The sequence below is a fragment of the Bradysia coprophila genome, assembly GCF_014529535.1.
Source record: "Bradysia coprophila strain Holo2 chromosome X unlocalized genomic scaffold, BU_Bcop_v1 contig_38, whole genome shotgun sequence".
Taxonomy (NCBI): Eukaryota; Metazoa; Arthropoda; class Insecta; order Diptera; family Sciaridae; genus Bradysia; species Bradysia coprophila.
The window spans coordinates 1,369,982-1,442,070 of NW_023503327.1; the positions used below are offsets into that span (position 1 = coordinate 1,369,982).

Consider the following 72,089-nt stretch of genomic DNA (forward strand, 5'->3'; position numbering starts at 1 on the left):
ATATTGTAGCCTGAAGAATAGGCTTTTCGACGATACCAAACATGCCATACTTGATCCACAACAAGTACTGTTGATGATTCAGTTTTTCAATCGAAGTCACTCTACTCGCAAATCTGGAGCCCTCGAAAACGAAATTATTAAATTTCACTATTACATGACTTTTACTTATGTATATTGAATCAATATACATAAGTAAAAGTCATGTAATAGTGAAATTTAATAATTTCGTTTTCGAGGGCTCCAGATTTGCGAGTAGAGTGACTTCGATTGAAAAACTGAATCATCAACAGTACTTGTTGTGGATCAAGTATGGCATGTTTGGTATCGTCGAAAAGCCTATTCTTCAGGCTACAATATAAGCGACAAATTAGTTTGAAATAAGGCTACCAGAAGGGAACAGAAGTGGACGAATTTCACCGAGGGTAGCGGAAAAAGTAACTTCTCTGAAAATGTAACATAAAAAAACTTCTTCAAAAAACTTTCTTCGCCATTCGAAAGAGCTTACTAACCGCGTCTAGAATCAATCTTAACTGGCTGTCTTGGTCACTTTGTCAGGGATATATTACTCTTCGAAAATGGGGAAATTTCGACTTTCAACTGTTGTTGCTCCGAGAGCAGATGATCGAAAGAAATAATTTTTACACGGGATATCTTAGAATTGTTCCCTCTACCGATCCCAATTAAAATATGTGCTCAGGCTGTACCTGACTGCTTGTGGTAGTCGCATCCACTGGTTCTCAGAAACGGCTCAGGGGTTTTGGCTAATTTTTTCCTGTGTGAAGTTCTTGTCCATCACTTATTATAAATATGAAAAAAAATTATTGGTGGTCGGCGGTCCCTATTTAATCTCGTTTCAAACCAATCGTGAGTAGTCACTCTAGTCAGTCGCCCCTTTTTCTCTTCATCATATTTTCTATAATAGGTGGAGCTTAAAGACCGGAAGGAAAACAAACGTAACATCGAGTGATTGGTATTCAATTTTAGCATTAGGAAAAGTGTACTCAAACTCGAAGATTTTCTAATTTTAATTGATCGCTTGTCTCTTTGTAAGATTTTTAGAATTTGTCTGGGTTGGTCCATTTGATCTATTATGTAAATATTTGAGGAGCTACTAAATAGAGAAGTGACTGTCATCATTTTATGAAATTTAATTTTATGTCACCGTTAACCGACTAGGAAAAGTTCGGAATTTCCATTGGAAAAATTGTAAATAACCATCGTTCTACGCTTTCTAGGAGGCTTTGCAATGAAAATTTATTTTCGATCATTACCCAAAACAAAGCCTTAGGCTCGGGTTACAATCCTCCTACCGGCAAAATAAAAATCTCCACACAAGCCTTCGCCTCAGATCAACCAAAAGATCATACGAAAATTGGGCTTTTTAAACTATCTTTGCCAGTTCAACATTTGCCATTAATTGGCTAAAAAATCACTTCAACCAACCAAACCAACAAACCAAAAAAAAAAAAACTCAATTCTCAGTTGGTTGTTTTTTCAACGATTTTGTAAACCTAATAATTTGCTATGCTGGAATCTGTTATACCGAACAAATTAAATTTAACTTGCAAATGTGTCCGCACATATTTAAAATTCTCTCTCACTCGCTCACGTCTTATCTAATAATTATTTCATTAACTCACAGCGGTTATGACATAAATGATTCAAATCTCCATTCTCTCCATACATTTACCACTTTGTACCTGGTTAACTTATTATGTACTTGAAAATTATGTTATGTTGGGTACGGAAGGTAGGTTTTCAAACTGTGTCCATTATGTATGCAACTGTGCGACAACACAGCCGGTTGTACGTACGAAAAATTATTTCATTGTAGTGATAAGGTCATATCCACGATATTTCTGTCCATTGGTCCACAAGCAACCTTTACAACATACTTCACGCTGACGCATTGGCTTAAGGTGGCTTTGAGTAACTAATTAAAATTGATCTTTTCAATCAAAATGTTTCCACCTTTTTTTACACGTCTCCTCGATTTTTATGTCATTATTCAAGAATGCATTACGTCTTTCGTCCACTTTTGTTTTTGATATGCGTTACCAGTTAATTCATCTCTCGGCGAATACAGCACAAAAAACCAGTTTTCCTTTCAATCTGACTGACCCCAATTGTTTTACCACTCAATACACTTACCATAACGCGCCTCTATCCGATTACTTTTTGTCTTATTAATTTTCATTCGATATAAATGTTACATGAATGAAACACACAAAGAGCACAGCCAATTACACTAAAACTTTTGATTATCTGTTAATTTGGCGAGAGAAAAAAGCACTTCTTTCTGCGTGAATTAGAAAAAAAACAACAAGACAACTGAGTTTATTGTGTGTGGTGGCCTTATCTGCATTTGAAAAAACGTTTATGGTTCGTTATTAATGTGAACGAAAAGAGAAAAAATTGATGCGATGTTTGACAACAGAACACTTTATTCATAAGAGTGTCACGGTGTTTGTTGTTGTTTTTTTTTCGCAAAACAAGAAACGACATAATGCATTCGATGAGGACAAGAGTTCATAAATAAATTGGTAATCTCATTTCGTAATTTTCAAATGGGAAATTTTTTAATTTTTATGTAAAAGATGTCAGAGTCAGTTAAATTCAATGGAACTAATTACGATATTTTAATGTGAATACTATCCACCATCAAGGGCAGGCCGTTAATTGAAAAGTAGAAAAAATGAGAAAATTTCTCAAGGGGGAAATGATAGGCGCCTTTATTTATCGCTCGCTTTGAATGTCTTTTGTTGTTAGGTGATGGAAATAAATTTTATTCTGGAACAGCAGTTATCCCTCAACTATCCCTTAAAACACACACATCGAAAACGTGTTTCAACCAATTTTTTTTTGTGTTCTTTGATGCTTAACGAAACTATAACGAAGAGGATTTTGATCGAAACACGTTTTCGATGCCTCGTGTGCAACTCAACAAAATCATCACACTTTAGATGCCTCTGATGCATAAAACGTCGGCGTAAAGTGCAGTAGTACTTTGTACTCGATATGTTGGAAGTGGCATAGAATATTTTGATATTTCATTAATTTCTCGTAGGAACCACACTCCTAAGAGTGATATCGCGAAATCTTCGAACAACTTTGGGACAAGGGGTCACGGATATTATTGACTTATAGCTCATTCGATTCGTTGAACTGTTGCGAGTAAAACGTGGTACTACGTTTGGTGTCAGATATTTTGTTGTCAACGCTCGAGGTCATGAAGTAAGGGTCTCCCAAAAGGAGCCCAAAATCGTTTTCTCGCTATTAGTCGAATAAAACAATTTTGGGAAAAATCATTTTTAAGCTAGGCTTGTAGGCCTTGAAGAGACGCACATTTTGAGTATACACACCACCAGGTCCATGTTGACCTGTTGGTGATATCAATCATTTTAGGTGAAAAAATAGGTGATTTTGCCAAGTCCCTGACCGGCTGCAGTGACATAAGTCCGAGACATGGTATGTATGGTGAGAAAGCCTAGCCTCTGCAGTACCATAACATGTAAAAACATCCTTGGATAAGTTTCACTGCAAAGGGTTAGAGCGACTTTAGCGGAAGTCCGCCCCAAGTCGACGAAATTTTATCCCTTTCTTTCGTTTGTTTTTCGCTTTTTTGAGGTTTTTTGTGCGGCTATTCGTTATTTGTTGCTGACAAGAGTGAGATCAACTAAAATAAAGAATTTTTTGATGTATTCACGTGGTTCTAATACTCTTGGAACCCAAATTTCGATCTATTTCTATTATTTTCTATAGATCGAAATTTGGGTTCCAAGAGTATAAGAACCACGTGAATACATCGAAAAATTCTTTTTTTTAGTTAATCTCACTCTTATCAGCAATAAATAATGAAGAACCGCACAAAAAACCTCAAAAAAGTGAAAAACAAACGAAATCATAAATCATATAAGTGAGATGCCGTAAAATTTTCTGAAGACTAAAAATTCGTTGGCACGCTGCAATCTTGTGAATACTGTGGAGGTTAAAGTCCGTTCACATTTCATGTACCTTTAGGTTCGTTACAAGACCATACGAATTGTCAAATTTCATCTATTGAGACATAACCTCAACAACATATTTATATGAAAACCGATCTTTATCGTGTTCGTTCGGCCAGTGAAAATTCGTGTTTACAATTATTAGTGACAAATGTATAGTTCACCTGCTCTGTCAACGTGTTTCTGTTGCGTTTCGTGTATGTTGAGCATCATCATCAGCGATAATAATTATGATGCGAAGTACACATCGTAATTCAGTCGCAAAATTAAATATTACGATAAATCTAATTGCAAATTGTTGATTCTCATTAGTTCACTCAGTTTCTGGTTTTACGATTGAATTTAAAATTCAAGAATCGTCTCAGATCTCATTTCCTGCTTTAAATTTTACACGGAAATAATACGGTTCCTAAATTGTATTATTAAACCAAGAAAGAAAAAATTCGATTCGGAGATAATTACAAACTACATGCCAACGAGCGATTAAAAGAGTTTATTTGAACCATGAACTTAAATTAGCAAAGAAAAAAAAACGAACCGGCAAAAAATCGTTTATTTTACATGACCGAACCGAAAAAGACGTGGCATTTTATAAAGCAAAAGGCAATTAGGTCTAACATTTTAACAGCAACAACAACGCAACGTCATAATGTTGTTATTTGCACTTTAACTGTAACAAGAGCTTACTGTAGCCATAAAATTCATGGATATCTGTTTCATGAAGCTCTTACGTAGAGCTTAATATCAATTCTATTCGCTAAGAAGGTATGCGAACTTACTTCAAAGATATTCAACAGAATGACTTGTTGATTTCCTCATCGACTCATATCGATACCAAATACTACGATTCCAAGCAATTACAAATTACACTAAAAACCGTCTCAAATTTCAAGCCCATTGCATCAGAAACAATATTATTGCAGCTGTATCAATTATAATAAAGTGGCAACAAGATAACCAAGCTCAATTGCTATAGACTAAAATGAGCCCAGTAATAGAGTTATTCGAAATTGATTTTAGTTATTATCCCAACAAAAATCTCTTCGAGAAAAGTGTGACGCAGTCTTTGAAATACAATTTCTAAAATGAATGATATCGCTAGAGTTGACGCTTTCAGCTTCGTTACGCAAAAATTAAATTTTACACCCAATTAGTTCAAACAAGCTGGCTTAGTTTTTCTCATCATCTGCCAAATAATTTTTACCAAAAAAAAATTTGACTGGAAACAACCAAAATTTTACCAAAAAAATCTGCGTCGCAAAGTGGCTGATGTTCAGGAACAGACCAGCAAGAAAATTTATCTGCCACATGCGACGCAGATTTTTTTGGTAAAATTTTGGTTGTTTCCAGTCAAATTTTTTTTTGGTAAAAATTATTTGGCAGATGATGAGAAAAACTAAGCCAGCTTGTTTGAACTAATTGGGTGTAAAATTTAATTTTTGCGTAACGAAGCTGAAAGCGTCAACTCTAGCGATATCATTCATTTTAGAAATTGTATTTCAAAGACTGCGTCACACTTTTCTCGAAGAGATTTTTGTTGGGATATCAGTCGTTTTAGAAGTGTACTCAACACTGCTTTTTATAACAGTTTACAGTTTTAATTCAAAAATTTTACGAAAATCGAAAATTTGACAAAATTCGAAAATTTGACGAAATTCGAAAATTTGACGAAATTTGACGAAATTCGAAAATTTGACGAATTTCGAAAAATTTGACGAAATTCGAAAAATTTGACGAAATTTGACGAAATTTGAAAATTTGACGAAATTTGACGAAATTCGAAATTTGACGAAATTTGAAAATTTGACGAAATTCGAAAATTGGTCTAAATTTGACGAAATTCGAAAATTTGACGAAATTTGAAAATTTGACGAAATTCGAAAATTTGACGAAATTTGAAAATTTAATGAAATTCGAAAATTTGACGAAATTTGACGAAATTCGAAAATTTGACGAAAATCGAAAATTTGACGAAAATCGAAAATTTGACGAAATTCCAAAATCTGACGAAATTCAGAAAATTTGACGAAAATCGAAAATTTGACGAAAGTAATTCTCTATCTGCCACCATTCAAGAAATATCTCCAAAACCCCAATTGACACACCCATTTCCAACTTTCGACATTTTTCACATATGCCCCTCTGTTCTACTCGTAAAACTCTGAGACTTTGCCGAAGAAAGTAACTCTCTATCTGTCACCATTCAAAAAATACCTCTAAAAACATAATTGACCCACCCATCTCCAACTTTCGACATTTTTCACATATGCCCCTCTGTTCTACTCGTAAAACTCTGAGACTTTGCCGAAGAAAGTAATTCTCTATCCATTTTTTAAATTATTTTTTTGTTCGAATCGTGTTACGAATACCTTTCATTTGATGGGTCACACGCCTCTGTAGGTTTCAATACAGCTAAGCTACAACCGAAAACGCGTTCCCGACCCTCGAAAACCTCACTCAGAAACCACTTCGAGGCCAATAAAACAAAATTCTGGTTTTTCCTGGGGTAATGGCGTATCACATATTCATTTTTATGCCCACCCTGAGGTTCCTGCAAAATTTCATGGAGATTGGCTGACTAGTTTCCGAGATCAACCGTCGATAGATAGACAGATAGACAGATAGACAGATAGAAACATACAGAGTAAGTTGAAAGATTTTGATTGTTTGGAAAACGTTAATTTGGTGAATTTTGTATGAAAAGTGACCAACTTCAAAACGATGTATCTCCGGCAATTTTAAAGTTACATAGTCGAGTGATAGCTCGTTTTGCTCGTATTTGAAGCGCGAATAAGATAGAATAAGATTTGTGGTGATACAGGTCAAAGGAAAGAAACTTAAATTCTTGCCTATATATAGTTGCCGCGTCTCAAAAAATTTTCGTCGTTCTTTTTTTGGAAGTTAGACTGCGTCAAGTCCTCCGCTATCGCTCCGGACATGATGAATTAAAAGTTGTAGTAGCACGATGATGAGACAATCTGCTTCATAATGAATACCACTCGCAACCGAGAACATTTAAAAGAATATATTGGAACCGGAAGTAACTAATTTTCTTGTCGGTTGTCGGCTATTCTTGAATATAGTCGAAGAAGTGTGACTCTAGTCGTTTTCTTTTTTAAATCTAGTAAAATGTTGCAGCCATTTTCGTGAGAAAAGTTTTTTTTAATGAAACCTAGACTGCCCAGAGCCCAGAATCATGTTCGGAGCGATAGCGGAGGACTTGACGCAGTCTAACTAAAAAAAAAAGAACGAAAAAAAGTATTTTGAAAATATTCTCACTTGAAATACAAAGAAAATGAGGTGGGGAACCGCAGATATTGCGTTTTTCAAGTCGTCATTTTCAGTACATGAAAAATGGCATTCTCCAAACAATCAAAATCTTTCAACTTAGTACATGGTGGGTAATTAGAAAACTTTCAGTGTATGTTGGGCAGCTGGAAAAATTTGGTCACTTTCGAGGTAGCTTATCTACACCAAATTTTCGATTTTCGCCAAATTTTCGAATTTCGTTAAAATTCGTGAAATTTTGCTAAGTTTTGTGAAATTTCCAAGGTTAATATAGTGAGGAGGTATACAACCGAATCAGATGTGCAGTGGCACGAAAGTTTGCTATAAACGCCATCTCTCCCTGCCTTTAAAATAGCAAAATTGCTTAGACACCTGGGCCATCTGTTTTGTGATAGGCACAACATTTTGTGAAACACAAGTAAATCTTACTCAACCATTTAAAAAAAGATGTCAGTGGCAACGAGCTATTGTGCTAGGCCGCGCGTCTGAATGACATTACCTCCGCCCATATATTTACCTTGGAAATTTCGTCGTGTTTTTTGAAATATTGTCAAATTTTCGATTTTCGTCAAATTGTTGACTTAAAACTTCCAAAACGAGTGATATCCCAACCAAATCTCTATCGCTAGAGTTGACGCTTTCAGCTTCGTTATGCAAAAATTAAATTTTTCACCCATTTTGATTGTAATCAATATTCATTATTTTTGACGTTCCCAGTGTTTAACACGTCATTCATACGAGATGACATGTGACAAGGACAACCACATTTAATTATTTGACTTTGACGTTTTGAGTACTATGAAAAAATTAGAAGGAAAGTACAAGGAAAAAAGAAGTGAGATCTGTGTGAGCTGACTTTCTAATTGTAAGGATTTTACTTCATTTTACTTCACTGAACGAGAAATCGTTGGTATTATTTTAAAATTATTGTGATTGTGTAATTGATTTAGAATAAATTAGGAAATCTAGAGAGAGAAAAAGAGAAAAAAATTATTTGACAACGTATTAATTCTTCGAATTTCGAAGATGTTTCGTTAGTGATTCCAATCGGTAAAAAAATTGTACGAAATTAACCGGTAAACATTACTTCCACATAAATTTGTCAAATAGTGGTTTCAAACACTCTATATCATACAATGAAACCGGTAAACAATTTGTATGAAATTTAACGGTAAAATATTTACCGTTAAATTGCATACAAATAATGGGAATCTCAAAACACACGAGGCACTTCGACTGGTTTCGACCAAAATTTCCTTTGTACTTTGACACTTAACGAAACAATAACAAAGAAAATTTTGATCAAAGCACGTTTTCGATGCCTCATGTGTTTTGAGCTTTAGAAACCACTATGTTCATCTAGCGTCACAGTCCGTATCGATTTGTCAAATTTACAGATTTTTCTCATGTCAAGAAAGAGTTATTTCCAGAACACCTAATAAAGTAGTAGAATTTGACTTTTTTCAAATAAAGTAAAAATGGCACGACCTTGAAACAGTAAAAATGAAATGGTATAGAGGGATTCTTTTGAAAATCCACCTATCAAAATCGGACCCATTTCGTCTGGGATGGATATATACATGGTTTGAAAGGTCTTTGCCAGTAGACCTCAAAACAGGCCTCACACAGTCTCGAGCCACACCTGGTTGCTGGTGGAAGATCTCCAAAGTTGGAAAAATAGTGTTTTTTATCCGAAATTTTAGGCCGTTATAAATGATCGTTCTGGGTGAGAGTGGGTTCGTTGGAAAGCTGAGGTCAAGTACTTTCGGGTCATGCCTAGTTTGATTAGATTCATTGATATATGTTTGCAAAAAATGCGAGATTTTTTTTTAAAAACCTGTGTGAACTTTAGACAGGTCTGGGCTGGTACTGATGACGCTTAATGTGAACCTAAGATGCTAGTCGTAACATACATTGTCTAAGCTTTTCATTGATACCTCATTTGCAGTGCTGGTGATTGCTGGCGAGTTTTACGAGTAGCGGTTGTACTAACATAAAGTTCTGTTATGTCAGCAATCACCAGCACTACAAATGAGGTATCAACGGAAAGCTTAGACAATGTATGTTACGACTAGCATGTTAGGTTCACATTAAGCGTCATCAGTACCAGCCCAGACCTGTCTAAAGTTCACACAGATTTTGAAAATTTTTCTTGCAAATTTTTGCAAACATATATCGATGAATCTAATCGAACTAGGCATGACCCGAAAGTAATTGAACTCAGCTTTCTAACGAGCCCAATCTCACCCGGAACGATCATTTATAACGGCCAAAAAATTCGGATAAAAAACACTATTTTTCGAACTTCGGAGATCTTCCACCAGCAACCAGGTGTGGCTCGAGACTGTGTGAGGCCTGTTTTAAGGTCTACTGGCAAAGACCTTTCAAACCATGTATATATCAATCCCAGACGAAATGGGTCCGATTTTGATAGGTGGATTTTCAAAAGAATCCCTCATAATAAGTGAAAATTCACATTTTTCACTCATTATTGACCTCTGCTTACCTTGGGTCAAAAATATTACGCGTAGCAGCTTACCTGTTCAACTCGTCCCCATTGTCAGAAGCTTTTTAACCTGTTAAAATTTGAAAGATTGACGGTAATCTAAAACCTTACATAAATTTATTGTTGACTCAAAGTTTGGAATTTCAAACAAAATTTTTTTTTTTACAATAGTTTCTCATCACTTGGACATCCCATTACATATTTTCCGTGCTTTGTTTCTTAAGATAAAAGTCTTTAAAGACGATTTTTCTACAATAGAAAACTTTTATACAGAAGTCTAATTCTAGCCAAATTAATAACGGCCCCAAGCTACAAACAGTCACGAATTGGTTGATTGAATTGATTGTATCTATCCTCCATTCAAACCGAAACATAAATAAATAAATAAATAAACAAAACACATTTTAACAAATTGAATATCAACAAGTGTCGAGCATTGTTATTTCTCCCAATTATTATTTGTATAAATACAACTGAATGATGAATGAAAAAGTCAAAATCAAAATAATAAAAAAACCAACTGAAAACAACTTTATGTATTCGCTTGTTTTTCATGTCTATATCTACTTACACTAACCGCATTCGAACAATATAACCTTTCTTACAGACTTATCTGAGAAACAGTGACTGTTTAAACAAAGTCAACATGAACCAAAGAAGAAATAGAAAGAAGATGTTAGCGATCGACGCTTCGTTAGACCCGTAAGATTCATTTTATTTACCTGGTGCGTCATGCCAGAGTCATGTTAAAATACAGCAGATGTACCGTTTTACCAACTGGGTTCTTATGGGAACTGCCCGGTCTGCCAATATACAATTTTCCTATCAAAACTGCAAACTATTCCATCCTCTCCTCTTAGAGCATTAACTGCACCATGTTCATTGTTTTTTAAACTCTTTATTGACTTTATGAGTGCCGAGCCGACTGTTAATATCATCTGTTGGCGACGACAAAATCAGGCAATGGGCTCACCACAGTTCAGACGAAACGAAATAAAATTAAGCCTATCCAACTTCTGGTCCTTTTTGACAAGCAAACGCAAAGAAAACAAATCGTCAGCAATGTCGGGGACATTTTTCTTAAGATAGGCTGTAATCGAATCCGCAGTAACACTAGGGTTGAGCTTAGAAACGTAAAGCGACTTCGCAAAGCCATCGGCAAAATCTCGACGAACATTACGACCGCCAGATACAGGACTGCCGAGTCCATGATTCAAATCGGCGCTAGTCCCAGACGTCAGTTTACGACCTACAAATGAGGATTTCTGAGCCAGGATTTTCGGGTCGGTACGACAACGCTTCGGAGTAAACGAAGAAGAAGAGGAAAAAGCTGTAGCTCGCTTACGCTTTGAAGCACTCAAAGGTGGAAAATCAGAGTCGGCGCCCAATGCATTACGCGATGGAACCGATGGCATATTGACTGAAACTCGATCCGAGGCATTTACGGGATTTTGCACGGACATATTCTTGATTTCAGTTAAAACAGAAGCGTAAGACTTAGTCTCATCGCGGTGCTCCAAAACTGACGACTTAATATCATTCAGCAACGACAGTATTTCAGCTGATTTGTCATTATCTTCAGGGCGGGTAAATTCGAGAATCGAGCGCTGAACAAAAGAATCAGACGAAGAATTCGGTAAATTAGTAGCACCCTTCGAGGATTTCGACGATCTCGCGGCTGACCTAGCCGCAGACGACGAGTTCGTCACAATCACAATGCAAGCATCACATAAGACAACCACATTCTTAGAAATAATTACTTCGCTGGCAGCCTTTGAAATGCCTATACACATCAAATGAATAAGAGCGTTGCACTTACCGCAGTTCACTGAATGATCTATCCTGATGTTCGACGGAGGGCAATCTTCCCTGCTGAGTAGCTTCCCTGAGTAGCTAGTCTGACCATACATTGCAATGAACGTTTTTCAATAGCAAGCGATTTCTGACGCTTTTTCGATCTGTGAGGTGATTATAGCAGCATCTTACGATGCTTTGCAAAGAATTGACAAAATTCTAGAAAGAAGGTCATTTCTTTGTACAGTGCATGCACATTTCTAGTGAATCATAGTGAAAAAGTCGATCTACTTTCATATCGACTCTTCACCAAACATACGGGACTGTGGTAAACTTCGTTCAATCATTTATTTAGGTGCAAACATACTTTGAAGGCATAGTACATTACTCATTTTGACACAAAACATCCAATTATTTCCCGAGCGTAGTATGATGTTTTACATTACAAGCGAGGGAAAGACATTTTTCTTGTGAGGTAGAGGAAACTTTCCCTCTCTAGTAAAGGAATAGTATTTTACATAGCTAGGGATAAAAATGTGAAAAGTAGAGTTTTCGTGTGGATTTTATTGATCCGAGGCCGAGGTCAATAAACACGAAAACGAGGGCACGGCTGCTAGAAATGTCACGCCACGTCATTCACAATAATTGACAAAATGACACATTTAGTATAAACAAAATGTCACTTATGGGTTATTGTGAATGACGTTTACACACACCGTTTACATTTGAGATAATTTTCATTTTCGCAGGTTGCAGGTTGCAAGTAAAATACCTTACGCAATTGTTTGAAGATTGATATTTTGCCACGAGGGACAAAATCAGGCAATGGGCTCAGCCTAATGAAGAAATTTAAACCTGTAAAAAGTTGTGAAGTAGTAGATTTGTAATCAAAATAAATACATTCAAAAGAAGTAGTAGTAGTTGTATAAATCACTAATCACCTTTGTTCAATATTGCAAACCGTATCAGATATCGAGACTGTAATAATCAAACTCATAACACACTTGTTGGACAGGTATTTCGTACGGGACTGAAAAAAATCACATCTCCGTTTCGATGATGCAACAATCATTTAACAGGTATACATTTTTCAATTACTCTTTTATTTACGTTTTAAACGAATATCTAATTTTACTTTTTTTCTCGGTATTTTTGTGGATTTACCTTGACCCAGTTCTTGCCAATTGATCATATATTTTTCGGATCTTTTTTTGGATTCACAGACCGCAAAATATTATCGCATAATATCACACACACATAACAAGTTGTATAGTTTAAATGTTTTGATAAATATTTAATAAGCGACAATATGGTTTACAAAGAAATACTTTCTTATAGGTTCACATTGTTTGTTGTAGGTAAATGAGAAGGTAGATGTTGTAAAAGAATTTCATGTCGTTTGCATAAAACCTGGATGATCGGTTCGGTTTGGTACTGTGTTGTTTATTGTTCTTATTAACTTGAACCTTTTGATTTGTTCCATCGAGATAATGTGTTGGTCTTTTTTCTTAAACATATTTCGCTGATGGCATATTCGGTAGTTATAAATGTTGTAAGCGAACTTTATAACAAGTTTTCATTTATTAGTTTTAGACGGATGATTTTGAAATCAAACACATTTTTCGGTCAAAAAAACGTGAGTGGTTAGAGTTAAATGTCATAATTTTTGAATTTTTTTGAATTTCCTATATGGTAAAATGAGGTGAAAGACAATATATAATGTCATCATTGTTAATGGTTTTGTTACATAGACGGTTCAACGGTTGTTGTTGTTTTTTTTTGCAATATCTGTTCTCATTTCTGGTCCCAATTCAATAGCAAAATAAAAATAATTTTTATTAATTTCTTCGCTCTCGTTTGCAGAGCTTTAGCGAGCTTTAAAATTTAGTTATCTCTCTGTTAAACCTACTATAGTACTTCGATAGAAATTTCCACAAATTATAAAGTAAGTATACTGGGCGTCGAATCGCGTGAATTTAAGAATTCGTACCTTGACAGCTGTCACCTTAAAAGTTGCGAATCGTATGAACCACTCTTAGCATTAAGGTGACAACTGTCAAGTTACGAATACAGTGTTCAAAGAGCGTAAAAGAGAGAAAAATTAACTGGTTCCGTTGGGTGATACGTCAAAATTTGTATGTAAAAGTCCAGTTAACTAGGAAAAAACCAGTTAATTTAACTGAGCTCGATGGGTGAACACTCTTTTTGACATTCTCTTTGAACACTATATTCTTAAATTAATGAGAATTTGCGCCCAGAACGTAGATTCTCGTAGCTTTCGTAACACTAAAAATGTGACGGGAATTGTTATTAATTTTTAAAATTTTTACATTAAATTCTTTGGGACTTGTCGTCTTTAAAAATGCAGACTTAACGCGTCCATACTATCCAGTTTATCCATATTGTCCATTTACTTAACAGGACGATAATCGCAAGTTCAATTTTCATTTTTTCAAATGTGGAATTGTACTTATCGTTAATGAAGAGCCACTGTAAAAATTATTAACAATTACCGCAACTTACTTAACTTTAAGAATTCGTAACTTGACAGTTCTTATGTGATTTTAAACACGCAACACTGTCAAGTTACGAATATTTGGAGTTACGAAAATACAAGAATCGTCGCTCTTGTATAATTTTACGCTTCAATTGCGCTACAGTGAAAAGTACCGTAAGAAAATGGTTTCACAAAAGAATTCCCGAAACTGGTTTTTTACATGTCATATATAAAGCCAATCGACATTGAATTTATCGTTTTCCGAGAGACCCTGGAATGTGTGTCGACGAAACCATCGACATAATATAGGGTAGATTGGTACATACGAAGAACGAAAATTCGGAAATATATCACACACACAACGACAACAATTTTTAATCAGAACACAAAACAAAGCGAAGGGTACATTAAAAGGTACATTAAAAAAGGAAGGGGACATTAAGATTTTGAAATATTTATATGGCTTTATTCTGCGCGCTTTCTTAGAACGTAAGTTACGTTACACATACATTTTTTCTTCGTGTGTACCAATCTACCCTATATTATATCGATGTAAGAAACATATAAATTAAATGTTTGACGAACAATTTATTGCAGACTGCTAAAACCTGTAACAGTTCAACGTAACGTTCTAATATGACAGGCATGATTTCTCATTCTATTTTCATTGCATATCAGCATAGAACACGTGGATAAGACATCAGATGCAACTGAAACTGTTAAATAAAACGATCTGAATGTCAAAATATTTCGAGACAAGCAAAAACACATGGCTGAGCAGTGAGCATGTATGACGTGCTAAGTGCAAATAACAAAATAAAAACGTGTGTCTATCAGAGACGACCAAGTATTCAATGTGACACTTAATGCGTCGTTTAAGGGACCAAGCCACTCCAATTTGTAATCGGTTTAAAAACTGTTACATTTTCTATTATTTAAAAAATACGACGACAATGGCGTTTTAATAACAGTAAGTGGTATAATGCTACCTTACCTCAGAGCAGTATTGGCCATATGGGCTAGTCGGGCAATTTCCGATGTGCCATTGAGTTTTTTTTTATTTGTAATTCTTATTTTACCAGGCAGATTTTCCGTCACTTATGTACCCGACGTGCCTTTGAGTAGCTAGTCTGACCATACATTGCAATGAACGTTTTTCAATAGCAAGCGATTTCTGACGCTTTTTCGATCTGTGAGGTGATTATAACAGCATCTTACGATGCTTTCCAAAGAATTGACAATATTCTAGAAAGAAGGTCATTTCTTTGTACAGTGCATGCACATTTCTAGTGAATCATAGTGAAAAAGTCGATCTACTTTCATTTCGACTCTTCACCAAACATACGGGACTGTGGTAAACTTCGTTCAATCATTTATTTAGGTGCAAACATACTTTGAAGGCATAGTACATAACTCATTATGATGTTTTACTTTACAAGCGAGGGAAAGACATTTTTCTTGTGAGGTAGAGGAAACTTCCCCTCTCTAGTAAAGGAATAGTATTTTACATAGCTAGGGATAAAAATGTGAAAAGTAGAGTTTTCGTGTGGTTTTTTATTGATCCGAGGCCGAGGTCAATAAACACGAAAACGAGGGCACGGCTGCTAGAAATGTCACGCCACGTCATTCACAATAATTGACAAAATGACACATTTAGTATAAACAAAATGTCACTTATGGGTTAATGTGAATGACGTTTACACACACCGTTTACATTTGAGATAATTTTCATTTTCGCAGGTTGCAGGTTGCAAGTAAAATACTTACGCAATTGTTTGAAGATTGATATTTTGCCACGAAGGATTTTAACCTTGGCCCTCGGTTCTGTCTACAAACCTCCCTATCGGCAAAATAAAAATCTCCAAACAATGACGTATGACATGCTGTTGGCGTGAAAAGTACGGTTTTTGACGCATTTAAAATTATTTTCTGGTAAGCTTATCTACTCTGAAAACGCAAGTTGAACAAAGCTTAAGCGAATCGAACACAAACATCGGATGCTATAACATGTTTCGTATTATTAACCAGTCATTACTGTCGAGGATTACACGAAAATCTGACACTGGAATGCATACCGAGAAATTCTAATGATTCCTCTTAACTGACAAGTGCCATTTGCCCGACGTCAACCGAATTTCAAAAGCAAAACTTCAAAGCCACTCATTAAATTCTACAATTCCAAATCCATCCAGTCACTTAACAGGTATTAAGCTGCAGAGCATCACATTGATCAGAGGACAATTTATGGGAGACTTGTAAGGGATTAATGACTAATGTCATGTTTGATACAGATGAAAAATAAAAAATAAAAATGAAATCGGAAATGAAACAGAGAAGTATGACGGCAAACAACTTGATGAATCCCGAACAGCTAGTATCGATATGAAAATGTGTTTGCTGGCATAAATAATAAAATCGAACGATGAAGCTTATTGTTGAATGTTTCATTATACAACGGAGGAATCATAAAAAAAACCCCGTAGTGCATTAAAATCTAACATGTTTATCAGTACAATTTCAATTGAAGAGGTAGGTACCTACTCATAATATTGAAACATCAAACTTTATCATATTTTCCATAACGTTGGAATATGGGATTGGGATATATTGCTACAATGTTTGGGAGGAGGATAAAAAAAAGAGGTATACTATGTACCACCATGCATAATAGATACGTATTAGTTTGTGTACACACAATAATAATCTGGAAGTGATTGCACATTTTGCCAATGTAAAAAGTATAAAAATAAAAAATTTAAAAAAAACGAAAATTGTTATTCAACTAGTATATAAAATATGTGTGTACGGTTCTGCACATAATGTAGTCCATACCAGCGCTACCTTGACTGGAAAATAACTCTTTAAAATTATGTTATTTTCGATTTATTTGCTAGGCTGTGTGTATAAATACCATATGCATTATAATTGCAATCGTTTCGTTTACCTTCTACCATGACGATATTATGTGCAATAAAAATGAACAGCGGGGGATTGCACTGAAATCGAAAACAAAACTAATTTTTTAAACTAAAATTCATTAAGCAATTCTGCTTACAATTCTCTAATAAAATATTACTTTTCAAAGAGAGAGAATTTCAGTTTCAACCTGAAAAAATCGTTTCTCCGAATCAGTTCAATTTGATGCTAACCAACACACATGCCCGAATAAAAGCTCTCTGCGTAATCATCCTAAACTTTTAATACAAAAAAAAAAATCAAAAATTTATATATTGAAACATTGAAAGATTTACTTGAAGCGGCGCGGCAACGGCGACGACGGGTCTTTTTTGGGAGGGGAAAATCAAGAAATAAAAAATTTTTCTTTGCCATTTCGTTTTGAATGTTTTAACTCTTGTATCAGAACCTAATGTTTTGGTAACGTGTGTATAATCATATTTTTCACAGTTAGTGTATAGTGTCCGATTTAAAATAATTTTTTTTTGTTTATTATTTTTCAAACCGATCATTTACTTGTAAATTACCTATACGACAGTTCAGTGGAACGTATCAATTGCACTGTTTCGTACTGATATTGTGATTGGTAAAGTGCAGTTTGTTTTATATTGGGTGCATATTGTGCAAAAAAAAACTAAAATAAAAATTTAGTGAATAATAATGGTACCGCAAAGCTGAATGTTTACCGATCGTATGCATAAATGGTGGATTTAAAAGGATTACAACACGGATAACATTTACAACTGACGGTGAGTTAATCATCGAAATTATTCAAAGGTTTTACCGGATTTTTTTTTGCTTTGTTTTGTAGTGAGTGAACAAATAACATCGAGTCATAAGTTCGTAATTTTTGCAATTTAACATTTTAAGTCTCGTACGAAGTACGAAGGACTTTTAGGCTTTTTGTGCCGTTTGTAAATAGGAATTCGGAGTGATTATCTAACTGAATAAAAAAAATTATGGATCGACGATGACTTCGATCAGTGAGAATGTTTTACTTCGGACATTTGGCTCAGTTTTAGTTATGGTTCATTGTTTCAGTGTCAAGTTAGGACAGATGATCTGTGGGACAATAATAGATTACCAACACACTTGCGTTACTGTTATAAACGAAGCAAAACATCCTATTTAGGTTTGTTGTGTGTTGTTGACCCTGATCGTACTACTGTAATATACTCTCTAAAGAACAATAGTCCGCGCGGCTTTATCTGTGATTTTGAGCCGTCTCTTCCTATGAATTAGATTTCTTTGTAATTTTGGTCTTCCATTATTTCATCTGCGTTGCATGTTCTTTCTACAAACAATTGTTAAACGTGGAATCGCATTCTGTTATTTAAATGATCACCTGACGTTTGATTGATCTTTTACTTCATTAGTTTGACAGCTCTCATTGTTACTGAAAGTCAACACTTTTTTTTAGAAAGGACGTGGACGCGGATCATTGAAAATGTATCATTTTTTCACACAAATTTAGGCTACAATTTACCGTTCTGTCGATTTGTCAACGAAACAACTAATTTCTGGAAACTATTTTCCAGAATTTTCCCAAATTTTCCAAAAATATGTTTTGGGAAAATTAAGGAAAATTTGGAAAAAGTTTTAAAAAAATCAAGAAAATACATTTTGAAATCACTTCTCATTGAATCCTGGCCGATCTTATCCCAAAATAGTCCTTATTTCATTGAATTACAACTTTGTGCAATTACCTCGGCAATTGTGAAATTGTGAAAATGTGTTAGGCCCTTCAAACACAAATTTCATTTTGTAGATTTTGTAATTATTTTTTATTCTTCATGCAAACGGTGTTATCTATGCGCTATCACAATGGCATTGCTTTCTAAACAATAGATATAATTTCACAAATTGGTATGACCACAGACAGCTGTAATATATGATAGGTGAAATCGGAAAATATTTTTTATAAAAATTATAAAGCGAAGCAAATGAGTTTAAAAATCGCACATTTTCTAACTTCGGTTACACGTAACGGTTTTAAATTTATCAATCCGTTGCTTAACTTATCCAAATCGTCGGTGAAATCAATGCTAAACTAAATGTCACCGCTTTGTACAGAAGATTTTGAATAACTTAGCGGTTTATGATAGCACCCCTTTTCAACTGCATATTTAAATACACTTTAATCGACTTGATGAAGTGTTTTCCAATAAAAACGAAGCTCAAACGAACATCATAAAGTTCAAAGGTTTTGTGTTATGAAAGAAAATATAATTTGCAAGCTCTCACTCCATACGTTTGAGCAAATGTTTTGCGTAGAAAACAATCGACCTTAAATGCAAATGTTGCAAGATGTCGATTAGTATTTAGCTTTGTTGCGGTTAACCCTGGTCATACTAATCTATAGATGCGATTTGTGATAATTGAGTTGCACAACTGAAAAATGCTTAGTGTAAATGAACGTTAATCGACGTTGGCTTGGCTTGTTATAATTGAAATAAAAACATAAAGATGAAGCTGTAGGAAGAGTTAACCTTTTCAGACGGCTATGTCATCTGTTACCGGTAGCTATGGCAAAAATAATAGATAATTTCTGGACCGTTGTGTTCATATACATCAAAATTTATGGTGAAACAAATGAAGTAAAATATTTTCTCTAAAGCGGTTGAAAGTAGTTAGATCAAAAGAAGTAACAGATTTGATAATTTTGTTAGTATGCTTACCTTCTGCGAGATTTAAAAAGAAAAAACAGAATTTGTTAAATGGCTTTGATCAAAAACTATTTTCGGTAAAAAAATTTTGTGAAAAATTTTGATGATATGCGGGAAAACGTGATAAAAATTGGGAAAATTTGGGAAAACGATCTACCAAAAATAGTCCATGTATTAGGTACATTTGCCTGTACCGAACATCTATATCACCAAAAAATTCATTAAATTTGGTGAATCTTTTAATGAAATTCTTTGAAACAAAAAAATTATAATTACCGAGCAGAAGCACATATAGGACGGAGGAACTATTCTTTGGAAAACATTTTCCAGAATTTTACCAAGTTTTTCCGAAAATGTATTTTGGGGTAATTATGGAAAATCCGAGAAAATTCTGGAAAATATTAACTTGAGACCAACATATGAAACTATCAAAAGTCTGTTTATTGCATCTGTCAAAGTGACGTTTTAAACGTCAAATAAGTAATATGCAAAGTGGTAGCAAAATCGTTGATTTTTCTTTAATTTTGTTGATCAGTAATTAGATTGAGCGCGATGCGAATAGCATCGAGTGCAGTTAAATAAAATTTTGTGTCAAGTTAAGCATCGCACTTAACATGATTACTGCTTTAGTGAAAAAGAATAAAAGAAACTTCGATGAATGCCGACCACTTTGTATATTATTTTATGTTTGACGTTTAAAACGTCACTTTGACAGATTTTATATAACAAATTTTGATGCAAATAGACTCAATATATTGAGTACTTTTTGTACTTTTCTCACTTCGTTTCGTTGTAGAAAATATTCAAGGACACATTTACCCTAGAAATAAACTCTAGGTTTAAATGGTAACATTTATCTAGCTACATTAGCTGCTGAACGAAATATATTTCTCTGAATTAAATCTTAGTTTAACTAAAGCTTCAAAAATAATTTTCCCGTAGTCAAAGCTCATCTCTTACATGTCCGTCCTTTTTTGTTTGTTCATCTTTCTGATTGTTAATTTATTGTAGAGCCATTCGGATATTTGGTCAGTATAGCACGTACGGTGTTAAAACAATTTTTTTTTTCTCATGCCAAGTCCACTCGAGAACTATACACAAGAGTACACATTTTTCATCCAGAAATCGTATGCAATCAAACGAAAATGTTTTCGATTCTATGCAAACATGTTTTTGCGCTTCACCCGGAAGATAACAATAACAACCACGAACATATATAGAAGGGGAAATGGTGGGGGAGGGAAGGAGATACGTGTTTGTCCAATATTATACTCACACACCCCGAGCATCACTAGTTGCATCTGTTTTAATTGTGCTGCTAGTATGGGATCAGATTGAGGTTCTAATAATGAAGACCAGTAATGGACCAGAGCGCCATTGTTACATTGTTTCATACTATGCCATGAATAGGTTCTTAGAATCATTACAATTAATTAGAATGGTGTGATCATTACACATTGGTTGATGGCTTTTTTGTGTTCGTACATTTTGGACTACGTTTCCTGGTTCGAGTGCCCGTTTTTTGTCCGGATTATTTTATTTGTAATGCAAATTTCATGCCAAAATTTGAAAGAAAAAAAATCTTTCGTTCTTAGAAGACGCAAAAACTCCTTCGAGAAATGTAGTTAATTAATTAAAATCGACATCAGTTAATGGATTTATAATGAGTGAGCACAGGCGGCAAAATATATCATAAATAATCTGTACATTTTACGCGCCTAGGCCGAAACATCTATAGTCAAATTGAATAAATGTTTGTTTTTATAACACAGCTGATGTGTATGTATATATACAATCATATGTGTACCCAAGTTTATTAAAATAGTTTAAGAACGAAAAACGACTGGCATATGAAAATGGTACACCTGTTGAACAATTTTTAATGGATGGAAATATTATCAACAAACATTACTCAGCTTCTATTTACTGGTATGGATGGCGGTGACGGCCATTCAGAATATTTATATGGAATCTTGTAGACAGATTAAAAATCAAATCAGCAAAACATTACAATTCGACTCGCTGTTCTATGAATACTTAATTAGATGATTATGAGTAATGGTATGGCTGTGTGTGTGTATATGTGTACTGTACATAAATACTGATCCAATGTGAAAATTTATAAATTCGTTTCTTGAACCATAAATTCGTCCTTCACATTTTTGTTTATTTTTCGATTCTGATTGATTAATCGGATTTCGTATACGAAACACACACACGGTTTTAATAAGTGTCTTCCGATGTTAAATTTTGTAACTTTGTGAAAATTTTTACTGATGTCCTTGGATTCGAACAACGTAAATTTGCATTATTTTTGGTGTGTATTCTTATAATACAATGTATAATATACACCGCATGAACCGAGGAGCACTCACTCATTACGAATTCATTCGAATAATCTTTGTTTGGTTCGTCGTTGATGAATGGTAGTGTGCTGCTACCGCTGCTACACTCTAACGATAGATTTTTGCCGGTGAAATCGTTAAACATTTATCAAGGCAATTCGAACCTTCGTTTCTCCAAGACCGAAAAAAAAAGAAACGAAAGAAAAAGTGAGAAATTGAATGCAATTACTACGAATCGAACATTCTTCTGGCCTTATTGTCATTGCAACATTGATTGAATCATGTGTATCAAATCATGTTACTTCGCTTGCAAAGCTCACAATTAACATGTTTTATAATAAGGCTAGAGCTCGTTCAGGAACGATTTTTTCTTCACTCAGTGAAGATTTGACGATTCGTTTAATGTTACACTAACAGTTGTCTGACGTTTGCCGTTCAGATACGTTAGTGAAAGTTACGAGTTAATTTTCTGTTTATGTTTACATTCCCACAGAGGGATTCTTTTGAATTTCGACTGACCGAAATCGGCGCTATTTTTTCCGGGACTTCTTTATATATGCCTAGTTAGGCCTTGGTGCCTAGGCCCCAAAACAAGTCTAAGATTTTTTTGATCTTCCATACCTGGCTGGTGGTAATCGGCAAAAAGTCGAAAATGGGGTTTCGTAGTCCGGATTTCATTTCCGTAAGGGGGCGAGGACACGAGCGTGTATGGGTTCGTTGGAAAGCTGAGGTCGAGTACTCTTGGGGCAAATATTAATTTCAAAAAATTGTATGTATGAATCGATGGAACGTAGGTGAACTTTGACGAGGGGTGTGACCTCCACCTCACTAATGCAATTATTTGATTAAATTATTATTTATTATGAATGTGGAGGACCTCAACTTTACAGTGATACTCACTTGCGTCCTTAACTTACCTTAACAGACAAACTTACTAGACTGAAAGAAGTGCCACAAACAACTGACAACAGAAATATTTTGTTTCTTAGAAATTTATTTGACCATGACGAACATCACTCATCCATTATTCAGAATTCATTCGACGCAATGAAAAGTCAGAAAAAAATATTTTCGCACAGTCTACAGTGCGCTTTTCTAAGATCGACCATCCAGTTCGACCATTTCTTTGATCATCTGAATTGCATCAGGCGTCTCCTCATATGCCTCGTAATAGTATTGAATGATTTCCTGGGCATGATCTTCACTTCCCTCACTGTACCGACACGCTGTCATTGCGTCCTAATAATCTTTCGGATCGATGAGACCGGGCCAAACGTACTTATTCCCCGTCTGAACAAAGCCAAGCAACATTTCCAGTGCATGATCCAAATAGTCGACGAGAAGATATCTTGTTCGTATATAATTGCACGTATCCAAGATTTCCCAAATACGCTCCCCTTCCGCTTCGAACACATTCGCCGGCAACATGAAACTTGGTGGTTCTGTACGCAAAAACCTCGCTGCCATTTGATGGAAGTTTTTGGCATTTTGCACTTGGATGCATGCCACTTCGTGATTAATATCAGCGCTCTGATGTACACACTCGACAACAATATAGCAAATACTGTCTGTACTGTGGTTACTTGCAGCCCCCAACTCGTACAGGATTACTTTTAGCACATCCGTTTATATGCAAATCCATTCTATGAAAATGTTCTGTTAGGTCGGTGTCAGATCGATTTGACATCGGAAAATCTCTGTTCTTGAACTGTCGACGCTGGCATATCGATTCATCAAATGGTCCACAGAAATCGAAATGATTTATATCCGCAGACCACAACACATCCATTGTCACCGAAGTTTCATGACATTTGGGTAACATTTCACGACCAAAATACATCGTGAGAAATCTAACCTCACAGTTACACCTGTCATCGTTAACTGAACGAAATTCAGTGAAGAAAAAATCGTTCCTGAACGAGCTCCTAGTGTAGACAGAGAGATGCTAATATGACGGCTGGGACGCCGTTTCGACGGATAGAGGGAATTTGTCCATCATTTCTGAAAAAAATTGAACCGTATGCGACCAGCTGTCAAATTGAAAAAGACATAACCACAGATTTTTTTAATACTTCCAGCATCACCAATTTTAATGAAATAAATTGCTAACATGATCCTTGTGGGATCAGAATGAACGTAAGTCCATTTATTTATAAATCAGATTCAGTATTCGTACACAATTTCCGAATTGAAAAAAAACGCGTATATCTCAGATAATACGAAAGTACCTTGCAAATAAAACCCTTTACGTTAATTTTGACACCGATGCAAACGTATTTCCATATTCTGCTTCTCGAATCATTGTAGTCAAAAATTAATTATTTTGTAAACAACCGACCAATTTTGGAAAAAGTCAGCCATTTTTGACATTTCATTCGTTATATGAAAAAGGCTGACAAATTCCCTCTATCCGTCGAAACGGCGTCCCAGCCGTTATCTTAGCATCTCTCTGAGTGTAGAGAGAGCAAGAGAGAATAAGCAATCCAATCAAACCAATCAGATGATTGCACTTGCCTTACGGGAGAGAAATTGTAAGATTTACTAGATCAAATTTTAATCAGAATTTTTTGATTGATTGTACATAGGTCGCTACACTGTGCTACACTGTGCGGAATGAGCCTCTATTTTAATTTTTCGCTTACTTATTAAGTTCGTTCTTAGTCTGAAAAATAATGTTTGTGCAAATGGCTTTCGACAGGCTTCGCTACGTGAAAGGGAAGCGCAGAAAATGTGAAACTTTTCATACCAAAGATGATTGTTTGGCAGGGACTTTTTTTGGAAAAAGTTGGAAAATTTAGGAAAACTTGGAAAAATATAAGAAAAATTCAGAAAAAATTCTCCAAAAAAAATCTGAATTTTTTTATTGAAAAATTTCTTAGTTTTCCGAATTTTTAGAATAAAAATCCAACAAATAAGCACTGTGGCTGCTCCTTCACAGGATGTATAAACTTCAAACTAACCTAATTTTTCCTAAAGTTCTAGAATACCGGCATTCCATAATCTCATCAGAAATAAGGCTCGGAACGGGTCGGGTTCGGTCAGACCGGAACCCGAACCTGATCTTGACCCGAACCGGAACTAAGACTTCGGGTTCAACCCGAACTTGACCCGAACCTAAATTTTCGATTTCGGGTTCCAACCGAACCCGAAGTTATTCAACCCGTACTTGACCCGAACCCGAATTTCCATTTCGGGTTTGACCCGAACCTGACCTGAACCCGAGATCTTCAAATAAATCAGGTTCGGTTCGGGTTAACCCGAAATTTTTGGCATTTTTTAGTGTAAAATTTTCGGGTCACCCGAACCGGACCTGATCTATTTGAAAATTTCGGGTTCAGATCAGGTTCGGGTCAAACCCGAAATGGAAATTCGGGTTCGGGTCAAGTACGGGTTGAATAACTTCGGGTTCGGGTCGGGTTCGGTTGGAACCCGAAATCGAAAATTTAGGTTCGGGTCAAGTTCGGGTTGAACCCGAAGTCTTAGTTCCGGTTCGGGTCTAAGACCGGTTCGGGTCATAATCTGAACTGATCAGGTCAACCCGAACCCGTTCCGAGCCTTAATCAGAAAACCATCGAGCACTGTGTCCCATACAAAAATACTGCCAGTAGCATTGCTAACCGATTCATTTCCTCTTTCTTTCAATCAAACGACAAAGTCTGTTAAACGTTACAACCAATGCACAAAACGAATTCGTTTTCTAAAAGAAAATGGTACCGCAGCCTTGAAAGTTATTTGACGAGATTTCATTTGAATTGAGAGGCTAACAAACTTTAGTGAAAAGAATATTTTTACAAAATGGACATTTCCTGCTAGAAAAAATTAATAAATAAACGATCGAGTCGTCAGTCTAGGTCAATTGATTCTATTGTTTTGTTCAACGAAAATGGTATGGTGGATCGTTAGAAATCGTACAGTGCGTGTGCAACATTTTCTTAAGAATGAAAAATCAAAATCATCCAATTATGATCATCATTATCGTTGCATCAAAAACGCCATGCATTACCGAAACTTTATACAGAATAGGTACATCAGCTACATAATGCAACGCCCATAGTAATATTTCAGTTAAAAAATCCATAAAACACTGACTCAATTACATGTAATGACATAACAACATTACATTATGTGAAACAACATTTTAAAAACAGAAGAAGCGAGTACCTGCATTACATGTACGTAAATAACTTTAACCCGTTTTTTTTTCATCTACAAAATCTGTACACAGTGTATGTACTACACCGAGCCCATTATGAATTGTTATACATATGTTCAACATGGTCAATCAAAAATCATCGTATGAACATGCTTTTCGATTGTCCCATTCATTCGGGCACACTTCTTCTAAAAGCATAATCGCTAAACAATCGTTTAGTGTTTTTCGCTTGTTTACACATTTTGTTTTCGGTGTGCGACTTACATAAGAACAATCGTAACATAACTTTTCTTTGGTGCTGAAAGTGAAAGCTTACCTTACAACACTTAGCTTTTTTTGTGGTTTGCTTTTTTAAAATTGACTTAGAATGCCCTACAATAATATAACCATTATACGGCTTCGAACCGAATGAATTGGATTCAATGGAGAGAAAAAAAAAACAACATTTTACTATTCTCTATAACAACAGGTAGGTAGCTTGGCTTTTAGATCCGTACGAAGTACAATGGGCTATTAGATTCATTAGGTCGATTGGAACCTTCTCAGACTAATTTTTTTCCCGTCAATCTAAACAAAAATCTAAAATTCTTGATCCCAATGGAATGATTCGAAGATGAGGAAAATCGGATTTGATTAGATTCGAAGTGTGGGAGGGCCTCTATACATAGAGGCAGAAACCCAGATCTGAGCTCCCTTATATTCTCCTTCTACTCCTTCTGTCACTGGAACCTACCAGTTCTTCAAGAATTATGTAAGGGCGATTTCCATATAAAGATGGCAGATTCTAATCGTAGAGTTCGTAATACCGGAATGTGTTTGACCTGAGGCCTATGCCGTCGTATAAGCTAACTTCAACATAATTTTTACAAGGAAGATTTTGTTTTTGAAAATTTTCTTGACTTGAAAATAATCCTTTGCTAACCAAGTAAAACTAGCCAAGTAAAAAGAACCTGCGTGTATAAGAGTAATAAGACTAAACATGGTGAGAGAAAAAAACATGTCATGAGTCGTAGCCTATAACATTAAAGTCTGTGGATTAACGGTATATTACTCTGCTTGGTTCCTTCGGCGCACAAGAATTTTCTTTTAAAAAAATCCTGAAAATATTTTCTAAGAATTTTCTATAGTTTCAAAGGATTTTTTTTGACAATTTCAAGCATTTATAGTCGATTTTTAACGATTTTCCTTTTCTTTTGAGTTCGATTAAAACCCCAGTAGCAATACAAAGCGTTTTTGTCTAAGCTAAAACACATCGAAAAGTGAACGCTACGACATCTGAAAGTGAACATTTTTATAGTGTACGCGATTTGTTTCCCCCATAGAGTTACACTCGAGAGGTGGCGCTGTCATTATTTGAACATGTCTGGTTTCCCATACATTTTTGTGGTTTCCTTTGATTGACATCGCCTCTATGCCACCTCTCGAGTGTAACTCCCCTCAACATTATTCAACTAGAATGTATAATCGAAATTTTCTTCTGTGATGTGTCAAATATGTCATTCGCTCCGCTCGTAAGGAAAACTTGGGTCTAGTGCTGAAAAAATCAACATTGCAATACTTGTAACACAACATACTATTATGTAAAAAGAATCGTATGAAGGTATATTATCGCACTAGATAAGACATCGTGTGCGATAATATACCCGCATACGATTCGTGTTGCATACAACGTTTTTCGCAATTCCGGTCCATAATCATCACCTTTCCATGCATCCATTTAATGTCGTTTTGAAGGTATTTATTTCACAGTGCGTTTTTGATTATTTTTTTCGCACTTGGGCTTTTTACCTTTTTTTCGCACGCTACAGAGCTTAGTACCTTTAAGAAAGACTAAATTTTATAAATAAAAACTTCGCACAGACCAGGATTTGAACATCCAACACCAAAATTCTTTCAAACACCAAGCAACGACCATAGCCATTCGGCTACAGAGTCACACAATTATACAGAACGTATTGTTGAAGCGTACATACTAAGCATTGACTACTTGATTTTATTTAGCGCGTCTCCATACATCACATTTCAATGTGTATATAGTGCAGGTTGCTTGATCGTTCAAATGAATTCATGTTTGCATGTGAATGTTTGGTAGAAATTTTGGTAATGTTTTGCATTGGAAAGGTGATTATGGCCCGACATTGCGAAAAACGTTGTATCTACCACGGTGGGTATGCCGGTATTTTTTCGCATACGACGTCTTGTCGACCTCGGCTTCGCCTCGGATCGACAATCGACATCTAGTGCGAAAAAATACCTTCATACCTACCTTGGTAGATTAATAACTATTACGCAATGAAGAAAATCGCATAAATACTGAAGATACTCTTAGTGTGACTTCAGAAACCCCTTGCAAATCCTTTATCGCACTAGTGCAATAAAATGCGTTCATACGACATTGCACACAGGCGGCGTAAGTTACAAATATCATCACTGAATTGCATAATAGTATATGCACCTCTGTTTAATATGTTTATTTTGACGATTTGATGTACAGAGCCGAAGCCGTGCAGTTAATGTACGTAATGATCAATATAACGTTGAAAGTTCGTGGGGACTGCACGTAGCCGGATTGTTTTTCTGTTATATTATCGTAAAAGTAATACATATATTCTATACGTCCCTCATGTGTAACGCAATATGCCATCGCTGTGTATATATACGTATACGTGCATATATTACCTATAGCATGTGAAAAAATTTAATATTTTTCTCAAGGTGAAGTAGCATGCAGTTTATTGAATAAACAAAAATCACTCGTACTGGTAACATGAAATTTTTATTACTTTTTTTTTAAAAGACAAAATAGATTTCTGATTGTGACGAATATATGTATATGGTGAATTATATAAAGTGATACGGTTGAGGTTTGAGAATTTCATGACCTTGACTTAATTGGTTTCGTTTTTATTTATTAACTCTTTTTTTTATAACTTAATATGTCCGCAAGGTGGTCTCCGTTTAAATGCTATTGAATAAATAATAAGATCGACGGTCATTATAAGGATTTAGTTGATTGATAAGCTTTCCGGGTTTGATGGAATTTTTTTTTGAAATAAAAACAATTTGGAACATTAAACCGTCACTGTCACTGTTTTGTACCATGTACCACATATATGGTAATTACCTCTTTTCGGAAATTATGGAGAATAATTAATAGTTTTCCTCATCGACACCTGCTACCTACATTTTGAATATAAATTTGGCTTTTACGATAGAGACTACTGATTGAAAGATAATAAAAAGCCGAGGTAGTAATATGACATAGGTTTCAAACTGTGGCGTTTATGGGAGACCGATTTTTATAAGTTAGGAAATTGTTAAAATTGAGCTTGCAGTAAGTTTCCGTTGCACACACATATTTTTGGTGATTCAAGAATAAGTTTCTAATCAGATCAACTTCACTTGACTCAGGTTCAGAACCTTTTTTAGAAATTTAATTCCTAAAAATGCTTTAATTTAGGAATTTTAAGGCAATTTTGTAAGAATTTTAAGGAATTAAATTCCTATAAAATAGGCCCTGTTTCGGTCAGGTTGAACATGAAGTGGATCTGTTCAAAGAATTAAAGTTAAATTCGTTCCTTACTGAAAAAGAGCCGAATGAATTCACTGTACTGCCTAGATTTCTCCGAGTACCGAGTCTGTCGCACTAATTTTGCATTAACTAAATTTGACTTGCTCCGAGCATTATGACCAGGGACTAAAATAAGGATTTCTGTGCAGGTGGGAAACTTTTCAACGGGGCGCCTAAAAACGAAATCTTGGGCGCCAAAGTAACAATTTTTTATGCCAAAGTAATATCATGACCGTAAGTCTGGAGAGGGATTGCGAAATCAGTTCTCTTTCTCAATTCTATCGAAACTCTACTGATAGATAACGATTCATTACTTCACTGAAAGATGTCGCAGCAACAAGGCCAATGTCAACAGAAAAATAATTAATTTTTTACTCAACGGACTTCAGTCAAATAAAATGCCATCGTAAAGCCCATGACCTCAGGACTCTGGCACAGTAATCAGTTTTTTAATCGGCCCTATATCGCAGCTATATGCTTGGCGATAAGAATTTGAAAAAACGTTTGCTGTCATTTCATCCATTCGTTAGACTCTTATTGCCATTCCGATATAGGGTCGATTGAAAAACTGATTACTGCTGCAGAGTCCTTCAGTCCGTCCAGTAAAAAATTAATTATTTTTCGGTTGACATTGGCTTTGTTGCGACATATTTCAGTGAAGTAGTGAATCGTTCTCTAACAGTAGAGTTTTGATAGAATTGAGAAAAGAGAACTGATGCCGTAATCCCTCTCCTGGGTCTTATTCGAAAAATCACTCAAAATGTCCATGAGTAATTCGGGGTCATTCAAATAGTGCGCACGCTAAAAACGTGAGACAAAACATCTTTTTTGTATGCGATTTGGATGTTTTGTCTCATGTTTTTAGCGTGCGCACTATTTGAATGACCCTTAACCGATTTCTCAAAACATTTTTTTTTGTTCGACGAAGAATCAAATTCCTGTGGTTCAGTTCATAGACAGGTTAGAAAATCAAATCAAATTAAAAGGTCTTATTCCTTCAGTATTCTATTTTCAACTTTAAGATTTCCGGATCGATCTCATAATTTTCCTTTGAAAAATACTTTCAAAAAGTTATTAGCTTCAACATCATCTTCGTCTTTTTTCATATGCTTAAAAGAAACAAACAAGTGGAGTCGATGAAATCTACTACGCTATAGACATCTACTAAATATTTATATCAAAATACTAAATACTACTGTTAGTGTAAATATCATTCCCTTATTTGAAAGCTGCAATCCAAGGGTTTAGTGGTATGGTTGGAGCGCTGCATAAAAAAGCGGTCGAATCCGATATATCAAATTTGTGTGCAGGAATTCACATTCAAAAGTTGATATCTCCGTTGTTTTTAAGGAATAAGAGCCAGATTTTGCTAGGTTTGCATCTTTTACGGAGCTTTATCAGCCATTATCATTTTTCAGATACGTTCAATGCGCCGCAGGCAAAACTTTTATTAAAATTAGATTCTTCTCATTATTGTCAGATAATTATAATTTTTCTTGTGGGTAAATTTAGATTCGCAGGTGGGAATTTGAGGGGCGCAGGTGGGCAAATTCCCACCTGCGATGTTCCTTAGTTTAGTCCCTGATTATGACCATGATTTCGAAATGCAAACCGTTGATCTTGATTGTCTTATGTAAGTAGAAAGATGTTTTTATCACAAATCGTAATCCATCATTTAAATAAAATTACCACAAATTAGCGAAAACGCTCGATTCACCGAAAGCATTGAATATTCAAATGTAAAACTCATTTAAAATTAATTAATTTGTGATTAATTACGAGGCCAAACGTTCAATCTTCATAATTTTTGAATCTCGACCAGGAGTGACTTTCGCTGGCAAAGTAGTTCTCTTCATTCTAAATTGAATCGTTGAGAGTAGTTCTACTCACTCGTACCATGTAGAATGGAAGCAATGAAAAGAGAGAAGTTATCGTTATGTGGAACGAATAAAACGATGGAAACAAAAATCAATCAAACCAAGTCAAATTTTATGGATTAAGGTATGGTCTGGCTGGTAGGTCCATAAGATATTAAAGCTTTTAATTGAAAAAGATCCTGGAAACTAACAAAAAGTTAAAAATTTCCAAAAACCACACGGCCAACTATACCTTATAGAAATTTGTAAGTCGTTAAGGCTTAGAGTTACTTATTAGGTGAGCGACCGTAGTTAAGAAAGTTTATAGGACGTTATGCAAACCAATGGAGAAAATTACTTTTGAAAAATACAGTCAAGAACACATGAAAATGCCAAGGAAAATGCCGCCATGTTGCCAATCTCTTATTTTTATTAGTGCAGCCACATTGTTCCATCTACACTCATATCTTGTGAATGAGTGAAACCAAGTGGGCTAAGTGGGCCAAGTGGGTTCATGACATAAGATTCGATTGCAGTAGATAACATACAAACTTATGAGGCGAGCGGCGCTTCACTTACAATCCACCACGGTTAAGGCCTTTCAGACCGCATACAGACATCCATCATACTTACGCGTCAAACCATTCTATGCAACATAACAAACAGAATACTTACGCTTCGAACCATTCTACGTAACACAACAAACAGAAAAAATTAACAGAGCTTTGGCTCTTCCCTTTCCCAGGGTTCGCGGAAAGCGCATTAAAGACGAGTCAATCTGTTTCGACCTCCGAATCTAGTGGCGGTCAGAGGTTAGCGTGGTCTAACCATATTCAGTCGCTTCCACTAGTTCGTTACGCGAGACAACAGCCCGATTGGACACGTTTTGGAAAATTACGGTGATAGTTTTGCCATCTTCTGATGGGAAATTCATTCAGAAATCAATTGAAAGCTACTTTAAAAAGGCTCCCAAAACGTAGCAAGAAGATAATAAACCACCATTCGAGTAAAACATTCTTTCAGAGACAAAAACCTCGCGTCGTAGTCACTGTCACAATGACCACTCAATCAAATGACAATGGACGCAAACATGACAAAAAAGGATTGCCATAACACCAACAACATCTCTCATATCGTGCTTAGTCACTCCGAAAAAAACCGTCAAGAAACGAGCCTCCACTTACCTGAACGCGTTAGACTCTTCGGTTTCCTCTCACGGTCTCTGTCCTCAAAATCCGACCGCAAATTTCTCCTGAAGGACAAAAACTGAGAAGCAAAAACAAATGTAAACTTCTTCGGAAAAGCATTCCATTGGCGAGGCAATCCTTCAGTCATTCCTCTTGAGACTTGACTAAGCAGAGTATCTCAAAAAGGCATTCGCTGTGTGTGAAGAAAAATCGATTAACCTATCCTCAAAGGAGTCAATTTCACTCTTACAATACATTACCTTCAGCTCGACGCTCGTAGTGCTTCGCTTTCACAACTAAAAGCTCCGATAACCCTCAGTGAAAATTTTAAAAATCCAGAAAAGTACTCAACAAAAAGTACTACGTGAGAGAGCCGTGAAAGCTCTCAAATGAACAAAGCAAAAATTGAAAAAATTAAATTTTGTCTCTCAAGCGGAGTACTTTTTTGGTAAGAGGAAACTAGACATTACACGTTTTCTAACGTTTATCTGTTGATTGTCATCTCCAACGTCATCTGGCAGTAGTTTTCCGCGTCTATTTTAACATCAACAGCACATCTTCAAACGGAACATCACGTGATATTTTCCTTTATCAATCGAGGCAAATGCCCGCCGTAAAAATTTACACATTGTCTTATTTCCATGTAATCATCTACGTCAATATGAATACAAATTTTCACCAGTAAACAATATTTAAAAATAGATTTGCTCAGTCTGCTTCCGCTATTCGCAGCGTTTGATTTAGTTAACAGACGGAGACGCTAATCAAAAAGATGAGCGCGTTAGTAACTATAAGTAAAGCGAGTGTTTTTGCCAACTCTCATATAAGTAGAGACACGCTTAAGATTTATTGGAGTGCTGCTACCGAGGACTAATTAATATAGAGAATTTTGGATTTTGGAAGTAAATTAGTAACTTTCACTTAAAAATTCATCAAATTTAGTGAAATTTAGTAAAATAATTCTCAATATTAGACCTGGTTGCAACGCAAAGATCATCAAATTTCTGTTTAGCATTTTGGGCATATAAGCTGAATGGGATGTTGGTTGAAATTCTAACGTAGACTAACACAAGAATATTACCTTACACCTGAATAGCAAAGCAACTAAAGTTAGAGATGGATAGGGTAGGAACCAAAGGGACAGTCAAATCCGAAAAAGTTCGAAAACCGTGAAAAGTGGGCATAGCACAACATAGATGGAACGACACCTTTTCTTTCTTTGAAAAATTGATATTCGCAAATTTCTTTTAATAGCGGAGCTACTTGCTTTACCAATGAAATTAATCCCATGAATTTTAAATGAGAGTAGAAATAGAAACAAGAAGTTAAAAATAGACAACTCTCACGGCGTAAAATCTGCAAAAAATATTTGTTCAGCTTTTATGCGACTAATTTATTCGCGTTTAAAGCAAAATACAATTGGCTGCATACAGTTTAGCAAATTGTTTTTCTAGGTGAACCTTTGAATAATAAATTTAAGCGTCGTAAATACGCAATAGGCCAACTGTTTGAGTTTTATGGTATTTGCATTTTCTCAAAATAGACGCCTGGGCGAGTGAGTTCTTTTGCTTGAACGGTGTTTTGCTCAGTTATTTGGGAAGAAAAGTTGGAAAAGTTCATTTAGAGCGTAGCGAGGGCCACAATATATCCGAGAAAATGAAATTTCCTACTTTTTTCACAAAGTCAAGAGGTCAACATTTTTCACACCAAAGGCTTCCGAAGATTCTGCTGTGGGGAGAAAATTACTAGGCCGCACCTTATGGGTGGGTCAGGTCCCTTGACTGACTGAATAAATATTCGTAACTTGACGGTTGCGTGTATAAAATCCTACAAGAACTGTCGACGAAGTTACGAATTCTTTAAAGTTACGAAAATACGACAATCTGCACTCTGGGCGCCGATTCTCGTGAATTTAAGAATTCCACTTGTCACCTTAATGCGAATGTCCATACGATTCGTAACTTTTAAGATGACCACTGTCAAGTTACGAAATCTTAAATTCACGAGAATCTGTCTAGATTGTTACTCAAATACTTTCCATTTACGTGTGGATTACGGCCCTCGCTTCGCTCTGGCCGCAAAGTCCACACTTGTTCAATTTTTTGTATACAAACAACTACCACGAAATCACTCAAAAAAATCTTTTCGAAATAAAGTCTAGATTGTTACTCAAATACTTTCCATTTACTAACCTAAGCCTCATGAATATCAGTCCTAGTCGATAAAAAAAAAAATTATGGAAGGCCTCGCTTCGCTCTGGCTGTAAAGCTCACGTTCGTTTAAATTTTCTAAATTCTGAGAATTTTTTTAGCAATTAAATCTACTGAAACTCGGCCTTATTTGATCATGAATAAAGTATGAAACTCGTGTGATTACGGCCCTCGCTTCGCTCTGGCCGCAAAGTTCACACTCGTTGATTTTTTTTTCTAGCATAGACAACAATAAATGACACATAAAAGTCTTTTCGGAATAAATAACAGATTATTACTTCAGCATTTTCCATTAACGAACTTAACCAGAGTTATTTCAGTACTTATCAAAATAAATTTTCTTGGAAAGTCGAAAATTACTCCGTATGATAAGGAGACTATTATTTAGACAGATAATCTGTTTTTTTTTTGGAAATACATTGAAAATTACTCGAGTTATCGTGTTATCAAGCGACAAGACAAAAATTCTTTTAGGAATATCTCAGAGATCACCCGTCCGTTATAGCCTATCTTCGAACTTAACCTCAGGAATTTAATTCCCCGTCGAATAAAAAAAAAATTGGAAATCCATTGAGAATTACTCGAGTTATCGTGTTATCAAAGAATGAACAAAGTGTGACAAACATTTTCTGTATTTATTGGTCATACATTCATGTATTTTCAATCATAGTAGTGAACATTGTGTGACAAACATTTTAGAGTGTTTATCATCCGTAAGACCCATGACTTTCAGTCAAGGGAACTGTTTTCTAGCCTGCGTTGTGAAATAGTACATTTCGTACCTAGGACTAAAAGTCTTTTTTAGCGTGTGAGAAATTTCCAGACAGAGCCGAAGGCGAGGTCTGGAATCGAATACGCTAATAAAGACTTTTAGTCCGCGGTACGAATAGTATTTTTCATATTTGACGGAGAAAATTCGGGTCCTATGTATGAAAAATAGATTTTTCATCTCCTACAATAATATCCTTATCTCCTATTTGGCCCAAAAGCACATTAAATTACCTGTCAAATGACACCCTACACGACCGTGTACGTTTTGTGTACCTCGAGAAATTTCAGAAAGAACAGTGTTAGTCTTCAGTTGAAACCTTTAACTGCACATACAGTCAAAGGCAGTCAATTTTCAGCATAAATTATCTTCAGCTGTTTTTCAGCTGATCCATACAAACAATCACAACCGTTTATACGTCTTTATAAGGTTTTACCACTACGATGCGCGTGCGTGTAGCAGCTTCAACCGTATGAGCAAGGAAAACCAGTTTTGATTGTATGTGTGGATCAGCTGAAAAACAGCTGAAGCAAATTTATGCTGAAAATTGACTGCCTTTGACTGTATTTCAGTGTCGATGAATTTTAAACACAAAAAGTCCCTATTCGGCTCAATAGTACGTGTGATTACCTTTCTAATGACACCCCACACGACCCTGTACGCCTCGCGTAACTGAAGAAATTTTTGTAAGAAAAGTGCAAGTTTTCGGTTTTTGATCACCTTTCACCAGCCACACAAACTTCGAAGAATTTTTTTGAAAGTGGGTTTGGCTTCTAGGGTCGAATACCTTTCTAGGCACATATAAAAAAGTCCACTGGAAAATGCGTCCGATTTCGGTAGGCTGTTTTTCAAAAGAATCCCTCTTTAATATAAATAATTATTTGAGTTTTACGACCTGCCCAGCCGACACCCTGTGGTTTCTGAATTGGTCAGTACCATAGACTCATTTTACTTCGAAAAATATTTTCGTTTCTGACAGGGGTTTTTTGATTTTTCGACGACCTAATTTTCCGATACTATTTTAGATCACTGGATTACAAGTGTACAACTGATAGTGAATATAATGAATAATTTACATTAAAATTGAAAGTAAAATGTAAATTTAATTCTGTCGACTACACTGTTGTCAACTATTTGATTGATTCAACGCTGTTCAGAAGCTAATTGCAAAGACACTTTGGTTGTTTCGCAATATCAAATGAATTGTTAAATGCAGAAATGGGACGTGTAACATTAGCGAATCATAAGAAAAATGAAATTTCATTGATTTGGCTCTGTTAAGATTTCAAACTAAGGCACGGAATCGGTCGACCGAGGGCAAGAAATGACACGGAAACTTTAGGTCAGATCAGGTCAGGTCGAAGACAGATTCATACAAATTTTCAGTCATACCTGTCAGGTCTGACCTGATCATTATATTCAGGTTTCAGGTAAATTCAAGGCATTTCAAAATTGATTGAATCAGTTTCAGGTCAAAATAGGTTCAGGTCAAAACAGCTTCAGGTCAAAACAGCTTCAGGTCAAAACAGCCTCAGGCAGTTTCAGGTGAACCTGACCTGTTTCGAGCTAGCTTTTTTTGAAAGCCTTTTGGTCCCATTTCTGCATTTGAATTTTATCTCCGCAAAATGAGTAACTTACACATGAAATTATAGTGCAGGACTTTACATCAAGCCGAAAATTGCGGTATACCTTGGCAAGGGTCGTTTCCTGCAAAAGTATTATTTGCCACTTGACGTTTCAAATTGCCATGAGGATGATGCATATTTTACACATTCATTCCGAAATGTTAGATGAAAAGAGCTTAGTTTCAGTGTTACCTGTACTTAGATTAAAAATGGATACATATGGTATGAAGAACCGACAGCCAAATATTTATTCAGCTTAAACGTATATAAAATGAACCAGACCTGATATGAACTTAGTATTCTCATAGATTTGGACGAACGATGAAGCTTAACACATTTCTAACTGTGGGAATTTTGTTCGAGGTAAGAAAAAGCAATTCAAATGGAAACATTTTCGTTTTCTTACTGTTTTCGCCGATTTTGCCGTCCGCAGGCAGCACTTACAGTGCAATCTGGCCTTCTATCGAACTTACTTGGTGGTAATTGCTATGACTGGCGAAAAGGTGTACAAGATTGTCGTAGCGGAGTCGAACGGGTTGTAAGAAAGTTTCCGCAACCGACTTATGATTTTGGACAGTCTATCCTTGCATCTTTCAACGCGCAAATAGACAGTTTGCAAGATTTAACTAACAACACATCACCGATTCTCGCAAACCGGTCAACCAATTTACTTGAAGCACTCAGCTTACTTTCCAAAGTCGACAATACACCCACCAATCTGTTGTATCAAGTGGAAAAGACATTGTCATCGAAATCGGCGGCATACCGTTCACTTGTAGCGAACTTAACGGAAATGATTGGTGAACTGGACACACCCGTTAACAATGTCATTACAAGTGTTCAGAACTCAATCGCGACCTGTTTGAAGCAATTCAATAAGAGATTCAGCGTACGAAGGCAGGATCGCAGTGAGAAAATTGACTTTAAGGATATGGTTAAAAGTGCCCGACTTAACATGTTTACGATCAGTTTTATTGCTGAAACTGCTCTAAATAGTGGCGAACAATTTTCTACGTCTACTTTCGAAGCGATAGCAATTCTGACATTTATTTCGAATCTTCAAGTATTGGCTACGCACGGCGTAAATGCAAATATGGGATCGGTATTGGTATCAGAGACCGACAATGTCTCGCCATTTTTGCGTTTGTGTTTTGAAGCATTGAATCCATTGGTCGGACAAATAACTCAACTGGTTTCTTCGTCGACATTTGAAAGTGTAGACAAAACTAAAACTTATTTGGCAGATTTCGTTAAAATAATCAACTCGTACGAAGGGCGATTGGCGAATTTACTTGGTCCATTTGAAGGAGTTGACATTACTGAAGCAAAGGTAAATCAAAATCTAGCAAAGGGGCAAAGTGAAGGGAACAACACCAATGCAGAAAGTGCTGCGACTAACACTAATGCTGAAGATGCTACAACTAACACCAATGCTGAAGGTACTGCGACCGACACCAATGCAGAAGGTGCTGATACTGACAGCAATGCAGAAAGTGCTGATACTGACAGCAATGCAGAAGGTGCTGGGACCAATGTAGAAGGCGCGGAAACTAATTCAAATGCGGAAGGTGCTGGGACTAACACCGATGCAGCAGGAGCAGGAGGAGACCCAACAACGTCTCAGAGTGATGGGTCAGAAACCAGTGCGAATTAAAATTTAATCGACATCGCAGACGTATTTCATAAAAGTGGGAACAGTAAATTTGAACTCAATGCAATAAACTCAGCTTCTATATTCCTTTGTGCAGAATCAATTTTTAAATTGAAGCTAAGCAACTTTCGTGTATAATAGTTTTTCAGTTTGATAAAAATTCATTGTAAATTCACTAATAAAATCGACGTTTTTCACATCCAATTATCATTCGTCGCATCAGTAGACCAGGTACCCGAACTTTGTAATCCTCCTTATTTTTCAATATTTCCTCATTTTTCCTAAATTTCTCTGGCAAGACTATTTTTCTCTTAAAAATTTGTTAAGCGCCAGAATTTCAAACTCAAATGTGAAAAAACGTTGGGTTCTCCTTGACCATAGCTGTCTAAAGCACCTGCCAATATTCGTGCGGATAACAAGTAAACTTTCGAAAACCTTGAATTCGCAAATCCTTCTGGAAAAAAACAGGTAGAACCATTATCAGTGCCAAAATATGGTATATTATTAACGCACTAAGTGGCGAAGTATATAAATAATGAAGGTACCGCAAACCCTCAGTTAATAGCAAGAAATACGGATGTCGACTTTCGGGTGAATATAAGTTTTATAATGTTGCGTCTGTGATGTTTAGCGTAATAATGTTGTCAGAACTACGTTGCTCAGTATAGAAGGTATAGAAACTTCTGTGTTGAGGAGATGCAACCTAACAAAGTGAATTTTACTCGACTTTACTTGTGTCCAACGTTATGAAAATTATATTCACCGGAAACTAGGGATCCGCGTGGTTTTGCGGATCTCGCTCTAACGAGAGTGCTGAAAGTGAACAGTGTGTCAAACAAATTTTACAAAAATACAGATTTGTGTTGCAAAGCAGTCCAATCCAAAGAAACTAAAACTGCGAACGGGGATAATTTTCGTGAACAATTGAGTTTTCTCGGATTTATGCTACTTTACCACACAAACCTACATTTTGCAATAAAAAACAACGCATTTCGGCACCAAATGATGGTTCCTCCTTTCCAAAAAAGGTTCGAAAGGTGCAAAGTTATCATCGAATGCATATTTATCCCAAAGTATATAAACACTGAAGGTAATGCAAATCCACAGTTACATACGGATCCAAACTTTCAGGTGAAATTTAGCTCCTTCATGTTGTACACTATTGAATTCGTTTGCGTCAAGTTGCATCTAGTGGTGAATTTCGAACGATTTAGCGGCGTTATGTTGCACACATATAAAATTTGTTTGCGTCAAGTTGTATTTAGTGGTGAATTGGAAGGACTTAGGGCCGTCATGTTGCACAAGTCTAAGTAAGACAACATACGAAAATGAACTCACCTTAAAGTTTGGATCCGTAATTTCTCTGATCCGCTGAGGGTCTGCATTACCTTCAGTGTTTATATACTTTGTATTTATCCTACACACCCGATTCTTTACACTGAGACGGCTCGTCTTCAACAATCAAAAAACACTATGATCTGATGATAGACGTTCCATACGCTACATGCTCCTGAAATTAGTAACGTCCGAATGTATCGTGGTACGGTTTTGAAATTTGTGTATTTCACAAGTAAGTCATTTTTCATCTCTTCATCATTCGTCCTCATCTTCGTCATTTTTCTTTGGGCTTTTTAATAAAATTGGCTCGAAAATTCATAATTTTCTCCTTAGAGTTCCTTATATTTCCTTATTTTTGCTTGAAAACCAGTTAAATTCCTTGATTTTGTTTTAGAGGCCTGCAACAACAAACATTTTCGTGTTTTTATCAATTTCTGTTCGATTTTTCTGCATGCCAGTGGGAAGTTTTAAACGAATTAAGCGACAGGTTGACAAGAATAGGCGTGAGGTAACTAGGAGGCGAATCTGGCACAGTCATGACTTTTCGTTACATGTAGTAAAAGGGTGCATACTATGATCGCGTGTACCATATTCGCCGATGCCCTTCCCACAGAGCCCCTTTTTGTGATTTTTCCTTATGAAATTCAAACGGATTTTTCGCACAAAATCGTATGACTAAAATGCTTGAAAATCTCTACAGCAATGTTTTCATGTATGGTTTTGCATACTGTTCTTGAATCATACAGCGTTTTAACTGCGAGAAATAGTTACATATTTCCGTAGCATCTGAGACAACATATATGATTGTCGCAAATACCAAAATACATAGGCGGATATACTAAGTAATGATACCACATTTTTATGATTCACTTGTTCGCAAAAGGAGTCGTTGTTTCAGCTATTAAAACAGACGTAACGTAAGCGTACGTACATTTTTTTTGCAATGGTGTTTCGGTTCTTATTTTTATATTAAAGATGGCTAATTCCATAGTCAATTACACTTTTTTACATTTCATAGTCTGCGTAGATACTATCCTATTTTGATTTTGTACTGTTTTGTATAAAAATTGTACAATGACTAACATTCTGAAACCAGACAATCTGAGAAAATTTAGTTTTTCGATAAATTTGACATTTGCAAAACGTCAAAACGTCAAAGTTATTGAAAAATGGGAGCAGAGTAGAATTCTTATCCAAACGTTTCAATTACTCGAACAATAAAACACCAGTGTTATATAAACGGATACAACTTGTACTATTAGGTCTGCTTATGCTGAGATAACGTACAGAACTAAAGTAGAAGAAACGCGTACATGATTTATTAAACGAGTTGGGCAAAAGGCCCTTAATTGTGTGAGTGTGAGAGCAGTGTTGACAAATTCATTCAACATATGATAAGCGAAAGTATGAGACAATAGTATTTTACATGACTAGGGATAAAAAGATGAAAAGTAGAGTTTTCGTGTGAATTTTGTTGATCCGAGGTTAAGCCGAGCCTTTTCATTTTTATCCCGAGTTTTTTAATGGATTTTACATGCTGAGGGCTTCGAAAGAAGGGCTTGAAACATGAAAAGTGCAGTTTTCGACGCATGTAGCATGTAAAACCTATTTTCGTATGCAACTAAGTTGTTTTGTTTCATCTTTGAACGTGACATCCTTTATGAGTGATCTCTTTACCGTCATTTTTTTTATATCAGCGGATGACACTTCGAAAAATTTGAGATATAATGAATAGCATCTGAAAAACCAGTTCAAGAGTAACAAAGTCTGAACTCATATTGCGGTTAGCAATGAAATCTACATCAGGAAATGTAATTTTCAAACTCAATGCCTCTGAATTACAATCAATTTTTCTATAAATCTAAATTATTGCTGTGATGATCAAGGAAAAGTTATCTTACAAAATCTTCGCTGAACACTGACATGTTTAATTTAGTAAACTCGTTCGAAAAATGGTGATAAAATGAATAGAACATTACCTACCTGCTTCCAAATTTTTAGTTTGGCCAGTGGGAAGTTTATAGCGCGAGCCGAAGGCAAGGGCTATAATACTATTTGCCAAAATAATAAAAATTTGGAAACAGTTAGGTACTATGATTTATCTGTATGAGCGATAAAATCGGTTTTTCACACTAGCAGATACACAACGTTATTAGCTTTTGGTTGCCTTGACTGTCATTGTCCAATATTTACTAGAATTTGCCGTTATCACATTTGGGTAATTATTTTATAAAAATGTATGAAATTCTGGCAAATTTTAGCAAATTATGGAAAATCAATTTACATGCGTCGAAAACCGTACTTTTCATGTTTCAAGCACTACTTCCGACGCCCTCAGCATGCAAAATCCATTACATAACTCGGGATAAAAATGAAAAGGAGAGCTTTCGTGTGAAATTTGTTGATCCGAGGCGAGTCCCTAGTCATGAAAAATACTATTCACAAAAACCGACCCTGCTTTGTTGAGCGTTAAAAATAATTCAATTTACCTATATCACGTCCAGGTAGCTCAATCGGTATAGTGATCGACTCACACCATGTGTGTCACGTGTTTAAATGTCGTGTTTGATCGAATTATTAGTCTCTGCTGTTAATTAACACTAGTCAGCTCTAGCGACCGCAATAGGTCTCTAAGAAAAGCAAGATTCTGAACAGAGTTCTCATACGTCACATGCACAATCGCGTTTGGAAAAATATCGATTACTAGCGACATCTATGTTAGTAAAAGAGATAGTAAAAGGCGTCATGGAGAGCGGACGTGTTTCATCACAGCTCTCATAAACAAATTATTTCTTGTGCAACTTCATTTATTCTGTGACAATTTTCTTAATTTTAATAATTTTACATCCGTGATTAATAGTGAACAGTGATTCCACCTTGCAATTTTATAGATTTTTGACAAAATCAAAATTTATTTCTTTTCATTTTTCAACTCGCTATACAATTGTGTATGAATTTGGTCTTTTGTGTGTGACCTTTGTAATATTTTAATTGTTTGCGTACATGTGCTTCGAGTGAGTAAAAATCAGTGTTTCGAATTGGATCGCTAAATGCCATCATAATGCGATGAGTGATGCAATTGGTTCGAAAGAACTTTTGCCGGAAGGCGTAATGGTTGGTCTCTCATAAAGTCCGACTTTAATGTTCCTAGGAACTTTTTGGCCTTTGGGCTTTCGGTTCGAATGTGAACTTTTCTTTTGTTTTACAGATTTGGACATTCATTTATTTGTCTCTTCTACATGAAAAACAATGCAGCTTAAATTACATTTATGCTGTGTGTATGTATGTATGTGTCATTGTTGTTTTTAGTGTTCGGGAACACAATGACTTCGTTTTTATTGTCACGCTTTCATTACTAATAATATGAAAAATATGTTGACAAAACCGAATGCTTTCTCAGGTGCGGCCTGGAGAAACAGATCCTTGCAACCGGAGGAAATTCCAAACTACTTAGCTAGCTTGGATGATCCCAAAAAACTGCAAATGTCTAACCAAAAAAATAGTGAGCACAATAGGCCCAACGGAGGCCTCCGTGCGCGTTCTGCACAGAAATGAGCAGAACAACACTACCCTTAATAATAAATAAAAAAAAAAGACACCTATGTTCCAATAGATCAATCATACGATTTATAATTGTAAAATCTCTCTAAAATATGGGTAAGCTCAACAGGTACATTTGCGCCGAGACTAAAGCATATATTTCGGCTGACCCTGCCTTTTTTGTAGTTAAAAATAAAATTTGATGCAATTAAGTACAAAAATGTTTATAATTTTAATTTGATTATTTTCTTAACTATTCCACAACATATATGCTGTAATGGACGTTTTCATCAATCAACCGAAAAAAAAATTACAAAAATTAAATAATTTATTTAAAATAGCATCAGAGTCTGTTTTCATTCCGTAAATAATTAAAATGTAAATTTAATGATGAGCGAACGCCTATTACGTAAAATAATTAAATAATTTTTCATATTCATAATATATCGGACGATTTTATTTCTCATAACGAAAATTGCATAAAAAACACTTAAAAAGTAGAAAAAAAAATTCGAAATAAAAAGTAGATCGTGATGAGAATTAGCATTCTGTACAATATTATTATACCTACACGAAGTAAATGAATTTTTATGCCACACATTTATTACACTGTGCATTGTATACGTATATCTGTGTATAACATAGTGTGTACTTGTACGCTTGTAACTCCAGCGGTGCTACAGATAATAAAAAAAAGATTATTTCATTTTCGGATGAACATACTTGTTGAATTTATTACAACGTTTTATTTCATTGTCATTAATGTTTTAAAAGCAAATTTCTCATTCACATCAAATTGCTTTATGATTAATTGCATAAAAACAGAAAATTATTGAGGCAATCCATTAGACGAAGTGCTATTCATTAAATACATTGTCGTTCACTATAATATCGTCATTAGAATTATAATATCCAGAGCAGAGAAGTTATATCGTCAAAGTTAACTGCATCATTGTCCTTTTTTTTTGTTCATTGGGCAAAAATATCCATCCAAAAGACAAAGTTTTAATGTTTTTAGCAGATATAATATCAGTAAAGTTGTGTGTGTGTGTGTGTGTGTGTGATGTTCACCTCTTTGTGAAAATGATTCGTAATAGTTGACGCTTTTCCTTGCCAATCTCGCTACACAGAGTTTCTATAAGTGATACACTGACATTAGCCTGCGGGGGAATCTCGTATACTCCTAGCAGAAACTATTAATGGGATTTTTTCTAGTCCCAAAATAGGGTGACATGCTGATGTCAACTGGTCAAACTTGGCATTGACAATGTTAAAATTTTCATTTGATTTATTATCGAATGTGACAACTTGATCTGAACTTCTTCTGAATAGTTTTTGTATTGATAATGACTGATTGATTGGATTCAATCAAATTTAATTTCCATGGATAATTTCCAATAGATAAAAAAAAATCATTTAGCAGCTAAATGGGTTGACAATTAAGTATAGTTTCCACTTAAAAAGAGCACTCCGTTTAGCCTCCGTTTACATGACAGTTGTAAAATGGAACAAAGGAACTGTCACGTAAACGGAGTAAAAATTGAAATAAATTCAATTTCCACTCCGTTTGCGTAACAGTTCTTTTGTTCTATTTTACAACTATCATGTAGACGGAGGCTAAACGGAGTGGAAACTATACTTTACTCCAGTGTTACCAAAGAGCAGAAAACGTTTTTTTAGAACTACTCCCATATGGTTGAACCAATACCACGCATTTTCGAAATTTACCTGAGGATCTCAATACTTCATCAAATAAAAAAAAGTTTTTGAAAATCGGTTGAGATTTGCTCAAGCATCGTGTCAACAATGAGCAGAAAACTGCTACATTTAACGTTTTTGATCACATTTCCATACATTTCTAAACATGATCGTGATCGTTTTACGTTTTTCTGTTGTAAGACCCACGACTTACTGTCAAGGGAATTAACTCTGTACCGATTTTGGTAAGATTTTTTGATTCATCTGCGCTGTTGTCCAGGTAAAAAGTGATGTTTTCAGAACGGAGCCTATAGTCGTGAAAACGTTTTTGCGAATTTTCACGGTTTTTATGAAACTCAAAATCGTGAAAATCACGATAATTTACGAAAATTTGCGAAAACACTTTCACTATTACAGGTTCTGTTGCAAATCCAGGAAAAACAAGAAATAATTTTGTTTTGTTTCCAAATCCGCTTCGAGCTTTTAATATAAAATCAGCCAACCAAGTTTCATTACACTGCCGCCAATGCTAATTCGCATCTCTCAGCTGGTGTATTGAATTCTGGATAAAAAAGTAATTTGTTAAAAAACTTGACGAAAAAAAAAATGGTGTGCAACAACTAGCCTTTTGCTCCCCAATTTCTGTTGTCCCTAAATATACTTTTAAATCCAGATTACATTTTCATAACCTTAGACTAATCCACTGACGCTCTATTTTTTGTTTCCCCAAGTATAGTTACCGGTGAAGCTTAATTCTTTCCATTTATTACAGGACAACATAAATGTCGCTTCGCATTTATATTTTACGGATAAAGAATTTAAACAAAAAAAAAAATGTCCACAATGAAAGCTGAAATGTTTGTTAAAACGAGCACTTTATATTTTAAGTGCATAGGATGAATGGATGCAGAATTGTTTTGTTTTTATTTCTATTTTCTTTAATGTGTCGCGCCATTAAACGCATTTTTCAGGCCATGAAATTTGTCAGTAATTTCTGTGTTACTGGATCTAGGATCTTCCATTTTTGTCGGGTCGGATAATGCTTGCATTTGCTAACGCATGAGAAAAATGAAAAATAGGTTAACCTGTTCACTTCTACAAAGAAAAAAAATTGGGCGTCATTTCAAACATCTTGAGAGATTCTTTTCAAAATGTAGTGAAACAAAACAAATGATTAGTCACCATGGGTACGTGAACTTATATTGCAAATAGCTGTGAGTTAGACTGTAGAAGGCCTTGGTTTTTTTTATTGTCCTGATTATTCGACGACATGAGCTGCTGGAGAAACGATGAGTAGTCCCCTGTTTTTCAGGTAGTCACCGCTTCTTCAAAAAGTCGTTGTTTCTTAACATTTTGTACAATTTTACGTAATGTTAAAAAAGTAAAGATACCTACGACGAACAGAAATGACGACTTTATAAAAAAGCGCTGAGTTTCTGAAGAAACCGCGACTGCTCATCGTTTCTTCGATAACTCGCTGTTTATTCAAAAAGTCGTCGATACTCATGTCGTCGAATAATCAGGACAGATTAAGAAAACATTCGTGCTGTTTTAGGAACGTTTTTGGAAAGCAGAAAGAAGTTCGAGATCCTTCGTTTGAAACAAACTTAAACACGCAATCGATAATGGAAATAAAAAGAAAATTTTCTCCAGTAAAATTTTCAATACGGACACATTTTCCCCTGAATTCTCAAAAATTTTCCTAAATTCTTTCAAATTTTCCCAAAAATTTTTGGTTTGGAAAATTAAGGGAAATCTGAGAAAATGTAAAAAATTCGGAGAAAATATATGCACACGCGTGGTGTGTGGTGGATGCCAAATTGATTCACATTATAGAGGTGAATTTGTGGAATTTGTGTGCCAGTTTCTGTACGAACTGATCTATCTTGTGCCAAAAAAGAGACTACGTGTGGCAGTTAGTAAATTCGTTCTTTTACATATTATCGCAAAAAATATCTCTGGTTGAGAGACTAGGAAATTTGCCCTTCTACGAATTGTTCCAAAACGTAGCGATTGCTGGGTTGGTATCAATCCGCATCTCGATCGAAATACGGTGAAATCTCAGAACAAATTCTCGCATATCCGTTGATTACTGTTGGTCACAATGCGAAATAGTTGCCGCACTATTCCCTTTCCTACTAATTTTGTACTTGTACTACAGCGTGCCAATTTCTCCTTGGAAAGGTGAATTTGCCACTGTATACCAAATTCACCTTAGAAGTGAAAGTGACACACCTCAAATTGTATGGTGTGTCAAATTACCCTACTCCAATTGGACAATTTTCTTCCGAAAAAGAGTCCTTGGCTAAGACTGTAACTGTAACCTTCAGGAAATCGAAAAGAGAGAAAGAAACTGCGTTTGAATCGATGAAACGAGACACCACATCAGGGATGCCAACTTGTGTTTGGGAGTAGTGGTGCTCATACAACAAGCGAATCTGGGAGTAGTGGTGCTCTTTCAAGTAAAACTGGAAAGATGTAGTGGTGCTCATCATTCGAGTAGTGGTGCCCGAGCCTCGCTTGTCCTTAGAAGTCGGCGCCCCTGCACCACATTGAACTGAAGTAAATCATTTCAAGTAGGGAGCAGATGATGAATCATTATTAATGGTGATTGTGGTGGTGATGATCATATGAAAATTGAAATGTTGGGTCACTTAAAGGACGTCGGCAAGATAAAAAAAATTGGAAAAAATAGAAATTGTGAGAAAGGAAGCCTGATGTTTCAAACATTTTTTTTTACATTTGGTACATCACCACAATTCCCGTGTCTGAAAATTTTCACACACATCCCTTTACCCTGTCGAGTGGCCGTGCTTTGTGGTTGGTCCCCTATCATGGAATGGATCCATTATATTCTCTCTGGCTGGCGAGACCATACAATTTATTTATTTTAATGATTCTGAATGTATCAAACAATGCCGTTATTAATTGCTCATCCCTCATAATTCAGTAAAATTACACATTTTTGATATATAAAAATTCAATTATTTTAATTTAATCACGATGATTCAAACAGTATACCATTAAATCGCCAGCATAACAAATAATTTTGGTTGGTTTGGCTCAAACAACATTAATTGTATATGTCGTCGTTCTGTAATATAATTATGGGATCCGTATACATACACACATACTGTGCACATATACGAAAACTTTGGGATAATTAAACAAAAACGAAAATTACAATAAACACAGTGGAAATAACAGGCATCTCTACACAAAATAGCAAAAATAAATTACATAAATTTTCCGATAAAACCGTCCATTATTTTGGTGCATTTAATTAATTTGTCATCGGTAGTTGCTATTCGTTTCGTTTCAAATTTATTTTGTTATTAGTGAAATGAAGTAACCTGCAGAAAGTGTGTAAACTACACAAATTTGTATTTTAATGTATATGACGTGGACCATTAATGAGTTTAGCCGTAATGACGAAGCCTCACATGTGCCCACCAGTATTTCGTACACATTTTATAATACTGCGGTAATGTGACAGAGCACTTTGGCAACATTTCAACTGTCGCATGGAGTGCACACATTTTTTGATGGCCATAATTCGACTTTAAATTGACAATTTCAGAGAGCAAAAAAGAAATTTTCTAATCCTAGGAACGAGAGCCATCCGAAAACGTGAAAAAGCTTTTCGATCAGACTCTAAAAAATGATTTTTCAATTTTACATTTTGTTAACGGGACTCCGAAACGCTTTTCTCGGATTAGGGTCTCAAATTTTTAATTCGGTTCTAGACTGTAAAATTTGGGGAGATCGTCCACCGCTTTCCATAACTACAAATTCATTAAATTCCTTACTAAGTTTCGAAGTTTCGTTTTGAGATGACTTTTGAAATCTGTAAGACTTTTCTTAGAGACTAGTTGACCCAATTCAAAGGATTCCAATCTACGGAAAGTCTGAGAAATTTTGGTTTGTAGTTTCATTAACCACGAGACAGGTCATGGATTACTTTATAACGTAAGTAGATGTGATATCAGTATCGGTATTTCGATATACGAGTGCTGGCTTTACTTTTAGCTGACTTCCTAAAATATTGATATTAAAGGATACACAGTTAAATTTGCCACTCCCTGAGAGAAATCGCTTCATTAACGTACTTGGTCGTGTGGGGTGTCATTAGAAAGGTAATTTTATGTTGTTTCAGGGCAAATAGGGTCTTATGGGGATTTAGTAGCATTGGATGAAATATGAGCACTTATACATTTCAACTTCTCATATTTCATAGCATATGCTTTCAAACCCTATTTGCCCTGACACAACATAAAATTACCTTTCTAATAACACCCCACACGATCATGTTTCGAGAAATTTCTGTAAGAAAATTGTATGGTTTCGATTTATGATCACCTTCCACTAGCCAAACAAGCTTCGAAGAATTTTTTTGAAAGTGGTTTTGGCTTCTAGGGTCGACTAAGAAATGCGTCCGATTTCAATCGGCTGTTTTTCAAAAGAATCTCTCTTTGTACGCTAGAGACCTCCGCACACCTACGTCAATTAAGTTTCACGTTAATGCTTGATTTCCTTTTACGCCGTTTACGCTCCGTTTACGTTTTTAACAATAAAAAAAGAGGCGTGGTTTAGCTAAACGGAGCGTAAACGGAGTAAGAGGAAATTAAGCCTTTTACGCTGCCAGCGGACTTACACCGTTTCGCTCTCCGTTTACGTTCTAACAATGGTAAGTGAGAGGAGCTTCAATTGTTCACTCGTGAACAAAGTGCTAAACGACGTTAGTCCGCTGACAGCTTAAGTGTCTATTCCGCTCAACAAAAAGTACTCCCTTATGCTCAAAACAAACGAGGCATTGAAAACGTGTTTTGGTCCTAGTTTTCATTGACAGATGCAGCAGTCGCGATTTTGAATAGAAAAAGTTCTAAATTCATTTGACAGTTTCGAAAATTTCGTCATGAAAAATAGGACCAAAACACGTTTTCAATGCCTCGTTTGTTTTGAGCATTAGAGAGTCGTGAGAGACAATTATGCTGCGTTTTCCATTGTAATCCGATATTCACCAGAGGCTACATAATTGTCGGTGCCATCAACGCAAAATTGCTCGTGTGTTTTCGTCGACTTTAAACTATGGAAAATGCAGCATAATTGTCGGTCTCAGCAACGCAAAAAATTGGTCGTAAAGGTATCAACAACCACTTACGACTTGACCAAAAAAAATTTCTCGATTAAATTGTATCGATCGACGTAATGAATTGGCAAATAAAATTCGCATATCCAGCACACAAACACGTCCTTTATGTCAGGAATCGTTAAAGCATTTAGCTATTATTTGGCGAAAATGGAGATTTACGGCGAACCGATGGAATATTTAAGTTCAAACTCAATTAATGTTCAATGTGTTTTCGTTGGATTTTCACCGTTTTAAAAGAGAAAATCTTGTAAACTTTTTCATCTGTCTTAAATCCTCCTGGAACTGTTTTCCCATTCCTTCGTCGCTCTCCTTTTCTTCTATTTTCTAAATCGATTTGATTTGGTACCACATTTAATTGTCCACCAGTGAGACATTATACATTCTGTGTGAGAGAGAGTACATTTGTTTAACGTCAACGGTTATGGAATCTATTCACCTCCATATCTCTCTCTATTTCCATCCACATGCTGTGTACATAGCACGTACCCGAGTTAGCTCGATTTGTTTGCGACAATAAATGTTTAACTAGAGTCCATACAATGTAACAGACATTTTACTAAAATCTCCAGTTGAATTTTGCCATTGAAAAGACTAAATAAGTTAAATTTCTCGTTTCCAGAAATTTCCCATAGCCGCACAGCTGTATATTGCATAACAGAGCGCCGGCCAGATAGAGTGAGCTTTTGCACCACCACCACCTACAGCCACATATTAAATAACATTACGAAAAACACCTCAAAACAAAACCAAATGATATAATGCACAATGATAATGCTGTGGAAATGCTGCTGTCTACTGGCTGTGGCTGGTTTGGTGACCTCACAAATTAGTGAAGTAAGACGAATCATTCGTGCAGAAACTGAAAGGAATTACGTTCGACAAGCACGTTTTGCCAAGCCAAGTGGAATATTTGGATTTTTCACAACACTTGGGAATATTAAAAGGTTATTTGACGATGTATGAACAATTATATTGACGACTATTATCCGAACTGAAGAAATTGGTTTAATTTAATCAATCTTTGACTTCTTGTCTTGGACATGATTTCTTTTAGCAATACAATGAGACGACACATGCTCTACAACGTGTTTTAGATTTGGTTAAAGATGGATTCAGCGATACAGCCACCAAGAAGCCAAAGGTAATTTAAGCGTTCGAAGTTCTGAGGATAATCATACTAACAAAGAGAAGAATTTTTTTTTTTTTTGACAATAAGTCATTCCCCTAAGTCCATACCTAGAAGATGACAAAAAAAAAAAAAAATTTTGATAAATTTTTGGTTCATACTTCGTCTTACAGTCCAGGCCCTTGTGTCGGAAAAAATTGCCCGTTCGATTTAAAAATTTTCGAACCAAAACTCAAGCTACCACTTTTTTCCACACAACTTTGCCAACTTTCTAAAGATTCTTTGAATTTTTTGGGATATTTGACAACTTCAGGTTCCATTCTTCGAACTTTTTAGCCCCGTACGAAGTACAAAGGGGCTTATAGGATTACGATGCCGTGTGTAATTGATGGAATTCGAAGCAGACGGTAAGGGCAAAGTGTTTGCCTATGTTCATAGATGACGAATCCGCAATAAAAATAAGGGAGGTACCGCATATACTTTTTAGTTGATTTTCTTGAAGAACTCGGAAAATAAAGAGACCCGTGTTTTTTCTTTTCTCGAAAAAATCAAAATTCGAAAAATTATCACTGGTTGAAGTTGAAAAAATTTTCACACCCGATCACACCCGCCATACAAATTGTTGTTGTAATCGTCATTTACATGGGAAGTATAAAGTGCCCTATAGAGGGTACTATTGCTCGAATCAAGAAAGACAAAAACACGGGTCCTTTTATTTTCCGAATTCTTCAAGAAAATGTAAAAAAAATGGAAAAAAAATCTTTTTGTACCTCCCTTATTTTGTCTGTCCGTCTGTCCTTCTGTCCGTCACGTCGATATCTTGAGTAAATCAAATCCGATTTCAAATTTTTTTTTTCCCCTGAAAGATAGTCGAAATAGTGAGGCTAAGTTTGAAGATGGGCATATTCGGGTCGGCCCTTCGTGAGTTAGGGCCACCTAAGTGATTTAAGGTCTTTTGGTGATATTTATGGCAAAACAAACGATGGAAATGTAAATGACATGGCAAATGATAGGTATTGTCAATACCAATGTAGGAACAAAACGGGTGAGTGGACCGTGAGTTAGGGCCTTAGAAGTGAAATGCTACTAGGGCCCTATGTGTATTTTACATAGAACTCGAGTAAATTTCATCCGTTTTTCGTAATTTGTGTTTGATTTGGAAGGTAATCGAAGGCCGAATAGAATGTAGTTGAAAAAAAAAATTAAATTTGGGTCCTTGGACTAAGGCCACTCCTAGGGCCCTATGTGTATTTTACATAGAACTCGAGTAAATTTCATTCGTTTTTCGTAATTTTTGTTTGATTTGGAAGGTAATCGAAGGCCGAATAGAATGTTGTTGAAAAAAAAATTAAATTTGGGTCCTCGGACTAAGGTTGGTACTAGGGCCCTATGTGTATTTTACATACAACTCGAGTAAATTTCATCCGTTTGTCGTAATTTTTGTTTAATTTAGAAGCTAATCGAAGGCCGAATAGAATGTAGTTGAAAAAAAAAAATTAAATTTGGGTCCTTGGACTAAGGCCACTCCTAGGGCCCTATGTGTATTTTACATAGAACTCGAGTAAATTTCATTCATTTTTCGTAATTTTTGTTTGATTTGGAAGGTAATCGAAGGCCGAATAGAATGTTGTTGAAAAAAAAATTAAATTTGGGTCCTCGGACTAAGGTTGGTACTAGGGCCCTATGTGTATTTTACATACAACTCGAGTAAATTTCATTCGTTTTTCGTAATTTTTGTTTGATTTGGAATGTAATCGAAATTTGAAAAAAAAAAAAAAAAATTTGGGTCCTCGGACTAAGACCGGTACTAGGGCCCTATGTGTATTTATACTCAATAAATTAAAATTTTAGGGCTATTTGAAATTTTTGTTTTATTTGAAAGGAACGTCGTACGGGGCTTCGTATTTGCGCTATGCGCAATTTCTAAGATGTACACATTCCATAATAATTTTACTTTAACTACATTAACCGGCGCAATAGGTTTACGGTCAAAGTAGGGTGACAGACGCAATAGGGTCACGTACGCAATAGATATACGGGTTTGTACGGGGCTCAGTCGCAGCAAACGCTCCTGTTCTGATGGCTCGTTTTTTCTCGATAACTCGTCTCATTTCACGGTTCAACGGGTTAACCGTTCTTTTAATAGAGGGAAGGTCAAAAAATTCAGAAAAGATATTATTGATTATTAGCGGGCCCTGGAAGCAAGGAGGTATAACAGCAACGCACGTATCGAATTTCTTTTGTTCTAAATAATTTGAAGTAGAACTAAAGAAAATCGATACGTAACGTCCGTTGCCGTGTGTAAGACCAGTTAGCTGAAACTTAACCTAAAATATTTAAAATGTAATCAGGTCCTGCTCACACCACTACCTATTCCCAAACTTAAGTGATGTACTTATCATTCCGATCAAATTGGTTTTCCACTACATACTACATCGGTTGACCAACACCTAGTTCTCCCTGTAAATAAAATTGTCGAAAAAAAATTTCAGCCTTCGGTGGAGGAAACTACCTTAAAGCCGAATGAAACCATCTCAACAACAACCGAACGCTATCGCATATCGAGAAAAGAATTGGGCTACATTTTGGGCAGAAATTATCGCGGATTACAGAAACTCCTGAAAATCGAGTTAAACGATGCGGCAAATGTAAGTGTACACAAAATCCACATATGAACTGTATGTGAACTGAACGTAATGTTTCTCGTTTTTGCTTTGTTTTTTCTACAGCAAACACAATATAGTCTACGAGATTATCGCCGAGAGTTTGGAAATGCACTAGTACCTTACTCGCTAATTAAGACTTCCAAGCGAAATAGTAAAACGTAATATTGGAATGGGATCAACGATGTTTTTCTTTAAAAAATTTATTTCAGCTGCCATTGTCTAATGTTAGTTATACATCCAATGCGTTGGAGAGTAACACGTTAGAAAGCGCAAACTATACTTTAGTTAAGAAATTTTCAAGTTTCTATTTTATTAAAACGAAATATTTTACAGTGTTAACGTATTGGAACAATGTGATTGTCGTTTACACACCGGGGAAAGGGGAAATTCATTTTTGAACAAAAAATTTGAATGTTGTAACGGGGTAGTGTACCGATTAGGTTGAACAAAAGCGTTACGTTGAACGATATGCTGAAAATGATTCTTAGGCCGAATATCTACGAGCAGTTTTCGTTTATTGAGATCGTAAATCGTCGGAAATCCTGCAGCATTTTCAATTGTTTAACGTAAGCTACAAATCGGAATACAAAAGAAAATGCAGCGTATCTGTCGGTTTTAGCAACGGAAATAAAAGTGCTCGTGTGTTTTCTGCCCTTAAAGACGGAAGCACACTGTCAATTTTGATTTTTGAAACCGACAACTATTCTGCTTTTACATTGTTTGGTTGTTTTCGTATGGTAACGCATGTGGAATGTAACACAGCGAAGTGAAAGAACCTAATTCAATTTTTTCTTTTGTTATGTCAAGATATACCACAAAAGAAAAGTTTGAATTAGGTCTCTTTCGCCGTCCTAGTGTAGCTACAATAACAGAGAAAATTAGATTAAAATTGTCGATGCTTACACTGCTCTAACGGCCAATTTTTTTTGTCTTCGCATCTAATAAACGAATTTTTAGGTTAAATTGTTGTCCGTTTATATGCAATCACTTTCAACAAATTGACCTAAAAATTTGGTTTTAATCCACGAATTCATTGGATTGGAATCTGGTCAGAAACGTTGTAAGCTAAAGACAATGGAAACATTTTCTGAAGTTTCGTATTTCTTAAGCTGTTAGTTTTTCAACCAATTTTACATAAAATCAAAACGACAATTGAAACGAAGTCGTCTACTTTGAAGTTCTAATAGAACCGGACCGTACTCGTTAACATAATACGAAATACATTTACATACGTTGTACCCGATCACCAATACAGTGTTCTAATTGACTTAATTGACCATCCATCTAAAGTGTCCACTTTACTCAACACTCCACTTCGTGAGAGAGCCGTGAGAGAGCAAACTGTCAAGTAAACAAAGAAAAAATTGAAAAAATTCAATTTTGTCTCTCACACGGAGTACGTTTTTGGGAAGAGGAAACTAAGCATAAAGTATAGTTTCCACTTAAAAATAGCACTCCGTTTAGCCTCCGTCTACATGACAGTTGTAAAATAGAACAAAAGAACTGTCACGCAAACGGAGTGGAAATTGAATTTATTTCAATTTTTTACTCCGTTTACGTGACAGTTCCTTTGTTCTATTTTACAACTGTCATGTAAACGGAGGCTAAACGGAGTGCTCTTTTTAAGTGGAAACTATACTTAAGAAAACTATCAAACTAGAGGGAAATTCGAATTTTTTGTTCCGAAAGTATCAACATATCGAAAGAGAAAAATTATGTCGCTCAAATGCTTATGCTGTAAAAATTCAAAATATGTGATAAGAATTGATGCTCAAATTGTAAATAAAGATTAAACAAAAAAAAAAGTTTTGTTAATTAATTTCGATATAGCTAAGACGTGTAGATTGTAATTATAATGTACGAATAAACTGCAGTTTAGATTAAAATTAAAACAAAAAATGTTTTTCCTTTCTTTAAACTTCCTTGTTATGTCCCACGACAGATGGCCGAAAACGCACAAACAATTTTGACAATTAAAAGCTGTTTTTGCATGGTTTTACGTATGTTACAAATTCGATTCACACGGACATTTACCTAGGATACAGCGATTTAAGAAACGTTTAGGGATGCGAAACTTTTGAATGATAATCCTAAAAAGTACTTTAAATTGCTCGTGTGATCGACTCAATGCGTTGCATCCAAATATGAAAGAGTTAGTTCTTGAAAAGAGAGAAAACCCGATCCAGTGGTCTCTTTCTAGGAGAGATCTAAGGTAAAGGACAATTTTCCAAACTGCACCCTGGAGACAGGTTAAATTTTCAAATATTTTTTGTCAGCGCAGAATGTGCACCTCACACCTAATCAAATATTTCGGTGAATTTTTGTGATAAAATTTTCCATACATTTTCGGGAAACTGTCCTGTCATTTCCCAATGACGGGCCTTAAGATTTTTCAAAATTTACAAAGCTGCCAAAAAAACAAATTTTCACTAGTTTGCAGGTAATAAATAATTTCGGTGTGTCGATGTAGCAACAGCTGGGCCTCGATTCTCATGCCGTTCGTAACTTTAAGAATTCGTAACTTGACAGTTCTTATGGGATTTTATACACACAACTGTCAAGTTACCAATATTTGGAGTTACGAAAATACGAGAATCGTCGACCTGGTTTTGTATTATTATTTATTTATTTATTTATCGCATCTTTTAACGTCGATCTAATACAGACAGACGGTACATATAAACAAGTAGACAAAATAGCAATAGTTGAACGAAATTATCAAAAAGTAAATGAAAAGAAAAAACATAGCTAACGCCGACCCGTACGAAACACCTATTCGTATCAAAAGCCTTTAATGTGAATATATTTAACTATATTTCACTATAAATAAACATTTCACAGATGAATATGCTATTATATAGCTCTATATGCCTGTATATAGCTCAATATAGCTGTATATAGGTATATATAGATGTCCGTATATGGAATCCCTGAAACTCCACACACATAACAAATTATTTCCATGTTAACAGAAACTCTCTAAGTAAGTATCATTTTTCCCAAGATATTTCTATTTTACTAAAATCCAATATGGCCGCCGGCAGCCATTTTGTTAGGAGACCGGAAATAGTACCGACGCTTTACATTCGTTAATACCTTTCAAACAAAAAAAAATTCATGAAATTCGGTCAAAATTTACTCGAGATATTGTCAAAATACACCACGTTCACTGTACTTCCGAGTAGCCAGATAAGAGCTCACTCCAAGAGACCTAGCTCACGCTCCGGAGAACATAATTTCATAAACTTTTTTTTCCCTGATTGGTACGGTCAATACCTATCTAATAAAGCTAAAACAGACGAAATATGTTCAAATGTGGCCGACCTACAAGCAAAAACTGCTTGCCGCCCTGTGCCTGTTCCACACCAAGGGGTCTAACTCACGAGTCGGTCATCCGATTTCCATAAACTTTTTTTTTGTCGATCGGTATTGTAAATACCTTTTATTTGACGTATCACTTACAAGTTTAACGATTAAATGTCCGGAGATATCTTCGAAAAACCGTAAAGCACTTATTGGGCCACAGCTCGGGAGGGGTCGATCCAAAATCACTCATCTTCGAACTTAGCCTGTCTTTTGACATTACCAAACGGGAAAAAAAAGAATTTTCAAAATCGGATGCGTTTTACTCAAGTTATCGTGCAGACAGACAGACGGACAGACAGACGGACAGACAGACGGACATTTTTTTTTCGCGGATTTGGCATCTCTAGACAACCACAATAGGTTTCCCCTCACTCAGGGAGTCCAATTCGACGTGTTACAAACGTATGCGTAAACCCATAAGACCCCAGTACTTCGTACGGGTCTAAACAGTCCAATTACAGTTAATGAAAACGAACACAAAAAAATAAAAATAAAAATAAAATAAAAACAAGACAAAATTGCAGTCTATATCACAGATCACTTAGTCAAATAAAAAGAAAACGAGAGGTAGAAAAGCAAAACCGTCGACAAGAACATTATATAAAGCCCCAGCCTACGAACAACAGAGTGGTCCAATTTCCAAACACATGATCAGGAACATTTTTCAGCGCAGTCCGAAATTGAATACGAGGCAACGACGGGTCAATGTGTCTGGCTGCAATGTTGAACAGTAAACAGGAATTATTGAACGGTGACATTGCCAAATATTGTCTACAGTGAACTCTGATTGTAATGAAATCAGCATACCGAGTCGCTCTTTCCGTCCTGTTTAATGTAACCATCGATCGTAAATGTGGAGACTTCAATTTCCCAACGATTAATGAATGCATAAAGAGGATCGTGGCATTGATCCGTCGTCGAACCAGAGTAACCATTTTTAACTGAGCACATCTGTCTGCGTATGGTGGTAAAATGTAGTCTTCCGTCAGATGGCGTCTATCGTCGCCCAACATAAACAAGACGAGCTGTTTTTGTACACTTTCCAGCCTATTCTTGTGTACCGCAACATATGGTGACCAAATGATCGAAGAAAATTCCAGGATTGATCGAACGAGTGCTTGGTATAGAATTCTGATTGTTTCATTACTGAAGTAATGCGATTGCCTTTTAACGAACTTCAGAATTGCTACCGCTCTGTTCAACACGTATTCCATGTGTGGTATAAATGTCAGCTTAACATCCAGGATGACTCCTAGGTCCATCAAAGTATTCATGAATAATTGGCTTTTTCATACGGGTAAACGTGATAACTTTGCACTTTCCCCGATTAATTTGAAGTTTGTTTTTATGACACCATTCCATGAACTCGTCAATTGCACTTTGCAGAGAGGCCGTGTCATTCTCTTTAACTACAATCTTGGCGATCTTCTTGTCATCAGCGAAGCTTAACGGATGGGTCAGAGTCATTAAAAAATACAAGAAACAGTATTGGACCGTTTACTGATCCCTGACCGACACCTGATGTAACATCCACTTTTCTTGATAGCGCATTTCCCACTCTCACGTACTGGCATCTTCCGGTTAAATAAGACTTGAACCACATCAGCACATCGTTTGTCAGCGAAAAATTTGCAAGTTTTCTCACTTCCAGGCTGGAATCCACATGATCAAATGCTTTAGATACGTCGGAATGGAATGAATCCAGCTGAGCATTGGCTTCAAAGGCCACATGTGCATGAGTAGTCAGCTCCAACAGATTTGTCTCAATGTTTCTGTTCGGCAAGAATCCATATTGCGTCACTTTTATCAACGGTAAAACTATTAGCTTCAATTGGTCGTTGATGACGATGTCGAAAACTTTTGCAAGGTTCGGTACCGTGTTGACCCCACGATAGTTGTCCATGCATTTCTTTGTACCAGATTTAAATATCGGTGTCAAAATCCCGATCTTGAAAACTTCGCAACATCGATGTCAAGGTTTCGGGTATTGGCACCTTGACATCGATGTTGCGAATAAAAACGATAAAGGAAATGCTAACTGTTCGGTACATTCCCTTAAGAATATCGAGGCTACACCGTCAAATCCACTACCCTTGTTCAAATCCATTTGAGACAGCACTTTCTTGACGTGAGTTTCGGTTACAGTGAACCCGTGGCAGCTAGAATCATCCCTATTCCAGATGAACGACTCAAGATCAACGTCGTCGTCGTATTTCACGTAGACCCCCTCAAAAAAGTCTGCAAATAAATTAGCTTTTTCTTCGTTGGACCTCGCTATTTTGCCGTCATATGTCATCACCTCGGGAAGACAACTAGGTCGCCTGGTATCAGCTGGTATCTACTTAATTGTTAGTATGATCTGCATTTATCGTTTGTTACCCGTCACACACACGCGTATAAAGAGAACAGCAAAATAAACACAAAGTAAACAATCGCTACAATGTTCACCAGCTAATACAAAACCAGCTGTTGTTAGATCGGCGCACCGAAATTATTTATTCCTAGTAAGAAAATCTCAGAAAATTTTGAAAAACTTTATCAAATTTTTAAAATTTTTGGCAGACTCAGCAAATCAATTTTTAATTATTTTCAGCCAAATGTTTTTGAATTTTTGGCGGACTTACGTCATCCGCTATAACAACCGTATTTTGCTTATAAAAACTTTCCATTAAGACGCAAATAACAGAAACCCCTCACGTAAACAAAAGCTTCAGTTGCAAATTTTTTTTTATAAGAAAAAAATACGCTTAATCGACTACGACAATCACAAATCGGAGTATATCCCTTCAATGCCAGATATATATTCCATTTGTTTGTGGCAACAATAAAAAAAAATATCAAATCATCCCAACTCATCAGACGGCCACATGAAATATTATCTATATGAATGCAATCTCCAGTTTTATTACAACCGAAAAAAAAAGTTCGAAAAAAGAGCCATCATGGCAATAAAACATTTATTTTTTCATCTGCTGCTCCATCCCATATTATATACACACGATCCACACAGACCCCATACTCCAGACGAAATACATATTTTTTTTCCATCCTCAAACCGCATTGTTTTCATTTTAATTGAAAGACAAGCAGGATTGGCTCAGAGCTTATTTAGTTTTACGATGGTAAAATGTCTCTGGAGCACCATAACAGCAATCACAGCATCACAACACACTAAATTCGCAGAATGAAAGCGAAAAGATTCATTTAAACTTTGATCCAAAATAGAATGGAAGCGTAAAAGCAATTTTATTAAATGAAAATTCTTTGTGTGCACAATTTATGTTTATTTTATCTAATATTTTCCGTTGATATACTTTTGTACTACACGTAAACCACCGGCGATAAATGTTACGTTAAGTTTTTTTTTTGTTTGTTTTGTTTGCTTTGTCGGAACATTGCATGCAAGTTGAATTAAATAATAAAAAAAAATGAATTGCGAAGAAAGTGAACGAAACATTTTCCTCAAATTTCCATACTGAAATTGCGATCAAACTTAGTCCAGATCTTCACCGGACTCAAATTCAATAATCGGTCCACTTGGCCGCTCCGATTCTTCTTGGACATTCACCGAATCGAAGACAAATCCACCTGCCGTCTGATTGTAACGCATCCTTGCGCTTTTATATCCGTTCGTTGGCATGGAAATGAACAGCAGCACTATGATCAGCAATACGGACGAAACGAATTTAATTAATTTGACCATTGCGAGAAGCGATTCTTTTTAATGTATAGAGTGCGATAATGCTGCGACGAGAACGGTCGTAGTTAAACTGATTCTGCTGAGAAATTATTTATTATTTCCAAAATTGTACCACTCGCAGGATATTGGTTTCCTGTGCGATTATTTCTGTTATCGCCGCGCTAATCAATTTGTTGTGTACGAGTTTAAATTGGAATTAAGTCAGCAAAAATATATTTTGTTGAGTTTCTATATTTCAAATAAAACACTTTTGGTAAACTACTGGAATTGCGGAACTATAAAATGTTATACGTACGTACACTTACTAGCACAACGTATCCAAAAGAGTAAAACGATTGTAGATATAAAATGCAATTTATGTGTTGTTGTAGCAAGAGAATAAAAAAAAAAGATTCATTACTGCTGCTGTCCAATAAAAATTTCGAGTTCCAAAGAGAACGGTGGGTTATATTGCAGCCATTTAATAAGCAATTTCTAATTGAATGAAAGAAATTGATCTTTGGTGGAGGCGTACTTATTCTTTATATGAATAGTTCAATGCAGAAACGGGACATTTCACGTTAGTGAATTATAAGAAAAATGAAAATTTCATTGATATAGCACCGATTCAGAGAGGCTGACAATATTTTTGGTGGAGCTAAATGATTGAAGATTGAAATTTAATTTTTCTTATAATTCGCTAAACTCACATGCCCCATATCTGTATTCACATATTACATACTAACTACAGCGTTGGTAGTGCCGGTACATTAATTTATGTTGTTTGTAGTGATTTGAGTTGAAATTAATCGGTAAAATCAATTTAATTTACAAAAATTTTATCCCAGAGCTTACAAGTAATTTTCAGCTGGTTTTTAGATTTGTCAATGAGCGGCTTATCTTTGAATTTTGTGGGTAGTTGTCTTGCGAGTCAAAAGGCAACCGACAATCCTTCTTCTTCTTCTTCTTTTTCAGCCTGTTTCTATCCACTGCTGGATGTAGGCCTCTCCAACTTCTTTCCATTTCGTACGATCCATTGACATTTGCTGCCAGTTTGTACCTGCAATATTCTTAATTCCGTTTGTCCATCTCTCTGGTGGTCTAGCTATAGCTCGTCTTTTATATGGTCGCCAGTTCATGATCTTTTTGGTCCAACGTTCGTCTGTCCTTCTTGCAATATGTCCCGCCCAGCTTCATTTCAGAGATGCTATTCTTTCCATGACATCAACGACCCTGGTTTGTTGTCGAATCCATTGATTCGTCATTCTGTCTCTGAGTGTTATTCCAAGCATACTCCGTTCCATGGCTCTTTGTGTCACTCTCAATTTATCTTCGGATGCTTTCGTTAAAGTTAACGTTTCCGCTCCATAAGTGAGCACTGGAAGGACACAAGTGTCGAAAACTTTGCGTTTCAGACTATTATTCATTTTGCTTTTGAAAATTAGTCGGAGTTTTCCGAACGCTGCCCATGCAAGACCAATCCTACGTCTTATTTCTGCAGTCTGGTTGTCCAGACCTAACCTTAGTTTATGTCCTAGATATACATAGCTGTCGACTCGTTCAATGACAGTGTCACCAATTTTGATTTCTCTATCGTCCCCGATGTTGGTCATGACTTTTGTTTTCGATAAGTTCATCTTGAGGCCAACTTTGCTTGCCTCTTCACTTAACTGTTGTAGCATAAGCTGAGCCTGACCTAGATTCGCTGCTATCGGTACAATGTCATCAGCGAAGCGGAGATTGCTCAGGTACTCTCCATTTATCTTTATTCCCATTTTACTCCAGTTTAACTTCTTAAAAATACTCTGCAGAATCGCCGTGAATAATTTCGGTGAAATAGTGTCACCCTACCTTACACCTCGGCCGATTCTGAATTTCTCCGTGCTCTTATGAAGTTTTATACATGAAGTAGCATTTTTGTACACATATCGAATTGTGTCTACTCTACATTCGTCCAATGCGTCCAATATCGACCATGTTTCCACTGAATCGAAAGCTTTTTCGAAGTCTATGAATAGCAAGACTATGTCGATGTTGTATTCACGACACTTCTCAATAAGCGTTCTCATCACCTGCAAATGGTCGTTTGTGCTGAAACCAGATCTGAAAGCAGCTTGTTCAACAGGTTGGTAGAAGTCGAACTTGTTAGTGTTTCTCTTCGTAATGATTTTCATAAACAACTTGTAGAGTGTTGACAATAGGGCCAGGGCTGAAGCTAGACTCGATTTTCAGGGTGTGCTCAGCTCCGAGGGAAAAAAACATTTACAAATTCATGGTATATCCTCCTGTTAAGTTATTCGTCTAACATTATGGGTCTAACACAAACATCATGACTAATTAAGAGGTTTGGATCTTTCGTTTCTGGATTTCAATTAAAGGTTTTTACGTGTTACGGCATGTTTCATTTTCATTTACATTGCTTAATCACGTAAAGAATTGTACTTACGAGGTTCCAAGTTGTGTATTTGACAAGTGGGGAATACAGCCCTCCCCTTCGGGTCGGGCTGTAACACCCCACTTATCAAATACACAACTTGGAACCTCGGAAGTAATATACTAATAAATTCATCGACTGACAGATGGTATGTAAGATCGACTCTCTTTTTTTGGACGATGTAATCCATGCTTCCACCACATACTTCGATCTTTTAAAAACGGCTTCAATTTTCTTCTTTCTTCTGCAAACCGTGCAACTCTTGACTCTTGACGTGCAATGGAAGCAAACTACACGATCAAAATTCAATGTTTGCCGTCTGCGTTTGGTCATCAAGTTTCCTTTGCAATTACAATCAAATTGATCAGGCATCTCACGGTTGTATCGCCTATCATGTGTGCTATTGTATAAAACCAATCTGTCAAGTAAACGTATGATCATTTTTTCGTAAATGAACAAAACGGAGGTACGCAAAGGGACGGCTCACACGCCGCAAACATCGCACACATGTATTACTCATTTACATAGGCTCTGCTGTAATCTACTATTAATATTTTTTTTAACTCAAGCCGGTCCAGGGTGTGCTCAAGAGTTTCCAGGGTGTGCTCAGCACACCTTCGCTCCTTAGTAGCTACGGCCCTGATAGGCTTATGGGCCGGTAATTTTCCAGCTTTGTTATGTCTCCTTTTTTATGCAGCAATGTAATTACCGCATTTTCCCAGGCTTCTGGTACTTCTTCCCATTGGAGACATTGATTAAACAAAGCCGTAGCCGCCCAAGTCGTATAAGAATCTTATCATAAGGAGTTTGTAGGCGTCTTTCTTCGATATTGCGCAATCACTCTATGGATTAGTTTGGGATGAACTGGGAATCGAGATCCGTCGCGATTACAGTTGGGAATGTTGTCGTGTTTTAGGGTTTATGTAACATTAGTTCAACGTCATACACCTTTCGCATCAAGCTATTTATCTGACAACAAAGAAATTCAAACATCGAATCGACCAAATATTACTGTTCAGAGTTCCAATTAGGTTTAAAGGCTCTTTTATCCGAAAAGATATTATTATTCCACATATTGAAGATATGCACACCCAAATTTTAAGTGCTCTTTTCAAAATAAATGATGGAATTTGTTTATGTACTGTCCGTTTGACAAGAGGATCGCCACGGTTCAGCAGGGGTTTTTGAACATTTGTTTTTTACACGTTGGCACACGTGCTCTTGTCAGATTCAAGATTCTTTTTACGAAGGCTACGCTGATTATACTTTGTGAAAAAGGCCAATACCTTGCAAATATGTCACATCTTGGACAGAATTTGACACTGCAATATCTGCAACATGAAAAAACTAAATGTTCGAAACCCCCTGAAACCCCGTGCTTCCACCTACGTAATATACACAAACTAGGTGAGCCAATCTTAATTTATAAGTCAATACTGATTATATGTGAACTGATCTAATTTTCGCCCAAAATACACTGTAAATGTTCAATGATCCACTTTTCGCTCAAAATACACTGTAAATGTTCACTGATCTAATTTTCGCCCAAAATACACTGAAAATGTTCGAAGAGAAGTCAGCGCCTCTGCCTCTACCTAGTGAAAAACAAAAGTCTCAAAAGTTCGAAATGTCTAATCTCAAATCTATTGTCTATAGCATCCGGGATTATTCTTTCATTCGTAAAAATGTTTAACAATGATAGAAAAAGATCGTACATGCCCGGAACTGGGCCACCCAGTGAGTTGCAAATGATTTTTTTTACAATAATTATTAATCGATGTCCTCTGATCGACAATGTAGACGATGTATCGCGGATTTAACCGGATTTAACTGTTGGAAAATCGATCAACATTTATTGCCAATTTATACTTCACTCTTGAGGCATGCCGTGTTCTCAGTGTGTAAGTGACTTTTCAAAATGAAGTACGTCCTCATTTCCCGCAAATTAATTATTACATGTACGAAACAGTCTTTGCATTGTCATCCATCATAATCTCGTCTCATCCTCACCAGCACCAACGCCACCACCACCATCACCACCACCACCACCACTTGAACAATAGAAATTACTTTTTCTTGTTGCTCAATTAAAGTTAATTCATGCTAAACAACTGTAGCATAATTGAAATTCTAAAAAATGGATCTGCGCGAAAACTATGTGTATAGTTTCCATGCTGGTTATGGTAGCTATAACAACAATGAAGCTACTAAGTTTTTCGCTAACTTTCAACAAAATCGTCAATCTTATAAATTCTCCCAAATTATGAGTACTTTAATATTAAAAACTTTACAACTAAAAATTTCCAAACCAACACAAAAAAAAACTTTAAAATTGCATAAGTTCTTAATGCTGAACGCAAATGACCAACTTTTCAATAACAAATTTTTTTTCATTCAATAAACTCGTAATGATAACTATAAATGGATAGATATATGCACGTAGACAGCGTACACCGTTCCTTCGATATATTCCTATACATTCTCGAATAGCGTATAGTTTTGGAGTAGTTAACTTTACCTAACCCACAAAATTATGTTGAGAATTCTTGAAAAAGTTTTGTCGAGCTGTTCGTTTATTTTTGTATGTTATTTATTATAAAATTTCTGTTTTTCTGCACATCTATACTATACAACAGTTTTGTTTACTTTGAAAATATATCTTCCTTTCACTCTTTCCCCGAATGTTGGGTGGCAGGCCTCACACACTGAAAGCGCTTCTACAAAATTTTCGGACAAGTTGTTGGTAATTTTGAGGACTTTTACCATCCCTGATTTTCAAGAATTGGTTACATTACTTTAAACCTAACGAGAACGTAAATGTCTTACGATCTAGGGTGACGAAGCAGTTATCCAAGACGCGTCTTCGGTCCAATTTCATATTTCTTATAATTCACTAATGTTCATCAAATCGCTGTTCTACTTGAAAACTAAATAAATTGTTCTTGTCGTCCTTTTAAAATCTAAATCTAACCACAAAAAAAATGGTTTGATCGCTTGGACTTTGTGTAACATTAGTGAATTATAAGAAAAATAAAAAGAAGACAATTGTGTCAGTAAACATGTGTTGTTGTATGGATTCGGTCGCCAAATAATGACTGCATAAAATTGCAACGCTCCCGAAAAATGACGAATTTCAGAGCACTTTCTTCTCGTGCGCAAAATGGTTTGGACGACAATTTTTTTTTAAATATATGAAGTTGCCGCTTTCTTCTGAACCTCCTTTTCCCCCCTAAGAAGCGTGCGTACTTTGTGAACGAACCCTAAAGAGAAATGCAGGGGCTCATAGTTTATAAATTCACTGCAATGTTGGAACAAGGAGCAAGCTCATTTCAAGGGCATTTCAAAGATTGGATTAACTCTTACTCTTGACCTGTTTCATCGACCCATTTCCGTACAAATACTCTTCGTTCGAAAGAATAATACTCTCATACCATTCCGGATTGCATAAGATTCTGGAGATTTAGCAGATGAAGAGTTGTGGGAAGCCTGCACTCTGTACATAGTTTTTTGTTAAATTCAGTACGACTTTGTAATAGCTAACAACTAGCATTGTGAGTTATTGAGTTACACATAGAAGAAGGAGACGAGAAAAAATCCTTAAATAAACAAAATAATAAAGATATATATTCTCCCAGTATTGTGTTTTGTGTGTAATGCTCAATTTCTTCGTCAAGTTTCGGTGTATCATGCATATATCCTTTTAACAATGAAAGTTTGTTTGGGAGTTTTGAGTGCTCTACTCGATAATATTGTTGTGCGGAACTGTAAGAGATAGTTTAAAGTTTAAGGACGGTTGAAAAAGATTTGTCCCTTTGAATCATGCACACTCTATGTGGGATTAGTTGTGCGAAATAAAAAGAAAGAAATTATTCGAGGCGGCACGCGACTCGTACGTATACCCAGTATACCACAAAAGTTGGTTTTTCGTGATCAGTTAACATCCCCTATCGTTCCCACCCACTTTCGTCCCAATCGGGGATTGCACTATGAACTGCAATTTAGCCGAAAAGGCAATGAATCGCGAAAAGTCGTAATAACATCTTAGGCCCAAAACACACGAGTTGTTGGGATCGACAATTATGTTGTGCCTTCTGTTGTTTAATGTATAATACCAACAGTCACGCCTTTTCTATAAGCACGCGTAGCGACCAAAAAAACGAGCCATCAGAACAGTCGGAGCGTTTTCTGCGACTGAGCCCCGTACAAACCCGTATATCTATTGCGTACGTGACCCTAGTGCGTCTGTCACCCTACTTTGACCGTAAGCCTATGCGCCGGTTAAAGTAGTTAAAGTAAAATTATTATGTAATGTGTACATCTTACAAATTGCGCATAGCGCAATTACGAAGCCCCGTACGACGTTCCTTTCAAATAAAACAAAAATTTCAAATAGCCCTAAAATTTTAATTTATTGAGTATAAATACACATAGGGCCTAGTAGCGGCCTTAGTCCGAGGACCCAAATTTAATTTTTTTTTCAACAACATTCTATTCGGTGTTCGATTGTCTTTCAAATGAAACAAAAATTACGAAAAACGGATGAAATTTACTCGAGTTGTATGTAAAATACGCATAGGGCCCTAGTAGCGGCCTTAGTCCGAGGACCCAAATTTAATTTTTTTTTCAACAACATTCTATTCGGTGTTCGATTGTCTTTCAAATGAAACAAAAATTACGAAAAACGGATGAAATTTACTCGAGTTCAATGTAAAATACACATAGGGCCCTAGTAGTGGCCTTAGTCCAAGGACCCAAATTTAATTTTTTTTCAACAACATTCTATTCGGCCTTTGATTACCTTCCAAATGAAACAAAAAATACGAAAAACGGATGAAATTTTCACGAGTTATATGTAAAATACACATAGGGCCCTAGTATCGGCCTCAGTCCGAGGACCCAAATTTAATTTTTTTTTCAACAACATTCTATTCGGTGTTCGATTGTCTTTCAAATGAAACAAAAATTACGAAAAACGGATGAAATTTACTCGAGTTGTATGTAAAATACGCATAGGGCCCTAGTAGCGGCCTTAGTCCGAGGACCCAAATTTAATTTTTTTTCAACAACATTCTATTCGGTGTTCGATTGTCTTTCAAATGAAACAAAAATTACGAAAAACGGATAAAATTTACTCGAGTTCAATGTAAAATACACATAGGGCCCTAGTAGTGGCCTTAGTCCAAGGACCCAAATTTAATTTTTTTTCAACAACTTTCTATTCGGCGTTCGATTACCTTCCAAATGAAACAAAAATTACGAAAAACGGATTAAATTTACTTGAGTTCTATGTAAAATACACATAGGGCCCTAGTAGCTTTTCACTTCTAAGGCCCTAACTCACGGTCCACTCACCCGATTTTAAAAAACTTTTTTTTCCTGGATTGGTATTGACAATACCTAACATTTGCATAGTTTATTTTGCCATAAATATCACCAAAAGACCTTAAATCACTTAGGTGGCCCTAACTCACGAAGGGACCCGAATATGCCCATCTTCGAACTTAGCCTCACTATTTTGACTATCTTTCAGGGAAAAAAAAAATTTTGAAATCGGATTTGATTTACTCAAGATATCGACGTGACAGACAGACGGACAGACGGCCCAAATTTTTATTGCGGATTCGTCATCTATGAACATAGGCAAACACTTTGCCCTTACCGTCTGCTTCGAATTCCATCAATTACACACGGCATCGTAATCCTATAAGCCCCTTCGTACTTCGTACGGGGCTAAAAAAACTAGCGCCAGAGTCTACAAAAAAATGGTTTTTACATGCTACATAAGTCGAAAACCGTTCTTCTTTGAGGCACTACTTACGACATCCTGACCATGTAAAATCCATTACATAACTCGGGATAAAAATGAAAATTCTCGTTTTCGAGTACATATTGACCTCGGCTACGCCTCGGATCAACAAAATTCACACGAAAACTCTATTTTTCATCTTTTTATCCCCAGTCATGTAAGTCACCTAAGACATGTACATTTAGCGCCCAGGATGAATATTTGTACAATCCATTTAAAAATTGCACTTGGCACCTAACACACTGAAGGCTGCATTGCCTACCAACCTCATTACAATGGAAAACACAGCAATCGTCGATCTCAGCAAAATAAAATTGATCGTGAGATTGCGACCTAAAAGTGTCTGGCTTCGTATCTCAAACGAATACTCGGTAAATTTTTGTGGAGCATCCCATGAACTACATGGATCCTGGACAACAAACTCATCACATTCTTGAACGTAGCGGACAAAATTACAATTTTTTTTTTCGTCATCGCAGACGATCAATGCGATGTGCACACAATAAAATCAATTCCCGACTGATATTTCTTACAAATAGTTTGCAATAAATGTAAGACGATACAGATGCAGAGTAAAATACGTTTCCATTCAATATTACTGTTGTCACAAATTGTCGCCCTTTCACAATGTATATCTGGAAAACTAACGAGAGTGAACTAAGTAGAAAACATATTAACATGCACGGAATACACAGTGTCTCGTCTTACACGCTATTGCCGAGTCTTTTCTCATCGAAAAGAAGACACAAATTTTATTCATAGAAAATCCATTTTCAATGTTACGAACTCAGTGACAACGTTAGTTTTATTTCAATGATTTTGCGAGTGTGGAGTATAGTTGTCTGTAGAGAATCGATAAAATGGGGAACAACATTTTAAATCTGAAGCGTAGAAAATCCAAGGCGTTTGGAAACTTCACTGCAGTATTTTGATGATCATAATGACATATCGTTAGCTGAATCTGAAAACAGTTTCATCTGATAGCATTGTGTACGTAAAGGGATGTAGTACTGATTTATAAATGACAGACGACGCAGCAGCCTTTTCTTTATCGGCTAGGATGTGTGGTTTCCACTACAAGGGAAGACCAAGAGAAAATTTGAAAATTCGTATTTCCTGATGCTTGGGAAAATATTTTCTAGAACGTAGATGATATTGGCAGGCCGTTTCACCTGCAAATAGTCTTTGTAAAAGTAAAAATGCTATTGGCAGGCTCCTGCCAATAGCCTGTGTAAACCAGAAAATTATATTGGCAGGCAATAGCCTCCGTAAAAAGGGAAAACACTATTCGCAGGCAAGTTCGCCTGCCAATAGCATCTTTAGTAATAATTTGGCTATTGGAAGACGCCTGCGAATAGTCACTACGTTTCATATATTCTTCCTCTTAGAGACGAAATGTAAACTGGAAGTGGCTGGAAATGAACTGGGATAAGGTCTCATGTACTGCTAAATTTTCTAAAAATTCCCAAGATTTCCCAGAACTTACAAAAAAATGTTGTCAAACTAGAACCAAACACTCACTTGTGTGAGCGTAGAAAGATTTCGTTCTTCGTTCGTTCTTGCACAACATTCTCCCGATTTCTCCTGATTTCGAAAACGTTTGAGAGGTTTGTTATATAATTTTTGGTTTTTAATTTATGTCGTGTACGTTCGGTTGTCGCGTCATTTGAAAGTCCTGAATTTAATTGTCGGAACTATAAGACAGATATACCTGAAAATTAGACATTAATTCATATATTCGTACGTGTTTTTGTTGGAATGATGAAGTGAAATAAACGTTTACTTTAATTTCGCTTTTGATTCGCTAGACTTGTACATGCAACAGGGTATGACTAGCTACTTGTGGTTAGTCGTTTAATTGCCACCAGGCATGAGCGCCGCCGAAAATAAGCAGCAGATTAAGCCGCCGCCGGCTATTTTTGAGCAAGCCGCGCCGCAGCCGAGCCGGTGCCAAAAACACGGCTCAAGCCGGCTTGAAACGGCTGGAAAATGAAATAAAGATTTCGAAAGGTGAATGGGTGAAATAATTTTGAAAACCGAGATTCCTGTTGATCCTAAGCAGCTCAAGTACTTTTTGAATTTTTTTTACAAAATTAAGAAAATTTTGAAAATTTTCTTGAATTTTCATGAATTTTCCAGAATGGTATGTTACGTCCTCGCTTCTAAGTTTGTTGTTTTGGCAAGTATGACCTTTGCGGAACGAGCCG

The 72,089-nt window shown here is 36.0% G+C and overlaps 2 protein-coding genes across 4 annotated transcripts; both read left to right on the forward strand.

Moving 5' to 3' along the window:
* The first annotated feature begins 17,079 nt into the window (after window positions 1-17,079).
* LOC119069572 lies at window positions 17,080-55,988 on the forward strand. Its single transcript, XM_037173655.1, has 5 exons — window positions 17,080-17,793; window positions 51,425-51,762; window positions 51,860-51,946; window positions 54,424-54,579; window positions 54,661-55,988. Exons 2-5 carry the CDS (start codon window positions 51,571-51,573, stop codon window positions 54,757-54,759), a joined length of 534 nt encoding a protein of 177 aa, XP_037029550.1. The 5' UTR covers window positions 17,080-17,793; window positions 51,425-51,570; the 3' UTR covers window positions 54,760-55,988.
* LOC119069571 (transcription initiation factor TFIID subunit 4-like) lies at window positions 37,728-39,275 on the forward strand. Of its 3 annotated transcripts, none has more exons than XM_037173653.1 (3): window positions 37,728-37,789; window positions 37,860-38,892; window positions 38,995-39,275. In XM_037173653.1, the coding sequence occupies exons 1-3, from the start codon at window positions 37,748-37,750 to the stop codon at window positions 39,078-39,080; spliced, it is 1,161 nt and encodes a 386-aa protein (XP_037029548.1). In that variant the 5' UTR covers window positions 37,728-37,747; the 3' UTR covers window positions 39,081-39,275. The 3 variants fall into 3 exon arrangements, with proteins under 3 accessions (XP_037029548.1, XP_037029549.1, XP_037029547.1); XM_037173654.1 differs by having other exon boundaries at window positions 37,860-38,865; XM_037173652.1 differs by having other exon boundaries at window positions 37,860-39,275.
* Window positions 55,989-72,089: the final 16,101 nt, after the last annotated feature.

Excerpts from the sequence above, each read along its gene's own strand:
- LOC119069571 (XM_037173652.1), top strand. The coding sequence starts at position 37,748 with ATGAAGCTTAACACATTTCTAACTGTGGGAATTTTGTTCGAG. Across the intron at positions 37,790-37,859 it reads CTGTGGGAATTTTGTTCGAG|GCAGCACTTACAGTGCAATC; the intron begins GTAAGAAAAAGC and ends TGCCGTCCGCAG.
- LOC119069572 (XM_037173655.1), top strand. The coding sequence starts at position 51,571 with ATGATAATGCTGTGGAAATGCTGCTGTCTACTGGCTGTGGCTGGTTTG. Across the intron at positions 51,947-54,423 it reads CAGCCACCAAGAAGCCAAAG|CCTTCGGTGGAGGAAACTAC; the intron begins GTAATTTAAGCG and ends AAAAAATTTCAG. Across the intron at positions 54,580-54,660 it reads AGTTAAACGATGCGGCAAAT|CAAACACAATATAGTCTACG; the intron begins GTAAGTGTACAC and ends TTTTTTCTACAG.